Here is a 72089-nt window from a genome sequence, read left to right as displayed (position 1 = left end):
GGATGATACCGGTCTTCTGGCATAACTAGTGGGTCAATTCTAGATACCGTGACTTCAGACGGATCTAAAGCAAATACAAGATCTAACTGTCTGTTTAGAGAATTACGTATAAAGCTAACTTGCTGTAATGATAATTCTAACAGACCGTCAACGAATTCATGGTCAGATAAGGGGGTAGAGACAAGTGAGTCAGTGGAAAGGGACCAAGAAATGTCAGGGAGATTGAAATCACCCAAAACAATCAAAAGATCCCTTTCGGAAAGATGAGATAAAACAGTTTTTATTGCAGACAAATGTTGCTTATAAATTGTTAAGTCGGATCCAGGTGGAATATAAGAACAAGTTACATAAATAGAAAAAGATTTCAAAGAAACTTTAACACCAACGAATTCTATTTCATTGGAATTAAGAAAGTATATCCTTTCCGATGTTAAAGTAGAGGTAACGGCAACCTGCACCCCACCCCCCCTACGAGGAGAGCGATCAGTTCTATACGTACTAAAATTTTTGGACAGAACTTCAGAGTCTGATATCTCCGGTTTCAGCCAAGTCTCAGTAAAGGCCAGAATGTCTTCCGACAAGGCAGAGGAGACAGCATAAAGCTTAGGTAGCTTAATATTAAGTCCCCTAACATTTTGATAGGCCAAAAATAAACTGCTCAGTTTTTTGGCGCAGGTACTGTCGTGGAAGGCCTATTATTAGTTCTCCGTCTGTTTGGAACAAATTCTTTAATGACCAATTCATCATTAAGCCAAAAACTTTTAGAATTTAGTACATTAAATACTTCCGGAGGAGCAGATACTTTAAAGGAAGATATCCTACGAACATATGGAAATTTAAACTCCTCCACTGTGATGTTTTGAGATGGGAATTCCTGTTGTATAAATTCCAAAACATCTGCAGATGTGGTTTCAGGTGTTAAACGAGACACAAATAATTGCTTCCTATATGGAACAACCGAGAGGCTCTTTCTTCCACCACCAGCAATCTGAACATCGTTCATCTGATTATCGAGACTAGGGACTCCTATAGAGCTAACTTCCACCGTAGGCACAGAAAGCTGCGTAAGGTTTGAAACGGTAGGCTGACTAGCAGAAACAGGGACTCCAGAGCTTTTGGTACCTATGGGTACTGCTGTCAGAGAAGCTTTAGGTCCCCCAGCCCCAGTGGATGCCGACATTGCTGCCGTTACCGATCGGGTAAAAATATTAGAAGCTAAGTTGGGATTTGGAACTGATGCCTTTACTTGAAGAGATTTTGAAGGAGCAGTCTTCTTGCGTTTAGGTGACCCTACTGACATTTTTTTATTATCAAGGTCCGCCTTAAACTCTTTAAAATCAGCAACTACGCTCATGAGTTTATCGAACAGTTTCATAAAACGATCATTGGTCAGCGCAACATAGCCATCAAAATCACGATCTATTTCCACGCATGAGGCACAAGTCCACGAAAAACCAACACGCAGATCAATATAATCTTTTACTCTGCCAACAAGTCCAGTACATTTTGGGTGTATGACCATGTTGCAGAGACGACAGTAAATAAAAACGTCATTAGGTGACGATCCAAACTGACAATCTTTTTTGCTACAAAAAAGAGCCATTTTTAATTTAAGAAAAAAGTTATTAATAAAACCAAAGAATCAAAAGAATTATAAATACCTCACTTAATTTGACACTGGGATCAAACAAATAAAAATGTAGACACACAAGAACACAAAAGTATAAGAGCGCGTAGAGACTTCGAGAGCGAGAGAGCGCAACAGAGTGGCTGTCGACTGAGCGTGGCTTGCGAAACACAAACAAAATATACACGACAACAGTTTAGACGACAAGAAACGGGAGAGAGATTACAAGAAGGTTATGGGAAACAACAACAAAAGCTATTGAAACCAAAGCACCACAGCGTACAGAAGTTACAATAACAAAATGCACGGGCTAAACACAGAGTTTGGTTTTGTTAAAATGTCTACAATAAAATAGACAATTAAACATCAACAGACGATTTAAAACACAAGCACGGCTGGTTATGAAGGACTAAGTCACAAAACAAGGCACCAGTATCACAGATATTAATGACAAATTGACAAAAATCACAGAGCACAAGATAAACACAACCGGTCACAAGCGACGCTAAATCGATTTTCTTTTACATTATTTCAGATACTTTTAGTCTGAACACTAGGAACTGCACCTACACATATGTATTATCTTATCTCTTTGTCACCGTACACGAAACTTTTCAATAAAAGTAAAAGGGCCGAAACACAGCCCGATCGCGTTACGATCAAGCGACAGCTAAGCTTGTGGGGCAGTGTGGACAGAAGACCGACGAACTTTACATAGTCCATCCACTTTTCAAGCACAATAAATTTATTTTCGTTGTTCTTTTCTGCCTTGTTTTTTGTTGTTTAGATCCAATTTCGTAAACATTATAAATTTAAGTTTCGCACAGTACCTTCTGCGGGGAATCAGTACTCCGGTGGAGGCTGTAGTCCTGGGAAGAGGTCAGAAAGACATGGGTGGAACTGGTAACTCTGGTGGAGGCCATTAGAACCCTTCCATAGAATTCAATTATCTAGGGAATTTTTTTGCAGATTTTTGTGGCCTAACTTCGGACGATTTTTTGACCCATACATACCCTACTATACCAGCGAACACGATTTAATAATTGGTTTATATCTGTGTCGAGTACTTGTCAGCTGAAAGACAGCGCATAAATGACAGTGCAAAAAAGATGCAAGGTCATTTATTGCCTTCGTCCGTCATTTGGTAATTTGAAGACTTACCTCAATTATTTTAATTATAATATATTTTATTTGCTTGGTTGTCTGAAGGGCGTGTGCCAGTCAGAGACTTATTACCGCAGCACGAGCTGAGCGGCCAGAGAAATTAAGTAGCATAGGTCAGTTGAGAGATCAATAGGAAGTTAGCTTATTTAATGGCAGGGAAAACGAAGAAAGTCGCGTTAAGATTACCCTTGACTAGTTCAGCGCGGGCATCTACATCAGCAGCAAGACAGGCTAACCAAACGAGAAAAAGCGATTCCAAGAAAGATCAAGATCAAGCAAACACCAGCCTCTTCACAGAGCTGGAACCAAATCAATCTCTCAGCTTCAGCAGTTAGCTTGATAAATTAGGAGGCTTGGCAGACTATAACATCTCAGGCATGGATGAGTCATTTGGCGCTGTTGGCAAAGCGAGCCACCACTTAGGCCCTTCACAAGGACGGTTCAATGAGCTCTCAAGCACAGGAGTTTACTATCTGTTAATATCAGTTATTATCAGTTAGTAAATATTTAATTAAAAGTAAACGTCTGTTCTCTTCAGTTTTCCAAATCAAAATGATTTTATTATGGCATGTTGGTCCACTTGGAACCTCAGCCCGGAAATATTTGCGTGTGTTACATTTATGTATGTGTAAGTAGTTAAATGCTAAAAAGTAGTTTTTCTGAGTACTGATCGAACGAGTGTTGTCGCACATCTTGCCTATTGCTGGCGGTGCAATTCTAGCAGAACGTTATGTAGGGCCATGATCGGCTAGCTGCCGGTCATAATCCCGATGCGAGGTAGCCTACCTTAACAACTATGTACGATGTCCAATGGTTTCATAGGGGTCTCTGTCCTTTGAAATACAGGCGGGTGCCTGTCGTACTTTAATGTCTGACATGTCTCCCATTTGTTTATGGCTTGAGTAATCCTATTTTTCATATATGGAAAATAGATTACACGTCTTATTTCCAAAAATGTCTCATCTATTCCTCTGTGATTTCTTGAAATATTACACTTATCTATTTACTTTATCTGCTCATCAATTTCCGTTATTTCCTACATGAACGTTAGGCACCTCACTCCTTTGTATAATCCACTCTTCCTAAAATATGCTTTAAAAGATTTTTCTATTTCTTTGAAGATTCCATCAGGGGCGTAAATCCCGCACATTCTATGTGGCTTTAATAGTTCTCTAATAATTTTTGCGACTTGTTCTCTTTCGAAATTTGGTTCAGTTATCACTCTTCTAGTCTTGTTCCTAAAAGGTGATATTTAATAATAATTAATAATTAATTAAATATTGAAATCATTCGAAGCTTTTCTGCATCTTGAATTCTTTCTTCGGAACCTACTCCCGTATGGTCAGCATCTGCACACTTAGCTTGATTAGAACCCAACTCGCTATTGTTAATTTGTAGCTCTATACTACTGAGAGCGTCTTCTACTACATTTTGCGAACCCTTCTTATAAACCACTTCACAATCATTTTCCAATAGTTGCAGTTTCCACCTCACCAACTTGGAACTGAGCTCCTCGAAGCCCATTAACCAGGTTAGTGGACGGTGATTTGTGACTACTGTGAATTTGTGACCGAACAAGTACGGTCTGAAGTGTTTTTTACCCCAAACTTTAGCTAACATTTCCTTCTCCACTGTGGAATAGTTGACTTCTGCGTCGTTCAAGGTTCTGCTGCCAAATACGATAGGTCTGTCACTCCCCATTATCCCCTGGGACAACACTGCACCCACGGCGAATATAAATGGCATTGTAAAATCTTGGTATCTTAGGAGGAGGTCCTTACATAACAAGGACTTGCAGTGTTCAACCTTCCGAATATATTTGTCATCGGCAACAATTTGTTGCTTCCCTTTTAATCATTTTGTCAAGGGTTTTTTACTCTTGCAAAATCCTTTATGAACTTTCTGTAATATCCAATCAACCCCAAGATGATTTTCTTTCTTTAGCTGTCTTTGGTAATGGAAAAAGTTTTATGGCCTCAATCTTCCTTGGGTTTGGCTTAACCCCCTCCTGAGTCACTACATGACCCAGGTACTCTATTTCATTCTTCAGAAACTCCGAATTGTCTGTTTGTAATTTGAACCTTGCTTCATTTAGTCTCTGAAATACTGTTTTTAAGTCATGCATGTGGCTCTGCAATGATGGTGAATAAACTATTATATTGTTCATGTATACTAAACAGAATTTTCTGTAGCCGGATCATTAGTTAATCCAAACGGCATCCTCGCGTATTTAAAATGTCCATTTTCTGTAGTAAATGCAGTCTTTGGGATGTCCTTATTTTGCATTTCGAACTGGTGTTACCCACTTGCTAAATCAAAAACCGAAAAATACATTGCCTTACCTAGTTTATCAAGTACTTCGCTGATTACTGGCACGGGGTATCTACCTTTCACCGTTTTCTCATTAAGCTTCCTAAAATCCACTACTAATCGCCACTTCTGTTTTCCTGACATATCCATCTTCTTTGGTACTAACCATACTGGTGCACTTCATGGTGAGTGACTGTGCCTGATAACTTCCTGATCTAATAGCTCCTGTATTTGTTTTTTATCTCATCTCTTTGTTCAAATCCATATCTATAGGGTTTCTTATATATCGGAATTTCGTCCGTCGTTGGAATTGAGTGCGTAACCACGTTGGTAAACGTCAACTGATTCTTTTTTGAGTGAAATATATCTTTTTTTGCCCAAATGGTGTCAGCACTTCCATTTCTACAAAGTTATTCTTGTTATATGGTATTACTGCCTTTTAGTGCCTCCAAGTATAGTTTTCTCTTGCCGTCCGTAAAATTGGCCACCTCCAGATCTGCCTGTCTTATTTTTGCATGGTAGATCCCACCAGTAGCTGCACTCTTTCTTCTACAACCGTTGTGTTTAACAAAAATGCTTCGTTAATCATTGTTACAGGTAGCGTTTTTATTCTTTTTGATGCCTCTTCTAATAGGTGTACCTGTGTAACCCTATTCGGTCTCAGCTGGACTGGAATCCTTCTATTCTTTTTTTTTTAAATAAATTTTCTAGATCTAACTTAGCACCTATTCTTCCAGGTATATCCATATCCAATAGTCCGTCAATATATGAATACAAATTAAATATGTAGAATCCAAAAGGTTCATTATCAAATTCTTGAAATTTAACATCCTTGGTGCTTTCGTATACACCATGACTCCCTATAGGTCTTTTAATTATAAAGATCTTCTCAAGCTTTACTTTCCGATCTTCTTTTATTAACTCGGGGCTTGAATATGAATTCGTAGCCCCAGAATCAATAAATAGTTTTAATGCGTCTCAATGAGTCTTGTTTCTTATTTGCCTCAATACTAGAAGCCCCATGGAAGTCTGGGCTGCTCCCCTAATCATCAAAAGAATCTTTTCCGCATTTAATATGAATTCGTTAAGCTTCTCTGCACTTCCTTCGAAGACATGCATTGACCTTATGTCGTCCGAAAGCTTTATTCCTCCTAACATATCGATCGTCTGCTGCTGGCCTTCTAACTGGTCCTCTTCCTTACTACTTTATTCCTATCTCTATTCTGACCATCCTTGTGCGATGTAGTGGCGTCAAAACTCATAATTTACTTACTTTCTCCTTTGATGCTCTCTTTTTTTCACATAATATATAATATAAATAATATATATTTTCCTCCATAATTTTCACAAATCACTGTGCTGAAGCTAGCTAAAATACCTGCGCGATGCAGTTATTCCAGTCAAGAGCGGACAGTCACCCTGTGAGTTGTTTTTAAACTTTTCCACACCTTCCGTCCTACGAGCCACATCCTAAGATTTACATATCTATTTCATTTTTCATATATACTTTTTTTACAAGTCACTGAGCTAACCAAAGTTCCTGCGCGATGTTCCATCCTCTGCCTGCATCTGCTCCGCAATTGTCGGCAAGCTCGTGGCTTTTTTTAAGACTTTTCTTTTAGTCAATGGCCTCATTGACTCCTTAACCTTTTTAAGCCTTGACATATATTTCTCCGTTTCTCTTTTAAAGAATTTCTATATTGGCCTTATCTTACTTAAATATATTGGTTATCACTTAATAATAGTTTCAGATTTCTTAAATACTCTTATATTTTCCTTCTCCGTATATGTGTGTAGTGTAATCTTGTAGAATAATTGCAGTGGCGTCAAAGACTAAGCGTTCTATTTTTCCGTTCTGACCACCCTTGCGCGATGCAGTGGTGTTAAAATCTAAATGTAACCATTCTTTTCTCTTCTTCTTTCTCTATTCTGACCACCCTTGCGCGATGCAGTAGCGTCAGAATTCATAATTTATTTACTTTTCCCCTTGAATTTCTCTTTTTTTCACATAATATGCAATACATATATACTTTCCTCCATACTTTTCACAAATCACTGTGCTGAAAATACCTGAGCGATGCAGTTATTCCAGTCAAGAGCGGACAGTCACCCTGTAATTTGTTTTTAATCTTTAACACACACTTCCGTCCTACGAGCCACATCCTAAGATTTACATATCTATTTCATTTTTCGTAAATTTTTTTATTCACAAATCACTGCGCTAAAGCTAACCAAAATTCCTGCGCGGTATAATTATTTCAGCCAAGAGCGGACAGTCACCTTGTGATTTATCTTTCCCCGCACTTCCGTATTATGAGCCACATCATGAAATTCAGGGTATTCACTCGGCGACTAGTCTCCGGCACCTTTTCCATTACGGTCGAACCTCTCATTGCATCGGACCTCCATCTCGATCCTGTTGCTAACCATGTTGGCTCGATTGAGTTGCATTGAACCTTGGTTGGAACACGCTGCACCACTCGTTTTGGTTAGATTCCGTCTCTATCCCTCTCCTCTGCTCCTTAATCTTCTATAGTCTTTCTCTTTCTTGACTTCTTCCAACATATACATACTTTTACTTTTTATTTTATTTATCTAGCTCTGTTTGTCCAATTAGGATCAGCAATCCAATAAATGTTTCCATGGTCATCCTCAGTTTTCTGGGTAATCAGCAATCCTTGTTGGCTTCTTCTTCTTCCAGCTGAGGTGACCGGTGGTTAATTAACTATCTGTTAATATCAGTTATTTTCAGTTAGTATATATTTAATTAAAAGTACACGTCTGTTCTCTTCAGTTTTCAAAATCAAAAGAACGCTATAGTCGAGTACCTCGACTATCAGATACCCGTTACTCAGCTAAAGGGGCCAAAGGAAAATGGAGATATGCAAGCAGCAAAGCGAGATTGAAATGCGCCACCTACCGGCGGTAGACAGATTTAAGCGTTGTGGGCGTTAGAGTCGGCGTGGCAAAGTTTTTTTTGAATCAATCGATAGGTATTGACAAGACCAATACAGTTCAGTTAAAATTTGTTATCTAGCATGAAAATTGTGGGCGCCACAGGCTTGGATGGTTTGTGGGCGTTAGAGTGGGCGTGGCATATTCGCGTAACAAACTTGCTCTGCGCTCAAGCCTACGGAATCTAAATCTGAAATCCCATTTCTCTATATTTGATATTTTCCGAGATATCCGCGTTCATACTTACGATTTTTTGAAGTTTGTGGGCGGCTTGTGGGCGTTAAAGTGGGCGTGGCAAACTTTTTTTTGGGTCAATCGATAGGTATTGATGAGACTAATACATTTCAGTTAAAGTTATTTTTTAGCATGAAAGTTGTGGTCGCTACAGGCTTTGGTTGTTTGTGGGCGTTAGGGTGGGCTTGGCAAATAAAATAAGTATTAATTGTTTTTTTCGATATACAATAATGCTCCTAAAATATTAGAGCATTCACATGTCGCTGCTCCACGAAAATTTTTCCGCCGAAATATTAGTCGCTAGCCGAACATAACGGACAGACGTAAACAAAAAACCAGGAAGAACGCTATAGTCGAGTGCCTCGACTATTAGTTACCCGTTACTCAGCTAAAGGGACCAAAGGAAAATGGAGATATGCAAGCAGCAAATGCGCCACCTACCGACGGTAGACAGATTTAAGCGTTGTGGGTTAGAGTGGGCGTGGCAAAGTTTTTTTTTAAATCAATCGATAGGTATTGACGAGACCAATACATTTCAGTTAAAATTTTTTATCTAGCACGAAAATTGTGGGCGCCACAGGCTTGGGCGGTTTGTGGGCGTTAGAGTGGGCGTGTCAATTTTTTTTTTAGATCAATCGATAGGTATTGACAAGACCAATGCAATTCAGTTATTTTTATACCCGTTACTCGTAGAGTAAAAGGGTATACTAGATTCGTCGGAAAGTATGTAACAGGCAGAAGGAAGCGTTTCCGACCCCATAAAGTCTTGAATCGTGTTCAGGATCACTAGCCGAGTCGATCTAGCCATGTCCGTCTGTCCTTCTGTCCGTCTGTCCGTCTGTCCGTATGAACGCTGAGATCTCGGAAACTATAAGAGCTACAATACTGGGATTAGGCATGCAGATTTCTGAGATTCCTGCGCAGCGCAAGTTTGTTTCATAAGAGTGCCATGCCCACTCTAACGCCCACAAACCGCCCAAAACTGTGGCTCCTACAGTTTTGATGCTAGAACAAAAATGTTAACTGAAATGTATTGTTCTCATCAAGACCTACCGATTGACCTAAAAAAAGTTTGCCACGCCCACTTTAACGCCCACAAACCGCCCACAAACTTCAAAAAATCGTAAGTATGAACGCGGATATCTAGGAAAATATTAAAGATAGAGAAACGGGATTTTAGATTTAGATTCCGTAGGCTTGAGCGCAGCGCAAGTTTGTTACGCGAATATGCCACGCCCACTCTAACGCCCACAAACCGCCCAAAACTGTGGCGACCACAGTGTTCATGCTAGATAAAAAATTTTAACTGAAATGTATTGGTTTCGTCAATACCTATCGATTGATCAAAAAAAAGTTTGCCACGCGCACTCTAACGCCCACAAACCGCCCAAGCCTGTGGCGCCCACAATTTTCATGCTAGATAAAAAATGTAAACTGAAATGTATTGGTCTCGTCAATACCTATCGATTGATTTAAAAAAAACTTTGCCACGCCCACTCTAACGCCCACAACGCTTTAATCTGTCTACCGCCGCTAGGTGGGGCATTTGCTGCTTGCATATCTCCATTTTTCTTTGGTCCCTTTAGCTGAGTAACGGGTATCTGATAGTCGAGGTACTCGACTATAGCGTTCTTCCTTGTTTTAAAAAATAAAAAAATATTTAATGAAATTAAAAAGTTTTTATGTTCTACGTATTAAACATTTTTAATCTGTCTTTATGTACTACCGGCTGTTTGTTCTTAATGCCTTTTATCTTAATATTGCCATTTTTATTAATTTCAATTACTACGTAGGGTCCTAAGTACTGTTTATCTAACTTATGACCTATTTCATTTTTTAATAAAACTTTAGTGTTTTTGTCATATATTTCTTTTTGCCGTTTCGTATTTTGTTCAATCATTGTTCGTGCTCTTTTATATTCATTTTCGAGTCTGAACTTTAATTCTTTGGCATAATCATGTATATTATATAAAGGTGTAATATTATCATTACTGTTAAATGAAATGTTTAATTTGGGAGATTTACTAAAAACAAGCTCGTATGGACAGTAATCGTGTACCATCGAGGGTGCAGTGTTAAAACAATATGTAAAGTATAAAAGCCAAACATCCCAATCTGTTTTATATGATGAGATGTACGATCTAACATATTCGTTAAGCGTTCTGTGGCGTCTTTCTATTGTACCTAAGGCTTGGTGGTGGTGTGCAGTAGATGTTATGTTTTCAATATTTAGATATTTACATAAATCTTTCCGTCCGTAATGAATATACCCCCGGAAAAAAAATGACCTAAAATGCCCAAAAATTTCCTAGAAATTAGGTAAAATTGGCCTAAATCTGGAGCTAAGTCCATGTATGGCCTAAAATTTAGGACTCCATGACCTAAAACTTTAGGTCATTAATGGCCTAAAATGTGGACAATTTTTGGCCTAGATTTTAGGTAATTGGCTGCGAAAAATATAAGGAAAATCCGACGCCTACATTTTAGGCATCTTACGGCCTAAAAGTTTTTGCAATTTTTTGCCTATATTTTATGCAATTGACTGCCTAAAATTATAAGGAAACCCAATGTCTACATTTAAGGAATCTTACGGTCGAAGAATTGGGTCAGCATTGACCTAAAACTTGTGCCCCACATTTTGACCCCCAGCCTAATTTCTAGGGCAAAAAAAGTGAAGTACAAATCGTAAAAATAAATAGAGTTCTGTTATTGTCTTTTATTCAAATAAAATCATTTATTTTAAAGTTATAACTTATTAAAATTGTTTTGGCCTAACATAGTTTTTATCTTTAAGACTATACATATGAATAGGAGGGTTAAAAATATTCTTAAGATTAAATATTTTATATATTCCGTATCCGACAACCTCGTACAAATAGTAATTTGGGATAAATTTCGTGAACAGCTCTTGAACAAATAAGTATGTATCTTCTTTAAACAAAATAATATATTTTAAAACATATTAATTATTAATATTTTCAAATATATTTACTTATTGTTAAGTAAGCCTAATGCGCAATACAAACCGCATGGCTTTCCCAATACACACATACATACACACATATACATTTACATATATGAATGCAAGGACAACCTGCAGTACCATTCAGCGCTGATTGAGCACTCAATCACTGCAAAAAGTTCATCACTCAGCGCTCAATAGGCGCACAATTTATATGGGATTGAGTGCTCAAATTAACATAGGCATGTCCTAGGGTTCAACAGTGCACGAAAACTAGCACTCATTGAGAGATTTTTTGAGCACCCCTTTGAGCGCTCGATAAGGCAGTAGAAAAAGCACACATTCAGCACACGTTTAGCGCTCGATTAGGCAGCAGAAAAAGCACGCATTCAGCACACGTTGAGCGCTCGATTAGGCAGCAGAAAAAGCACACATTCAGCACACGTTGAGCGCTCGTTTAAGCAGCAGAAAAAGCACACATTCAGCACATGTTGAGCGCTCAGCAGCAAATATAATTATACCCGTTACTCGTAGAGTAAAAAGGCAGAAGGTAGCGTTTCCGACCCCATAAAGAATATATATTCTTGATCAGGATCACTAGCCGAGCCGATCTAGCCATGTCCGTCTGTCTGTCCGTCCGGATGAACGCTGAGATCTCGGAAACTATGAGAGCTAGGCTATTGAGATTTGGCGTGCAGATTTCTGAGCTTCTTACGCAGCGCAAGTTTGTTTCAGCAGAGTGCCACGCCCACTATAACGCCTACAAACCGCCCAAATCTGTGGCTCCTACAGTTTTGATGCTAGAATAAAAATTTTAACTGATATGTATTGTTCTCATCTATACCTATCGATTGACGCAAAAACAAGTGCCATACCCATTTTAACGCCCACAAACCGCCCACAAACTTTAAAAAATCGTTAGTATGAACGCGGATATCGGTCATCATCCCGATGCGAGGTAGCTCGGGGAGGTTTAGGCGGCGGTATCGATATGGTAACTCAGGCGCAAGGTCGCGCCCTACAGTCGTCCGTAGAGAGAAATATGTCTGCCATTATCATGCAAGTCAACGACTTGAAGGCCGTGTTTGCGAGCCAGATAACAGAGCTGAATACACAAATGGAAAATCTATAGTCGCACGTCACGGGAATAAGCGAAGGGCATGGGTCCGGGAATCTACCGAGAGGTAATAGCTCCATTCCACAGGTAATCAAATCGGAACAAGGAGGTCAGGAGCCAGCGAAAAGCGGCTCTCAAGGACGAGACGCCTGGAGTAGTGACCACAATAGGATTGAACAGGGGCCAGCACCGCTACCACACGCTGGACAGTCTCCACCTGATCCTCCTTCTCCTCGTGAGCGAGAAAGGCGAAATACGGCCAATATGTTGGACCTGTCCGAATTAGGACTACCGACTATAGAGGTGCAGAAACATCGATGTTCGTGTCCATCGATGTTTTCGATGTTTTCAAAAAAAAACAACGAGTGAAACATCGATGTTTAAAAAAAAAAAAAGAAAATGCAAAAAGAACAGAAACAGCACAAACAGTAACATGAGATTTATTTAAGATCATTTAAAGTGTCTATTTCTATTCAGGAACAAAAGTTGATCAACAACTTCAGGTTTAAGCCTTGTCCTGCGGTCAGATATGGTTTGCCCAGCTTTGCTGAATATTCGTTCAGACTTGCCTTCGTCATCCATCAACGTCCACCAACACCATCAACTAGAAATCCTAAATATTATCAACAATTTTGTTAGTTTTTAGAAAAAACAATAAGAAATTCATTTACTTACAATTTTTTCTCACCGAGCGCAGAGTTGTTTGTGAAAACATCGATGGTGGTCAAAAACCATCGATGGATCCGATGTTTTGAAAACATCGATGTTATCGATGTTTCACTCGATGTTTCTGCACCTCTAACCGACTACCTGGTAATCCAACCGTGAGACCAGATAATGGAATCTCAAGTTTAACGGGACTTCCAGAGGAATGTCGGTGGACATTATACAGATGCACCGACGAACAGGTTTACCGAGAGTTTCACGCGTTACTCAGAGGCCCAGCCCTAAAGTGGTATTGGCAAGTATTGAATGACAGGGCTGACGTATACGATTTCTCCGCCGCTGAGAATGATTATGCCACCATCAATAATTTAGTGGAGCAACACCAGGCTGTAATGAAATATTAAATAAAAATTTAAACTTCTAGCTAGGAGCCTACATGATGGTTTCATCAGGTTCACTTAAGAAACGGATGCGAGAATAACGAACACGCCAGCGTCACGTCAATGAGATTCTTAACGGATCTGAATTGTAAAGCAAGGCAGAGAATTTCTTGCTGGAGGCAGGAGCCGAACCCGAAGGAGAGTGCACGTCCCCGTTTCACACGTACTTGCCATGCCCGGTGCCATTATTACGGCAGAAATGACTCGTACCATTCCACGCAGGCTACTGTTTTACCGAAAGGTCTCACCAGGGAAGCTGGGGCTCACGGTCAGAAAAACGAAGCCCGGAAACAATAAAGCATTCAATCGCGATTTCTCCGCATAAAACATGGCAGCAGCGGAAGACCGAATATGAGGTGGCTCTTTAAGACAAAGGATAACAAATACGGCGAGAAACAACACCAGAACGACAAGAAGCTTCAGCACCTACATTATGCAATGTATATCACCCAGATATTCAGAAGAAAATTAGTGGCCATAATCAGCCTAAAAAACTACAACAGCTTGTTCGCCAAGACAAAATGGAACAGCGAAGAGATAGAAGCGCTCCTAGATACAGGAGCAAGCGCCAACTGCATTGGAAAGGGAGCGGAGCTATTTTTGCGAGGGCGACAACAAAAGGTGCAAAAGCTAATCAGTCAGAACGGTCAAACTGCGAGTGGTGGGAAACCCCAGGTTAGTGGCATGATCACTTTACCAGTAGAATGGAAAAGGAAAGCGAAAGAACTTAAGTTTTAATAGTGCCAACAACCATTTTATTTTTAATTTGTGTTTTGGGAGGTGACTTAACTGCCGCTACCAGGACAGCGCTTTGTGCGGATCGCATAAGTGGAGCCAATGGCAACAACAGGGGAAGATAAATCTGCACGGCAGGAGACTGCATACAAACCGCATGAACTCAACTCTGAACAGGAAACCATTTTGAAAGATCGAGTGGCAACCCTTCCATCCTGTATGGACATGGATGGGGAAAATTGATTTAGAAGAGCATAGACGTAACTTAGGAGAATGTACCAATCAAGCTGAGGCATTATCCCATCTCTCCAGCAAAACAACAGCTGGCTTTTGCCGAACTTGACCGAATCTTAGGTCTGGGAGTGATCGAAGAAAGTAACAGTAGCTGAAGTTCCCCAGTCACCTTGGTGCAGAAAGGCACGAAGAACCGCCTTTGCTTAGACGCACGCATGGTTTGTTGAGTCGACTACAAGAGACATACTATATTTCGGCAATCGATTTAAAGGATGCTTTCTAACATATACCACTGAAAGTAAGAAGCAGAGAAAGGACAGCTTTCACAGTGCCAGGTCCGCCGTTGTATAAGTTTAAGGTGATGCCGTTAGGCTTATGCAATGCAGCGCAAGGAATGTGCCGACTGATGGACAAAGTTATTCCCGCCACGCTATGTGAGTATGTATTTGTGTATCTCGATGATTTACTGGTTTGTTCGCCTACTTTTAAGGAACAGATACATATTTTAAGACAGGTCAGTGATTGTTTGAGGAGGGCAAAGCTGATAATTAATGTTGAAAAAAGTAAATTCTGCTACACCCAAGCCAAGTACCTGGGGTATATTGTAGGCGGGTGTTGCATAAAAACCGACCAGTCAAAAGTACAGGCTATACGAGAGTTTTCCCAGTCCACTTTCGCTTAGCAAATGCGGAGATTTTTGAGAATGTCCGTATGGTACCGGTGTTTTATTCAGAACTACGCGCAAACTGCAGCTCCACCTCACGAGAGCCTGAAAAAGGATCGAATCAAAAAGTATCAAAAGAACTATCTTGAGCATTAACATATTCCGACCATATGTAAAAGGTATGTCTTTTAAGGCATCAGGAAGACTAGCAAGGCGGAGCCTAAAAGTGCAAGCCTATGATTTCCAGATTGAGCATAGAAAAGGGGCACTGAATGAATCCCAGACGCGCTCTGAAGAACACTTATGGAGGAGGTAACAACAGCGGACGGGCAGATATTCAAATTGACCTCACGTCCAACGCGTTTCAGTCTAAGGAATACCTGGAACTGGTTCTAACAGTGGGGAAGTGCGCCGAAAAGTTCCAGCACCCAAACATCGGATGGTTACGTGTATAAAAAAATAGGATTTCGACCTGGAGAAGTGATTAGCGTAGATCGATCGTGGGAACTATGGGTTCCGTTGGAGGTTAGGCAGATTTTCGTCTACCAAGGTCATCATGCTAGGACATCAGGGCATGGGTGAATTCATAAGACACTGAAGAGAATAAGGCAGTTTTATTATTGGTCAGGCATGACTGTCAGCGTACAAGAAACCATACGGAATTGCGAAGTATGCAAGATAAGCAAAACAGCCAACAAAACGAACCGTCCGCCAATGGGTAAGCAACGGATTAACGATCGTCCCGGCCAAAGATTATACATTGATTTCATGGGACCATATCCACTAACGACGCGCGGAAACACTGTAGTTCGTCTCTCTAGAACTGATGTAGAGGGCAACAGCGAGAGAAGTCGCAAGCTTTCTTGAGAAGAAAATTTTTCATCAATTTGGGGTGCCAGAGTTTATACACTCCAACAATGTTCGACGAATTGCTCACCCAGTACGGAATTTGACACGTAAAAATGGGCTGATATGCTCCACAAATTAATGCAGCTAAAACGGTAAGCCGATCCGTGTTGCAAATGCTCAGGGCAACGACTGAGAAAGATTAGCGGCGTTGGGACTCTCACCTTAGCCGAATAGCGTGTACGCTAAGAAGTGGCTACCACGAAACGTAGGGACCTGTTTGGGATCCGCAAGATTTAATCACAATTAAATAATTTACAAATTCAGAGAATTGTGAAATTGACGAACAAGTGTATGTGAGTGTATGAGCACATTGGAAATAGGAGGAAACACATTTTCATTAAGCGAAACATCCAGAACAGTACAAATTCCACAAAAAGGAAAAGCTAACCAAATATCATTATAAAGTACAAGATAGAATAAAAATGAATAAGGAGAATAAGCTTAAGAACATTTCCCCCTTTCGTGGTGAGAAATATTCCGTATGGAAATTTTGTGTGAATGCACTTTTAGCAGAAAATGATGTATTATTTGTGATTGAGAAGGAGATGCCAAAAGATGTAGATGAATCCTGGGCAAAGGCGGAAAGATCAGCTAAAAGCGTTATTATAGAATTTTTAAGTGACGGTTTTCTTTCTTTCGCTGACAATAATTCGACTGCTAGAGAATTTGTTCAAAAATTTGATTCCGTGTATGAACGTAAAAGTTTGGCCACGCAGCTTTCTGGGCGGAAGAAATTATTAACGTTTAAATTAAATTGCGACACTTCTCTCATTATTAATTTCAATAAATTTGACGAGATGATCTGTGAGTTAATGGCATCAGGAGCAAAAATCGAGGAGGTGGAGAATGCGATAAAAAAGGGCACTTCAAGAAAGATTGTTTCAGTTTCAAAAGAACCTTGGAGAATAAAGATAAGGATAAAAAAGACCAAGTAGCTAATGCCGAAACAGGTATATTGTTTGAATCCAATGTTGAGGCAGGGCAAAAGTTATACAGGTGACTCTGATGTATCCTTTATATTGGACTCGGAAGCTTCAGACCACATTATAAACAACATGAATCTGTTCCCCAACTATCCAAGACAGGATACATCAATCGAGATTGCAATTGCCAAACAAGGTGCATACATATAAGCATCTGCAAAGAGAACAGTCCAACTATACTGGAAAATGGACAAGGAGTATTTGAAGGTATGTGTAAAAGCAATGTAACGATTTTTAATTTTTAAATAAATCATAAAGCATATGCAACTGACTCAAATAGAAATCAAGCTATAGTTTGTGGCTTGAAAGATTAGGACATATAAGCAAGGGATATTTTTAGAAATTGTTCGAAATAATGTGTTTGAAGATGTAGAACTTGTAAAAAATATTACGATTAATAATGAATTATGCGAAGCTTGCATAAATGGTAAGCAAGCTAGACTTCCATTTGGAAAAGTAAAGAAAACAGAAATATTAAGCGGACTTTATTTATAATTCATTCCGATGTTTGTGGTCCGTTAGCTCCTTCTAGTGTTGATGGAAGAAACTATTATGTTATCTTTGTAGATCAATATATGTACAAATTAAATATTCCCTCGCTGCAGTCACAATATTGAAGGGCCGGCTGGCCGTTGGTAATCCAATGCAGAGTCATTGTATTAGTAGAGAGCTACGTTAAAACGTAGGTGGGCGCGAGGGTGTTCCTCAGTCTAGTTTCTTCTTACACGGGCCGGTTGGCCGTAAACCATCTGTTGCAGAATTATGGCCTTCTTGCTGGCCTAGAGACTCAGTCAAGATCAAATCAATATAAATTTAACGGCGGTTGCCGGAGTTGTTTTGCAGAGAACTTCTGTTCTTTATTTAATGAATGCCAAAAGGAAACTGACTTAAAGCTAACAAAAATTGAACTTCAAAAATTGAACAAATATGCTGTGTTTGCCGGCTTTGCATGGGCATCCGGCCAGACGCTGAGTCAGCAGTTTGGCCGGAGCGAGCTCTTGGACGATCGGTCATCGTCGTCGCCCGGTTAACTTAGTTAACTACTCCCCCTCATGAATGAGGCCGCCCTCGGCCGACCCTATTTGGGCAATCATCGCTTTTAGCTGGGCCGCAGTTCTTCTGGCCTGGGTGACTCTCCGATAGGTTAAGCCGATGCAGATCAACGCGCAGCATATTGCTCCTGCAATTATTACCATCTGATATGACCGATAGTTGTTGACCTCCTTCCCGAATTTTTTGATATGCTCCAAATTACGCTCACTCAAGCGGTGAAGGTATGAAAGTCTGAGGACATTGCGCTCCATTGTGACATTCAGGAAAGGCGAGCTGGCTACTCCTGGAACCCTTTTCTGGGCTGTGTCATGATTGACAAATCGGGTTTCGTTGACCGTGGCACTCTCGGTAAAGATGATGAGGTATGTACCCCGTGTATGGACATAAGTGCCATTGTCCACACTCAAGCGAGCCGTGCGATCGTTTACAATGACAATCCCATCGTCGACGTAAGTAACGGGATGCAGGTCACTTTGCTGGATCTCGCAATGCGCAGTGCCTCCAGCGTGGAGTTCTTGGGCGCACGATCTTCTTAGCGCCAGTTGGCAAAACGTAGACCCTGGTGTTATAGAGCAATTCTTCACCGTGTGGATCTCCCCATCGCATTCCGTTATTAAGTTATCTTCCAGCCTGGGCATGGTATCGTGATGCGACACGGGAAAAATAGTAATCTTATTGCAGGCTGACTTAATTTTAGGAAATTTAATAATAAAGTGTAAAATGTTAACGGATTGTAGGATTTTAACGGATGCTACGGACAAAACGTCTTTAATCGTTGTCTCGGTGGGCTCTTCCATCCACACACTTTCCAGGTCTGCCTGATCTAGTATGCTAGGGCTAACGATATTAACTTTAGCAAGAGCTAGTTCGAGCATTATATTTTGCAGCTCCATTGCGATCATCCTATTTCGATTTAGTAACATCTCGAATAGGTGTCCCGTATCAATTTGGGATTCTTTAGCCGACCTCAGAAGTTCATTGACAGTTGTGGAAATTTTATTCATTTGGTCCTGTACTTTGTTATTGATATTTAATTGTCTATTGTTTGCATTTATTAATTGGAATTCATTAAATTTTTTTCTAAATCTTTAGCGTCTGTCGTTCCCGCCACTACCTTCAACGCCGTCCCTAGGAATTCTAAGCTCCTGGGTACTCTATGATGGATGCTCAATGAGTCAAGCAAGTCGCGCAGGTGAGCGACATCAACGCTCAAGGATTTTTGCATGTGCGATTGGAGAAACATGTTGGTCATTCCATCAGTCTCTTCCACTACGCGCTTATATTCTGAGAGATTCGCTGAGTGTTTTACAAATGCGAGTTCCTCCCATACCCAAATTCGTATGTATTTAGCTTTTGAGTAGTCCATCACGCGTGCCGATGTTATGGTCAAAAGGAATAGCAGGAATAGCACGATTAAAAATAATAGTAATAAAAAACTTACGCCAAGTGGCTAGGGATAAAAGTAATAGAAAATGAAAAATTACCAGGCGAGCGATAACATGGTTATGCTTGGCCTACCTAAGGTTGTCCTTGTGGACCACCTTCCCCTTAATGAGGACTGTGGTTCCCATGTCCGCTTCCACAGTTTTCTCTTCACACAATGGTGAGAGCTTGTTACCTACTCGCCTGTTGGACTTTACTACGACTTTTTCGACTTTGAATACCCTGTTTTGTCGGAAAGCATTTTCCCTGTTTCGGAGCTTATCTTGGGCGTGTTTTATCTTATCTTGTACCTCGTATTGTGGGTCATTCGATTGTGTTTGAACCACGTCGGCTGGCCTCTTGTCGATGACCGAATGGATAGATTTGTTATATCTGGCAGTGGCCAGCAGAATTAGCTCAACGGTGTCGCTATTGCCTTTATCAATCCTAAGACATCTAGCAAGCTCTACCAGAATGCTGTGGAAACGTTCCACTTGTCCGTTTGAGACACTTTGGAGGGGCGGTGCATTCGAGATGCTAACGCCGAAATGGTTTCCTAACATGGTCAAAATGGTGTGTGAGTTCAACGATGGTTCGTTGTCGCAATATATGACCTTGGCTCTAGGGAAAATATTCATAAGTTGCAGCAGCGCCGGCTTGAGATCCTCTGTGGTTCTAGAGGGAATTGGCTGGACCATGGCAAATTTCGAGAATTGGTCAATGCACGTAAGGAAATATTTTTTGTCTGTGGAGAAAATGTCTATATGTAGCATTTCTCCTACATGAGCTGGGACTGGTGTTTCACCAAGCTCATGTTTTTTGGGATGTCTGCCATATTTCGCCTTGCTATTAGCTATGATTTCATTCGCTAGCTTGGTAGTTTTCGGGAAGTAGTACTCTGAGAGTACCTGCTTCACATTTTCTTGGGCCGATCTGTGAGCTCTGTTGTGCTCGACAGCGACTGCAAAAATATCCGTTACACGGCTTTCGCAATGGCACAATTTGGTGGTCGGGAATTGCCGAACCAATTCATCCTGTAACATCGCTAGCGTGTGCAAATTGCAATGAATGGCGTTTACGCCTTTAGGAACAATAATGTCCGCGAGCTCTTCAAGCAATGACTTCTTACGTGTGAAGTCAAAGTTATGCCGTATTTTGTTTCCGAAGAGTACGAAGCTGCGTTTTGACGAAAAGCGTGCTTTCTCCAGAGTTATCTGGTTTTAAAAGCAATTCAAAGGCTTGTCAGTAGTAGTTTGAATCAGTGATCAGAATCAGTCAGTGACAGCTCACTGTGAATTGTAGCTGCGCACGATTCTGACTCTTGGTTTCTGATAACATTGAGTTGTTGTCTTAAGAGAGCATCCGCAACGAGGTTGTTCTTGCCGGGCTTGTAAAAAATTCGTGCGCCGGACTCATCGATGCGTGCCTTCCACCTCTTGATTTTCGCGTTCGGATTCCGATACTGCAAAAGTCGAAGGCTGATAGTCGGTAAAGATGTTTATATCTTTGCCCGCGTAAAGATAGTGTCTCAACTTAGCTAGTGCTAACAGCTCCCTTTCATTGGTGGCATAGTTAACCTCCCAGTCACTTAATGTCCTAGAGATCATAGTGATGGGGCGTCCCTCTTGGGACAGCACTGCGCCAATGCCGTAGGCTGAAGCATCTGTCGTTAGATCAAACGCTTTTTTGTAATCTGGATACCTGAGAATGACGTCGTCAGATGCTAGGATGTTACGCAGCTTATCGAAGGCCCGTTGTTGCGCTTCGGAAAATTTTACCTGAATGTTCCTAGATCTATGCCTGGTAAAACTTCCATTTTCCACTTTCCGTGTGTTTGAAATGGGTCTCGCTATTGATGCAAAGTCTTTGATGATGCATCTATAATAGCTGGCCAGACCTAGAAATGCCCTCACCTCAAACACATTTTTGGGTTCTGAAAATTCTCTAATGGCCTTGACCTTTTCTCGGTCTGTCTGTGCACCGTTATTGGTGACGATGAACCCTGGGAAGCTGACGCTTTTCTTAAAGAAACTGGATTTCTGCCCCGATATCCTCACGTTTGCATCCTATAGGCTCTTTAGAACCCAATCCACGTGCTTCGCAATTTGATGGTAGCCGGACTTTAGGTCGAGCGTAGTGAAGTATTTGGCCTTGCCAAGGTTCCCCAATATCATTGAGATATTTGTCATGGGGTACCTGTCGGGTACCGTTCTTTCGTTTAGCTTGCGAAATTCCAGTACCAAACGTATCTTTCTCTTGCCCGATTCGTCAGTGACCTTTTTATCTACGGCCCATATTGGGTTATTGTAGGAGGCCGTTCTTAAGCAGTTTCTGAATTTCGCCGTTCACGAAGTCAGCTGCTCCCATAGGGTATGGGTATAACTTAACATAAATGGGTTCTTCGCTAACCGTCCTGATTGTGGCGACCACGGAAGTATTATAAGGAAGAGCCTCGTTGGGATCTGCATAGGCTTTTTTTCTTTTGTCTAGCCTTTTTAAAAAAACGACTTTTACCGAGGGCGGTGCGTCCGAGCAATCTACGTCAGTGAAATTGACATCGGGACAAGTATGAACGTCTATTTGCTCTACCTCGGTGCCCCATTTGAGCTGAACGGCAAAGCGATACGCCGGCCTGCTTTAATAAGTCCAGGCCGATGATCGCGTCAAAGGAGGTTAGGTCTAGTAAGATGAAGAAGGTTGCCTTCAAGTTTAATATGGACACGAACCATTCTTTTGTAATTGTGGTCACGCCATGAATTGAATGGATTGTAAATGGGGACTCGACCGGGCAGATGCCTTTCAATCCTTCATATAGCCGCGCCCGTATCTACGAGAAGTCTCAAGTCGATCCCCCCACTCTTCGTCTGATGACGGGTAGCAGGGATTTTCCCCTAAAAAATTAATCGCGTCCGAGTCGTACTCGCAGATGGCGTCATCCTCTAACTTTTCCGCTGCACTGGAGCAATGTGGTTAACTGTTCGCCTCTTGTGAGGGACCGAGCGTCCAGACGCAGCCGTCTTCGCGTTCTGGTAAGCCGGGGCACGGGATGGCTGTAACATTTTGGACAGCGAGGGATCAACGTCTATGGGCTCCGGTGTGCTTCCCGGAAGCCTATCGCTGCGTGGAGCAGAGTGTACCTGCGCCTTGTAGTTTTTAGTAAAATGCGGGTTCTTCCCGGCACCTATTTGAGAATTTGTTTGTGGAGGGGACTGTTGGCATGCCTGCGCTTTTGGGAGTTGCTTGCGCTCTCTATCCTCTTGGCTCCTCGCAAACGAAGTTGCAAAAGGTACACCTCGTGGTTAGATTCCACCTATTGCGCCAAAATGAGCGCTGACGGCATGTCTTTCGGCATTGCCGAGAATAACACGTCTGTGAGGCTGCGCTTAAGTCCTAAGATGAACACCCGGAGTGCATCATCCCGGAATTCGTCACATAAAACCTTTGCAAGGTGAGCAAGGTGAGCTTTTTCTCAACCTCGTCATAGTATTGCAACAGTGTGAGGCTTCCCTGTCTGAGGGTGCCCATCTCCTGCTCGGTGACATGAATCTGACGCTTGTCACTGTACGTGAAATCGAGTCGATTTATGATCGCATCGAAAGGCATCGGCAGGGCCTCTTATTTTACTCCTAATAATAATAACCGCCTGATAGTGGCGCGAGCTATTTACAAAATTTCAGAATATATAACATGCGGCTACTGCCGCTTGCCACCAGGAGATGTATGCGTCTTGTGCTCCCTTAAATTCGGGCAGGCACTTAACGGCGTCCAGGGGCTCGTCACATTTGACATTGCCTTTAATTTCTATAGGCTCATGGACCTTAACCTGAGGAACTTCTGCTTGGGCGGGAGCGATTTCTACCGCATTGACTTGGGAGCTCAGCTGCTGTATAGCTAAACGCAGTTCATTTTTCCTACGCTGAGCCGCCGCCTCAGCAACGGTGGATGAGAGCTCGTCGAACTGAGCTGTTGCCTTGCCAAGCAGTGACATGGTGAGGGGTGCGCGGGGACTGAGCCTCCGCTAGGGCAAACAAAGAAAATAAAAAACAACAAATTGCCACACAAATGCATGCGCGACCGTATCGGGTTCGCAAACTTGGAGTCGGGAGACAATAAAATAACCAAGACTGAGAAGCTAATGTCAAGAATTCGAGTATAAGCAAAGAGACATATAAAAGCTGAATTAAATGCACACAATTAAACGAAGCAATGAGACGGTGTTTTTATTAATTATTATTCGAATCTTGTGCTAGTAATTTATTCTTTAGCCTCGGTTGAGATATTTAAAATCGTAATTTTCTGTATGGCTGCACCAAAATGTTAATTTATTTATTCACAAAAAAGAAAATAATATGCAAACAATTTGCAATAATAAATATTTCATAATAGCGAACTGTCACTTTTAATTATATATTTTAATAACATATAATTATTATATGTAAAAATATATATACAAGGGTGGTCAAAAGTATTTTCACAAAAAAAAAGTTAAATATATTCATAATTTGAACTTACATCTTGTTAACTTTGGCATCAATGGAAAGGTAATTTAAATGCCGTTTGAATGATACAATACATTTCTTAACACATTCAGTACTTATTGAAAAGGACGAATTTGTGTGAAAATGTCCTTTTTGAACTTTTTTCCTCGACTTGAAAACTTAAATTTTTTGATGCAAAAAGTTTCTTCAAACAAAAATAATGGTAACTGCAAAAAGAATTTTTCAAAAATCATTTTGCTTATATTTTTTATGATTTTTTAAAGGTGACACTGTATGAAAAAATTTATATGAAAAAGAGAAAAATATGCCTAAAATGCATGTTTCTAAGCATTTTCAAAAAATCATAAAAAATATAAGCAAAATGATTTTTGAAAAATTCTTTTTGCAGTTGCTATTATTTTTGTTTGAAGAAACTTTTTGCATCAAAAAATTTAAATTTTCAAGTCGAGGAAAAAAGTTCAAAAAGGACATTTTCACACAAATTCGTCCTTTTCAATAAGTACTGAATGTGTTAAGAAATGTATTGTATTATTCAAACGGCATTTAAATTACCTTTCCATTGATGCCAAAGTTAACAAGATGTAAGTTCAAATTATGAATATATTTAACTTTTTTTTTGTGAAAATACTTTTGACCACCCTTGTATGTCGTAGATTAGTTGGCCAACTAAAGTTATAACAACTGTTAGCTTTGATTTGTCTTTCGCTTCCCATTCGTTTTCATGTATGTACTTCTGTGCTGTTCCTTTGGCTGTTCAAATAGAGGCAATACTTTTGACCACCCTTGTATGTCGTAGATTAGTTGGCCAACTAAAGTTATAACAACTGTTAGCTTTGATTTGTCTTTCGCTTCCCATTCGTTTTCATGTATGTACTTCTGTGCTGTTCCTTTGGCTGTTCAAATAGAGGCAATAGTTTCTGTTGTCAACGTTAGTCTGTGCACTGGTGTGAGCGAGACAGAAGGATGCAGGTGTCCGCATCAAAAAGGACTAACGAGAAGTTCTCATTAGTGTGTGTATTGGAATGCGAGAACGAGAGTAGAAGAAAGTAGCGAGTGACGCTGGAGAAAAAGGAAATGGGGACGCAAGCTGTAAGGGAAAGCATTCGTATTTGAAGAGCCAAACTGAAAAGATGCCACGCGCCAGAAAACGTTTCCGTTTGGAGCAGCCCGAAGAGCAGCCTGAAGCAGAGGAAGGTTCTAGTGATTCCTCGACATATATAATGTAATATATTTATATCAAGCTGTCAATCAATTAATGAGTGTTAATTAATTATAATAAATAAATAAAATAATAGTCACAATATTCAAGGGCCGGCTGGCCGTTGGTAATCCAATGAAGAGTCGTTGTATTAGTAGAGACCTACGTTAAAACGTAGGTGGGCTCTAGGGTGTTCCTCGCTATAGTTTCTTCTTAGACGGGCTGGTTGGCTGTAAACCTGTTGCAGAATTTTGAAGATTATGCTGTGAGGAAACTATCCTCCTTTTTTTGCTGGCCTAGAGACTCAGTCAAGATCAAATCAATACAAATTTAACGGCAGTTGCCGGAGTTGTTTTGCAGAGAACTTCTGTTCTTTATTTAATGAATGCCAAAAGGGAACTGACTTAAAGCTAACAAAAATATAACTTCATAGCTGCCATGCAAATATGCTGTGTTTGCCGGTTATGCATGGGCATCCGGCCAGACGCTATGTCTGCAGTTTGGCCGGAGCGATCTCTTGGACGATTGGTCATCGCCGTCGCCCGGTTAACTTTGTTAACTTACACATTACTGTGTAACTTATTCGATGACTTATAAATCGGAAGTATTTCATTTCTTCAAAGATTTCACCGCAAAGAGTGAAGCTCACTTCAACCAAAAGGTGTGAATCTATAAATAGATAATGGCAGAGAATATTTGTCAAATGAGATGAAAGATTATTGTAGTGAAAAAGGCAAAAGTTACCATTTAAATGGAGTTTCTGAACGCATGATCAGATCCATAAATGAAAAGGCTAGAGCAATGATTATTGGATCTAAATGAAATAAAATTTTTTGGGTGAGTCTGTTTTAACAGCAACATATTTAATTAATAGAACTCCTTTCAGGATAAGAAAACTTCATTTGAAATGTGGCAAGCCTACGGATATCCACGTTCATACTTACGATTTTTTGAAGTTTGTGGGCGTTAAAGTGGGCGTGGCAAACTTTTTTTTTTGGTCAATCGATAGGTATTGATAAGAACAATACATTTCAGTTAAAATTTTTATTCTAATCTGCATGCCAAATCTTAATATCCTAGCTCTTATAGTTTCCGAGATCTCAGCGTCCATCCGGACGTACGGACAGACGTACCAACGGACATGGCTAGATCGACGCGGCTAGTGATCCTGATCAAGAATATATATACTTGATGGGGTCGGAAACGCTTCCTTCTGCCTGTTACATACTTTCCGACGAATCTAGTTTACCCTTTTACTCTACGAGTAACGGGTATAATTAAGGAGAATGGCCAACATATAAAATAGAAGGCCAGATTGGTAGCTGGAGGATTCACTCAAGAGTATCTTTTAGATTATGATGAGACAATTGCTAAAGTTGCAAGGATATCCAGTTTCCAATTAATTCTATCCATAGCAAATCAATTCAATTTAAAAGTGCACCATATGGATGCTAAGACTGCATTCCTAAATGGTATTTTGAAAGAGGAAGTCTATATGAAGATTCCGGAGGGATTATCATATGAAGATGGTAAAGTCTGTAAATTAAATAAATCAATTTATGGATTGAAACAAGCGGCACGTTGTTGGTTTGAGACATTTGAAAATGTTTTAAAAAGCATGGGCTTTAGTAATTCTGCCGTGGATAGATGTATCTATTTTCTTGATCATGGGGATATCTTGAAAAATATATATGTGCCTTTATATGTAGATGATCTTGTAATTGCAACAAAGCGCAATGATACAATGACTAATTTTAAGACATTGGAATAACAGTAGAAATGAAAGATGGTTAAATGAATCTTAGTCAATCAGCATACATCAATAATATTTAAAAGAAGTTTAATATGGAAGAATGTCATGCAGTCAGTACACCACTTACAACTAAGTGTAATTATGAAGCCTTAAACTCAGATGAAGAATGTATAGCGCCATGCCGAAATCTGATTGGGTGTTTGATGTACCTAGTGTTATGAACCCTTATGACTCAAATGTGATCTGCCGGAATACGAAAAGAAAATTCAGTTGCTGCTTCTTCAACAGAAGCGGAATATATGGCTTTATTCGAAGCAGTTAGAGCTTTATGGTTGAAATCTTTAGTATATAGAATAGCTAATAATCCTACATACCACAAACGAGCAAAAAATATTGATATTAAGTACCATTTCTTAAGAGAACAAATTGAAAATAAACTAATTGTTTTAGAATATATTCCCACAGAACACCAAATGACAGATGTCCTCACAAAGCCGTTGCCCACTGCCAGATTATTGACCCTAAGGAACGAAATGGGTCTCAAGAACTAAAACAATATATTATATACAATACCTACATTTAAAATCAAACCAAAAGAAAAGAAATCTTAAATTCAAATTTATACTTATATTTTTTTATTTAACTAGTAATTAAAGAAACATTGAATTTGTCAAATGAAACTTAACATTTTTTTGTTTTTAATTAATGTTCGATTAATGTTTTACTGGGTTTCACTTAATCCGAGAACTAGATTGCTTTTGTATGGAAAAACTATTTATAGATGAATATGGATCATTTATTACTGTTCCCAGAATATACAACTGTCCGAATAAGAATAATATTGTAATGCTAACTTAATGTTTAAATTGGTCAATATATCTTTGAAAGAGTTATATGGAAAAATACCAATTCGATATTTCCAGGAGCAAAAGATATTTGACCAAACGCAAACTGGTAACACTGAGAGTGTTTTTCTCTCGCTCTTCCCTTTTTGATTTTCACGTAGAACGGACAAGTTTATTTTAAGCAAGTGAATAACAAATTGGAGATTTGTAACTTAAAGCAAACTTAAGAGTTGTATTTATTTGAGTGTGATATCTGGGTGTCCTTTTTACAATACAATATTAGGGCCAAATCGAGTTCGGCGTGTCATACTGAAAGGCCAAGGGACTTCTTTGTACGTATTTGGCAACGGAGTCGGTAGACGTATTGGAGTATATCATGCCTAAGACCTGTTCGCTGCTTGATAATTCCTTCATAATTCCTCCATCCGTGAAGTGCGTGTTTGCCTAAGCAAGCAAAGGCTCGAGTGGTGCGCGCAAGGAGAGCCATGCCGAAAGCAGAATGGGCATGCCAGGAGGCGCAGGCTCTGCAGGACGAAGAAGAGCGGCAATACTGGGAGAAGGTCCAACTAATGGACGCGCTGCGGAGCACCGCGTTCGAACTCAGGAGGGTACTTGCGGATCCTCCGGTGAATCTGGTTCGGCTCCACGCGCTGATAGAGCGACAGGAGCAGAACCTACTTGACTACGAGGCGTGGGTGGCAACCCACCAACAAATAAAGGAAGAGGCGGAGTGGTACGCAGCCGTGTACCAGGGCCCGTTCTTGTACCTATTGATCCCGGCATTCGCCGTCACCAGACGGAGAAGTATCCGCCCAGGGATGGCGTTATTCGCAACGGAGGACTGACGACAACAGGTGGAAAAAAAGAGGTTGCGAGAACACCAAAAATTGCACAATGTAACTCCAATCAGCTAAGCTAAGAAGTCGACCAATTAGCTGGTAAATTTTGCCGAGCACTAATGCAATAAGCGGTGATTTTGAATCCGCAAGCTGACCCTAGCAGAATCCAGAAGTGTGTTAGCTGACTAAAACGAGGGAAATATGTACCAAAATGGGAACACTTAGGTCTAGCCAACGTTATAAAAGAAGTAAACTTCATGGAAATAGGAATCAGAAAATCATCTACGGTCCGTCTAATACCCACTGTCGCTCAACCTGAGATGAATCCTCGATTATAACTGCACAGTAAAGGATAATGAATCCTTGAATCGAAAGCATAAAGTTTCGGTTTAAGGACTAAAAAAATTGGATCCAACGTGTCTTAAGCGGACGGTAACACCGCCACCGACCACAAAGAGGAAATAGAGAAAGTCTACAACGTGCTGTGCCTAATCGCTTTATCCATAAGGTCCTGATTATTCTTCGAGGACTTCAAATTTACAAGAGATCCGTACAGCGTCGCCGGGACCACGGACAAGAGCTCGAGAATATCGTGGCAGTCACAACCAATTGGTCCGAGTGGAGCCGGGAATAAAACTAAAATCAATAGCCAAAACGGTTTACAATTGAAAGCAATAAAGCCGTCAACAAAAAGAAAGAATACGTGTATATCAACTCAGCAGCCAACAACAAAGTGAACTCGCAAGTGAAGCATGCCAAGGCGTCACCACTACGAATTTTAACCGAATGGTGGTCTTTCTTCATTCCCTCCATGTTCTTAGCTTGGATTTGTATTTATTTTTTTGTGCTGTAAACAAAAAATGCAAAACTGAACAACTCGCCAATAGTAATAAATATGCAGGGGTGGTCAAAAGTATTTTCACAAAACAAAAGTTAAATATACTCATAGTTTGAACTTACTTCTTACAATACATTTCTTAACCCATTCAGTTCTTATTGAAATGGGTTAAGAAATGTATAGTATAATTCAAACGGCATTTAAATTACCTTACCATTGATGACAAAGTTAACAAGAAGTAAGTTCAAATTATGAGTATATTTAACTTTTGTTTTGTGAAAATACTTTTGACCACCCCTGTATATGATGGACGTTGATGCACTACGAGCAGTGCAAACAACTGGCCATCGAGCGGGGCCCTTTTATCAATTTAGGCAAAAAATTCGAATTCGCGAGGAAGATACAAAAATCAAATAGAGACGGGACACATATGAAAATAAAAGAAGCAACTAAGAATGAAGCAAATGAGTTAAAATATTAGTTTTTAATACCGGAATAGAAGTTGTTATTATTATTACTCGTGCAGACAAAAATTTGATGTACATCATGGCAAACTTAGGGGATAATAATTTCGTGTTAGTCTAACAGGAAAATTGAAAGTCAGGCGGTTTACAAGTTCTACAGAATCAATATCACCTCTTATAAGGTTTTGCATAAAAATTGCGATAAATGCAGATTTATCGTTTTATGTCTTTTTCATTCATTATTCGTTGTCATAATTCAGAAAGTCGCACATTTCTTATAGTTCCAAGTAGATTTAATGAAATAAGAAATTAGTCTCCAACTTATATCTGTAAAATGAAGAAGCTATCGCCAGATACCGAAAATAGTATAGTTTTCATTACTAAAAGTGGTTGTTCGACAATTCGCACGATGTTCGCACAATTGCTGAGAAGCTGAAAATTAGTCAGTCAGTGGTGGTTAACGTGAAAAAAAGACATAATGCTTGTTTCGAAAGCGTGTTGAATGGTCGCCGCCGCCTTCTAACGGACTCTGACGCTCGACTTATGATGTCCAACATGAGGAATGTTAAGCTTTTAACGCCAAAAGAGGCTTCTAAGGAGTTAAATAAAACCGTAAGTCAATGGACAGCTAGAAGAGCACTGGGTTGTATTGGATCTGCCGCCTCTGTTAAAAAAAAGAAACCAGCTCTATCCGTAAAAAATGTTAGAGCTCGGATACAATATGCAAAGACACACAAAACTTGACTATAGAAGACTGGAAACGTATTATCGGATGGCAAGCAGTATCATTGGCATAGGCCCGGTGACAAGCTTCAGAGACATCATGTAAAGCAAACCGTAAAGCATGGAGAAGGAAATATAGTGGCTTGGGGGTGCTTCACAAAATTGATGGGATAAGGCCAAAAGAGGACTATTTAAATATTTTAAAAACCCGTCTTCACATCTTTCTCGATAAGAGTGCCTATCCTGAAGGAGAAATCACTTTCCAACAGGATGGGAATCCAAAGCACACAGCGAAAATTGTGAAAGAATGGTTGGCAAAACAACATTTTAAGGTCATGGAGTGGCCAGGTCAAAGTCCCGACCTCAAGCCAATCCAATCCAGGTGCAAAACTGTGTACATGCCTTCTGTTTTTGTTCTTTATTTCTATCTTTTACATTACTTCTTGTATTGTTGTAGTATTTAAGTCTATTTGTTACAAATAAAATAAGTATTTCGGAAAAAAAAGTTTGTTTCATTTGGTTCATTGGTTTCGTTATATGAGCGGTCGAACATGCATATGCTGAACATGGAATCACTTTTGCTCCCCATTGTATATACCGTAAGTCTGCATTTTTTTCTTAAATCCATTTTTTTACAATAGATGACAATTCAAGAAGGTTGGTGGTGGTCGATCTTCGCTTAAAAAAACGATGCTGACACGGTAATATTAGCGAGGAACATAAATGTTGCAAATGAGAAGTAATAATACGTTCAAATACTTTAGGAATTGCCGACAATTTAGAAATACCTCTATAATTCTGGGCATCCGCCTTAGCACCTTTTCTGAAGTGGAATTATAAAAGAGTCCTTCCAGATAGTAGGAAAAACTGATGATGAAATAGACAAATTAAAAAGTTTAAGAATCGGTTTACATATGGTTGACGCACAAAACTTAAGCACACACCCGGGGAGTCCATCTGGACCGGGAGAATAAGTTGGCGCTGTTGTTGCTAAGTCTCTTAAGAGAGAACTTTCCGTAATTTCAAGGGTAAAAATACAATTTGCCCTATTTAAGGGATTAGGGTAGTTAGAATTTGACCAATCAGACGAACTATAAGTAGTTTGGAAAAACTCGGCAAATAAATCCGCAATTTCAGAATCCGTCGATGCCTCCATTGAGTTAAAACGTACCGATGAAGGCAATGCCGACAACTTACGCTTGGCATTAACAAAGTTATAAAACTGCTTCGGATCATTTGAAAATTCGAATTTACATCGACTTACATACATAGAATAGCAATGACTATTGAGAACATTAAAGACCGATCGAGCCACCACATATTTCGAAAAATCAGATGGCTTACCCGATTTTTTATACTTTTTGTAAGTGTTTGTATTAAGGTTTTTAAGTCTTTGAAGCGCATTGGAAATCCAAGGAGGCCTGTTTAGCTTTGAAGGAAGCCTATCAGGAACGCATTCATTAAAAAAAGTATTTAACACTATATAAAATAGTTCAGTGGCACTTTCAATATCCATACAATTGTACAAGTCTGTCCAATTACATTGAGAAATCATGTCGTTAAGTTTATTATAGTCATCTTTTCGAAAACATCTCAATTTAGTTGGAGAAACTAAAGGAGAGAGGGTATCAACGCAGGGGAGGCAGATTGTCAATTCCATTGTTGGGTGATATCGGTCTTCAGGTACAACAAGAGCGTCAATTCTAGATACCGTGACTTCAGACGGGTCTGAAACAAACACAAGATCTTATTGTCTATTTAATCGATGCCGTATAAAGCATACTTCCTGTAACGATCATTCTAAAAGGCTATCTACAAAATCATGGACGGATAAGGGTATAGCGACAAGTGAGTCAGTAGGAGGAGACCAAGAAATATCAGGGAGATTAAAGTCACCCAAAACAATCAAAAGATCTCTCTTCGAAAGAAGGGATAGAAAAGATTTTATCGCAGACAGATGGTGCTCATAAATTATTAAATCAGAGCCAGGTGGAATATAGGAACATGTAACAAAAATAGATAAGGATTGCAGCGAAACTTTCACACTAACAAACTCAATTTCGTTAGGGATATCAGAGTGAATTCTCTCAGATGTTAATCTAGTGAGCGTTGCTTGAGGGACTTGTGAATTTTCTCAGATGTTAGGATAGTGAGCGTTGCATGTGGGGACACTGACAACTTTACACACGAACAGTTACAATGTAAAGCAAGCAAGAGAGAGAGAATAAGAGAATAGCACACCAATAGTCTACCAGAAATTCGGCAGGTTCAGAGAGAGTGTAAATTACAGTTGTAATATAGAGCGGGAGAAAGAGAAGGAATAAACGATTTTTAGCAAGTTTAGTGAGTATAAAATTGCACTTACAAAGCGAGGAGATTAAACAAAGCTAATAGAAATGTTAAAATAACTATAGCCACATTACTGGGAGATCTAGTCAAAAACACTAACACAACTGTTAGGCTAAGCTTTGTTAATAAACAAACACAAGACACTCGCAAAAAATCACTGAATAAGACAAAAATTCAGAGCACAAGAGTAAACACATCTGTTCACAAGCGACGCTAAATCGATAAATGCCCGACTAATTAATTGTACCAATATTCCTTTAAGAAAAATATTGTTATATATATACACATATATATATATACAAGTATATATGTGCATGACAACAACCTGAGTGTGCCAATCAAAAATAAATATTTTTATATCTTGTTAGAAAACTATGTAAGAATCATATAGATGTATTATCTTTTAAATTATTTAATCAACTTTTAGTCTGAACACTAGGAATTGCACATACAAATATATCTTATCTCTTTGTCAGCGTTATGCACCCGTACACGAAACTTTCCAATAAAATTATAATGTGAACCGAATTATAATAATGTCTTGGTGGAAATCCAAGAAAAAAGGGGGAGCTGGTAAAATGGAAAAAGGGTTAAGAACAATGACATAACTTTCGACTGGCGACAGTGACATTAGGGGATCGCTAGCTCGGCACGCGACGATACATTTGGCACACGACGTGCGAAGGGGATGGTATGTGACCGAAACACAGCTCGATCGTGTTACGATCAAGAGAAAGCTAAGCTTATAGGACAGTGTAGACAGAGGACCGACTAACTTTACATATATTATCCACTTTTCAGGCACGATAAATTTATTCTCGTTGTGTTGGAGAGGGAGTGGTTTCCAAAGAACCCTTCCCGAGTCCGGCGAGCTTAGCCGGCAGCCAGAGTGCCTGCTCAGGACACAGTTTCCTCGGGCCAAGTCTTTCTCAGGACTAGGGCACTTATATGCCGAAGTAAAAAAATCTGACTGACTCCGAGATAAGTCCGTGGTCAACTATTTCTTTCAAAATTATTCCCACCCAAATCAGTTGCACACACTCCGCACCAAACGGATAACATAAACACTCAAGCCGATATGGTAAACAGCAGATTCTTAAAGCGAGCCTTAAAGCCCTCTAAAGTAAAGACCGATTTTCGGCAAAGTTTATTCGACTAAATTCCATCATCCTACTTTCCGACTCTCTTGGGTCATTGTCTTAATCATATTTTAGCATAAGTCTCTTAAGCTGAGGTTTGATTATTGATCATTGAACTCGAGGCAAGCCAGTCCGTTTTTGACAATCGAATCGAGAAGTCGAAGTAAATAGAAAAGGTAAAAGAGCATTAAATTAAAAAAAAGTTCGACCTAAGAAACATGTAGCGTTCGTGGCCAAAAATTCACTGCTTCAAGACAGTTTAAAATAAAAATTAAGTTCAAACATCAAAACGAAAAAAAAACCTAAAAAATAACATAAGCCAAAAAGAGGCTGAAGGGCAATCCCTCGCCACTGAAGCAAGACACAAATATTTAAAATTAAACAAGGAAGAACGCTACAGTCGAGTACCTCGACTATCAGATACCCATCACTCAGCTAAAGGGACCAAAGGGAAATGGAGATGTGCAAGCAGCAAAGCGAGATTGAAATGCTCCACCTACCGGCGGTAGAAAGATTTAAGCGTTATGGGCGTTCGAGTGGGCGTGGAAAATTTTTTTGGATCAATCGGCGATTTGTGGGCGTTTAAGTGGGCGTGGCAAACTTTTTTTTGGGTCAATAGATAGGTATTGATTAGAACAATACATTTCAGTTAAAATTTTTATTCAAAATCAAATATCAAAACTGTATGAGCCACAGTTTTGGGTGGTTTTTGGGCGTTAGAGTGGGCGTGGCACTCTGCTGAAACGAACTGCGCTGGAATCTCAGGAATCTGCATGCCTAACCTCAGTATTACAGCTCTTATAGTTTCCGAGATCTCAGCGTGCATACGGACAGACGGACAGACGGACATGGCTAGATCGACTCGGCTAGTGATCCTGAACAAGAATATATATACTTAATGGGGTCGGAAACTCTTCCTTCTGCCTGTTACTTACTTTCCGACGAATCTAGTATACCCTTTTAGTCTACGAGTAACGGGTATAAAAACAACAAGAGAGAACGCTATAGTCGAGTGTCTCGACTATCAGATACCCGTTACCCAGCATTTAAATTGAAATATAATACAAGTTAAGTTAAAATGTTAAGATGACCGCTTTAAAAATGGAATGCGCTTCGAAGATTTCAAAAACTGCACTAGGCTATTCGAGAGTTATTAGTAGACTATTAGGAAAACAGAAAGATTTTCAGCTTACAGACTTACGTACACATATTGTTGGTCCTTTTACTGCCTTCTAGTGCTTTTCAACACTGATTGCACTGATTGCACTGCAGGTCAGAAAGGATAAAGGTGCAATGCAAAGGGCCAGAATCCGCCGCCCACGCCCATACCATTGTTTTTAAGCAATTTAATGCTTACAATATCATAGAATCAGATAATATAAATTGGAGAAATATTTATTTATTGGAGGAATAGAGGGGGACACAAAAATAACAAATTGCACATATTGTTAATTATTCAATAGAATAAGTAAGCCGGCACTCTGCTCTCTTTTAGCGGCGGCAGCGCTTTTCGCTTTTTCGCGCAGTTCAGCCTGCAACAATTTACACACACATATTCATAGGTACATTTGTTATTGTCTGGCCCAGACGTCATTGCTTTACTTCCTGGGAGGTTTGTGGGCGTTAGAGTGGGCGTGGCACATTGCTGAAAAAAAATTTGCGCTGCGTAATCATCTCTAGAATCTGCATGCCTAATCTCAACTTTCTAGCTTTTGTAGTTTCCGAGATCACAGGGTTCATACGGACGGACAGATAGACGGACATGGCTAGATCCACTCGGCTAGGTCTCCTGATCAAGAATATATACAATTTATGGCAGCGGTCGGCACACACATACCATCACAAGTTTTCCTTGCCTTAGTGTGTGTGCAGAAATCACGAAGTTGTTGAAGCGTGACGCTTCTATGCTTTTCACGAATTTCTGTCGCTCTGCGACACCGAGCCTCTGCCGCAGCAGCAAAAAAGCGCGCCGAAGCTGGGAAAAAAAGACCCGGATGGGCAGAACAATTCCCTATGCTCACTTAAAAGGGCGCTTTCGACCGCTGCTTTATGGGGACGGAAACCCTTCCTTCTACCTCTTAGATACGTTCTGAACCTATATACCCTATTTCTCTATGAGTAACGGGTATAAAAAAACCATTATTATTATAACTTAAGAAATAATAAGAATTTAAGGTTTAACTAAGATAATAATCAAAATAATTATAGTATTGTTAATTAGAACAACAATAACACCTGGAATCAGGTCAGGTTTAATAAAAACCACCAAAATCAGTGAACAAATTATAGACCGAAACAAGAAAGATAATTTAATTGAACAAATAGAGTTGGTACAACCAGATTATAATAAACAAGAAAGAACGCTATAGTCGAGTACCTCGACTATCAGCTACCCGTTACTCAGCTAAAGGGACAAAAGGGAAATGGAGATATACAAGCAGCAAAGCGATATTGAAATGCGCCTCCTGCCCGCGATCTCAATATATGGTTATATGGGCGGTATACAGATTTTAAGCGTTATGGGCGTGGCAAACTTTTTTTGGGTCAATCGATAGGTACTGACGAGACTAATACATTTCAGTTAAAATTTTTTTCTGTCATGAAAATCGTAGGCGTAACAGGCTTAGGCGGGAAAAAACAAGCATTATTATAGATATAAACAAGCGAGAACGCTATAGTCGATTACCTCGACTATCAGCTACCCGTTACTCAGCTAAAGGGACCAAAGGGAAATGGAGATATGCAAGCAGCAAGGCGAGATTGAAATGCGCCAATTACACTTGATCTTAATATATGGTTATGTGGGCGGTAGACAGATTTAAGTGTTATGGGCGTTAGAGTGGGCAAACTTTTTTTGGGTCAATCGATAGGTATTGATGAGAACAATACATTTCAGTTAAAATTTTTATTCTTACATCAAAACTGTAGGAGCCACAGTTTTGGGCGGTTTTTGGGTGTTAGAGTGAGCGTGGCACCCTGCTGAAATAAACTTGCGCTTCGCAAGAAGCTCAGTAATCTGCATGCCAAATCCCAATGGCCAAGCTCTTATAGTTTCCGAGATCTCAGCATTCATGCGGACAGACGGACATGACTAGATCGACTCGGCTAGTAATCCTGATCCAAAATATATATACTTTATGGGGTTGCAAATAGAGGTGCAGAAACATCGATGTTCGTGTCCATCGATGTTTTCGATGTTTTCAAAAAAAACATCGAGTGAAACATCGATGTTTAAAAAAAAAAAAAGAAAATGCAAAAAGAACAGAAACAGCACAAACAGTAACATGAGATTTATTTAAGATCATTTAAAGTGTCTATTTCTATTCAGGAACAAAAGTTGATCAACAACTTCAGGTTTAAGCCTTGTCCTGCGGTCAGATATGGTTTGTCCAGCTTTGCTGAATACTTGTTCAGACTTGCCTTCGTCATCCATCAACGTCCACCAACACCATCAACTAGAAATCCTAAATATTATCAACAATTTGGTTAGTTTTTAGAAAAAACAATAAGAAATTCATTTACTTACAATTTTTTCTCACCGAGCGCAGAGTTGTTTGTGAAAACATCGATGGTGGTCACGAACCATCGATGGTTCCGATGTTTTGAAAACATCGATGTTATCGATGTTTCACTCGATGTTTCTGCACCTCTAGTTGCAAACGCTTCCTTCTGCCTGTTACATACTTTCCGACGAATATAGAATACCCTTTTACTCTACGAGTAACGGGTTTAAAAACAGGTAGTTAATCCTAATAAAAAACAGAATAAATCGTAGGTTTCATAAAGATTATATCAAACAAGAAAGAACTCCCGATTGCCTCGACTATCAGATACCCGTTACTCTGCTAAAGGGAACAAAGGGAAATGGAGATATGCAAGTAGCAAAGGGAGATTAAAATGCGCCCCCTACCCGTGAATTCAATATATGGTTATGGGGGCTGTAGACAGATTTAGGCGTAATTGGCGTTAGAGTGGGCGTGGCAAACTTTTTTTTGGGTCAATCGATAGGTTTTGACGAGACTAATACATATCAGTTAACATTTTTTTCTTGCATGAAAATTGTGGGCGCTACAGGTTTAGGTGGTTTGTGGGCGTTAGAGTGGGCGTGGCATATTCGCGTAACAAACATGCGCTGCGTACAAGGTTACGGAATCTAAATCTGAAATTCCAATTCTCTATCTTTGATAGTTTCCGATTAGATACCCTATTATTTAAAATGTAAATTAATTGCTAAAGTAGTAATAGTTATGTTCTTGAAACTTAAAAAATTTGGCGGTATTTTAGTCTATCCAGAGGAACCTGTTTTGTAATCGATAATCCACGATGGACCTTACTTAAGTTTGTAATCAGTTTATATACCGTCGTTATCAGAATATTTTATAAGAATAATAATATTCAATAATTTTAATAAAAATTTATATCAGATCAAGGTGTAGCTTATATTTAAGTAATAATGGGTTACAATAAAATTATTTAAACGGATAAAATAATGAAAAAATTTTTGAAGGTGGATTTGGTAGTAAAATTATATAGATTAATAATTTGATTTTAGCTCTAAAATATGTACACATCGCCCGTCGCTCTTATTATTAAGGTAAGATAAGTCGTAACATAGTAGATGTACTGGAAAGTGTATCTAGAATGACAATTTAAAGCTTATACAGTAAAGCATTTCATTTACATTGAAAAGATTTTTGTGCAAATCAATATAAATTGATTAGTTTTTATTTATTAATTTTTATTATTTTTTATTAAAGTATTAGAAATAACTATAAATTTTAAAGTTTTAGTATTGTTTAAAGAAAAAATAATTTTAATAATAGTTTATTAGTATTGTGAAAGAAAATTGAAATAATTTGAAAAAATTTTATTGTAAAAGAAAATTTAATTTATTGTACCTTGTGTATCAGCGTTTATTAAATAAAAAATAAATATTTATTTTTCTCGATTTTAAAAGAGTTAATATAATATATAAGTTAATGTGACAAAATTATTTAAAATATTATATTAGAAATGAAATGTTATTCGTTTTTAAAGGTATCTAGTTTTTTAAGAAATAAATTTAATTTAGAAATTATAAATTTATTTAATTAATTTTATTAATTAAATAATTTATAATTTTAATATTTTATGGGATAAGCTATAAAATAAATTTTTAAAAATAATAAATAAATTTAATAAATATATGCTTAGAATTAGCAATTATTAAAAAATGTGTTATAATTTATTTTATAAATTAAATTATTTATTAAATTTTAATTATTTATTAAAATATTAATTTTAATGGTTAAAATTAAGTAATAATGATAGAATTAGTATATTTATATTGTTTAAATAAATTTTTATGAAAAGTTTAAGTAAAGAATTCGGCAAAAATAATGTTCGCCTGTTTAACAAAAACATGTCTTTTTGAATTATATATAAAGTCTAACCTGCCCACTGAAAATTTTTTAACGGCCGCAGTATTTTGACTGTGCAAAGGTAGCATAATCATTAGTCTTTTAATTGAAGGCTGGAATGAATGGTTGGACGAAATATTAACTGTTTCATTCGAATTTTTATTAGAATTTTATTTTTTAGTCAAAAAGCTAAAATTTATTTAAAAGACGAGAAGACCCTATAAATCTTTATATTTTATTTATTTTAATTATAAAGATTAATTTAATTTTAATAAATTAAAATATTTTATTGGGGTGATATTAAAATTTAAAAAACTTTTAATTTTTAAAAACATTAATTTATGAGTAATTGATCCATTAATAATGATTAAAAAATTAAGTTACTTTAGGGATAACAGCGTAATTTTTTTGGAGAGTTCATATCGATAAAAAAGATTGCGACCTCGATGTTGGATTAAGATATAATTTTGGGTGTAGCCGTTCAAATTTTAAGTCTGTTCGACTTTTAAATTCTTACATGATCTGAGTTCAAACCGGTGTAAGCCAGGTTGGTTTCTATCTTTAAAAAAATTATAATATTTTAGTACGAAAGGACCAAATATTAAAATAATTATATTTTATAATATGAATATTATTAATATTAAATAAACTATTTTGGCAGATTAGTGCAATAAATTTAGAATTTATTTATGTAATTTATTATTACAAATAGTACTTGTTTTATATAGAATTTGTTTTATCATTAATTGGAAGTTTATTATTAATTATTTGTGTATTAGTAAGTGTGGCTTTTTTAACTTTATTAGAACGTAAAGTTTTAGGTTATATTCAAATTCGTAAGGGTCCTAATAAAGTTGGATTAATAGGAATTCCTCAACCTTTTTGTGATGCAATTAAATTATTTACAAAAGAACAAACTTATCCATTATTATCTAATTATTTAAGATATTATATTTCTCCAATTTTTTCATTATTTTTATCTTTATTTGTTTGAATATGTATGCCTTTTTTTGTTAAATTATATTCTTTTAATTTAGGTGGTTTATTTTTTTTATGTTGTACTAGATTAGGGGTTTACACTGTTATAGTAGCAGGTTGATCTTCTAATTCTAATTATGCATTATTAGGAGGGTTACGAGCTGTAGCTCAAACTATTTCTTATGAAGTTAGATTAGCTTTAATTTTATTATCTTTTATTTTTTTAATTGGAAGATATAATATAATTTATTTTTTTCATTATCAAATTTATATATGATTTTTAATTATTTTATTTCCTATAGCTTTAGTTTGATTAACTATTTCATTAGCTGAAACTAACCGAACACCATTTGATTTCGCTGAAGGAGAATCAGAATTAGTTTCTGGGTTTAATGTAGAGTATAGAAGAGGAGGATTTGCTTTAATTTTTATAGCAGAGTATGCTAGAATTTTATTTATAAGTATATTATTTTGTGTAATTTTTTTAGGATGTGATGTTTTTAATTTATTATTTTATGTTAAATTAACTTTTATTTCTTTTGTATTTATTTGAGTTCGAGGTACTTTACCTCGATTTCGTTATGATAAGTTGATATATTTAGCATGAAAATGTTTTTTATCTTTTTCTTTAAATTATTTATTATTTTTTATTGGTTTTAAAATTTTATTATTTTCTTTATTATAATGAATTATTTTTAGTAAAGTTAATAGAAAATTAAATTCTATCTTATGTTTTCAAAACATACGCTTATTCAAGCTCATTAACTAATTATATTAATGTAATAAATTATCTCATCATTTTGTAACTAATGGATTAACCAAATAATATAAGAAATAAATAACAGTTAAAATTTGTCCAATTAATACATAAGGTTCTTCAACTGGACGAGCTCCAATTCAAGTTAATAAAATTACTGTTACTAATATAGATCAAAATAAAATTTGATTAATTGGGTAAAATTGAATTCCTCGGAATTTTCTTAAATTGTAAAAAGGTAAAATTATTAAAATTGCAATTGATAATACTAATGCAATAACTCCTCCTAATTTATTAGGAATAGAACGTAAAATAGCGTATGCAAATAAAAAATATCATTCTGGTTGAATATGGGCAGGTGTAACTAATGGATTAGCTGGGATAAAATTATCAGGATCTCCTAATAAATTTGGGCTAATTAATACTAATGAAATTAGGATAAAAATTATTACAATAAATCCTACAATATCCTTAAATGTAAAATAAGGATGAAAAGGAATTTTATCAATATTAGAATTTAATCCAATAGGGTTATTAGACCCTGTTTGGTGTAAAAATAATAAATGAATTATTGTTATAGCAAGAACAATAAATGGCAAAATAAAATGGAATGTAAAAAATCGAGTTAAAGTAGCATTATCCACAGCAAATCCTCCTCATAATCATTGAACTAAATCTATACCTAAATAAGGGATAGCAGATAAAAGATTTGTAATTACAGTAGCTCCTCAAAATGATATTTGTCCTCAAGGTAAAACATATCCTATAAAAGCTGTTCCTATAACTAAAAATAAAATAATTACTCCTACTAATCAAGTTGGAGTAAATAGATATGAACCGTAATAAATTCCTCGTCCTACATGTAGATAAATGCAAATAAAAAAAAATGATGCACCGTTAGCGTGTAAAGTTCGTAATAATCAACCATAGTTAACATCTCGACAAATATGATTAACTCTATAAAAAGCTAAATTAACATCAGCTGTGTAATGCATAGCTAAAAATAATCCAGTTAAAATTTGAATAATTAAACATAATCCAAGTAAAGAACCAAAATTTCATCATCTTGAAATATTAATTGGAGCTGGTAAATCTACTAAAGCATTATTAGCAATTTTAAATAAAGGGTGGGAAGTTCGTAAAGGTTTATTCATTAATTATGATATTATTCGAATAGGCCCCTTAAATAATTTAGTAATTTTTACTACTACAATTAAAGTAATTAATAAATAATTTATTAATAAAATTGTAATAAAATTAGTAGGAAAATTATATAATTTATTTAATGATAAAGAGTTTTCTGTAAAATACGAATTTATTTTAATAATAGATTCTATTTCATTGTTTATTAAAAATAATGAAATAGAAGTTTTGTCAACAATAAAAGATAAAATTAATATTATAAATAAAATTAATCCAGAAAATAAAGTAAGTTTAATAGATAAATTAAATATTTCATTAGAAGCTAAGGATGTAACGTAAATAAATAGTACAAGCATACCCCCTAAAAAAATCAAAAATAAAATGTATGAGTATCAAAAACTTTTAGTTATTAAACCTGAAATTAAACAAACAAAAATTGTTTGAATTAATAAAGTTAAACCTAAAGCTAATGGATGGATTATATTTAAAAAAATAATAGAAGTAGTAATAATTAAAGAATATAATATTAATTGAATAATTTCAAGAGGTAGTTTATTTAAAATATTAATTTTGGGGATTAATGAAAAAGAAATTTCTTTTCTCTTGAAGTTTTAAAAGAAAAAATCTTATTTTTGATTTACAAGACCAATGTTTTTATTAAACTATTAAAACTAATGATTATAATTTTATATTGAAGTTTACCTATAATTTTATTTATTTTAGGTTTATTTTGTTTTGTTTCTAATCGAAAACATTTACTTTCAATACTTTTAAGTTTGGAATTTATTGTTTTAATATTATTTTTTATATTATTTATTTATTTAAATATATTAAATTATGAAAATTATTTTAGAATAATATTTTTAACATTTAGAGTATGTGAAGGAGCTTTAGGTTTATCTATTTTAGTTTCTATAATTCGTACACATGGTAATGATTATTTTCAATCTTTTAGAATTATATAATATGTTAAAAATTATTTTTTTTTTGTTATTTTTAACTCCTATTTGTTTTATTAATAATATATACTGAATGGTTCAAATTATATTGTTTTTTATTAGATTTATTTTTTTATTAATAAATAATTTTATAAACTATTGATCTGAAATTTCTTATTTTTTAGGTTGTGATATACTTTCTTATGGGTTAGTGTTATTAAGTTTATGAATTTGTTCTTTAATATTATTAGCTAGAGAAAGAGTTAATAAATATAATAATTATAAAAATTTATTTTTATTAAATATTGTAATTTTGTTATTATTATTAGTTTTAACATTTAGAAGAATAAGTTTATTTATGTTTTATTTATTTTTTGAAAGAAGTTTAATTCCTACATTATTTTTAATTTTAGGATGAGGGTATCAACCTGAACGGTTACAAGCAGGGGTATATTTATTATTTTATACGTTGTTAGTTTCATTACCTATATTAATTGGTATTTTTTATGTAATAAATAAAACAGGTTCTATAAATTTTTATCTAATAAATAATTTTATGTTTAATTATGATTTATTATATTTTTGTTTATTATGTGCTTTTTTAGTAAAAATACCAATATTTTTAGTTCATTTATGATTACCTAAGGCTCATGTTGAAGCTCCAGTTTCTGGATCAATAATTTTAGCTGGAATTATATTAAAATTAGGGGGTTATGGATTACTACGAGTTATTTCTTTTTTACAATTTATAAATTTAAAATATAGTTTTATTTGAATTAGAATTAGATTAGTAGGGGGTGTATTAGTGAGATTAGTATGTTTACGTCAGACAGATTTAAAGGCTTTAATTGCTTATTCTTCTGTTGCTCATATAGGAATTGTTTTAGCTGGGCTATTAACAATAACTTACTGAGGATTATGTGGTTCTTATACTTTAATAATTGCCCATGGTTTATGCTCTTCCGGATTGTTTTGTCTAGCTAATGTTTCTTATGAACGACTAGGTAGTCGTAGTATACTTATTAATAAGGGGTTATTAAATTTTATACCTGCTATAACTTTATGATGATTTTTATTAAGATCTGCTAATATAGCTGCTCCTCCAACATTAAATTTATTAGGAGAAATTTCTTTATTAAATAGAATTGTTTCTTGATCATGAATTTCTATAATTATATTATCATTTTTATCATTTTTTAGTGCTGCGTATACTTTATATCTTTATTCTTTTAGTCAACATGGGAAATTATTTTCTGGAATTTATTCTTTTAGAGGAGGTAAAATTCGAGAGTATTTATTAATATTATTACATTGATTACCTTTAAATTTATTAATTTTAAAAAGAGAATCATGTATATTATGATTATATTTAAATAGTTTAAAAAAAATACTAATTTGTGGTGTTAGTGATATGAAGTAATTCATTTTAGATCGTGAAATATTTATCAATTTGTAGAATTAGATTTGTTAATTTAATTTCTATTAGTTTATCTTGTTTTTTATTAAGTTTATATTTTTTATTAAATAATATAGTTTATTTTATTGAATGAGAAGTTGTTTCTTTAAATTCAATAAGAATTGTAATAACTTTTTTATTAGATTGAATAAGTTTATTATTTATATCTTTTGTTTTAATAATTGCTTCTTTAGTAATTTTTTATAGAAAAGAATATATAAGAAGAGATGAAAATATTAATCGATTTATTATATTAGTATTAATATTTGTTTTATCTATAATATTATTGATTATTAGTCCTAATTTAATTAGAATTTTATTAGGTTGGGATGGTTTAGGATTAGTTTCTTATTGTTTAGTAATTTATTTTCAAAATATTAAATCTTATAATGCTGGGATATTAACTGCTTTATCTAATCGAATTGGAGATGTTGCCCTTCTTTTAGCTATTGCTTGAATATTAAATTATGGAAGATGAAATTATATTTTTTATTTAGAAGTTATACAAAATGAATTTGAAATATTAATAATTGGTAGATTAGTAATATTGGCAGCTATAACTAAAAGAGCTCAAATTCCTTTTTCTTCTTGGTTACCTGCTGCTATAGCTGCCCCTACTCCTGTTTCTGCTTTAGTACATTCTTCTACTTTAGTAACAGCTGGGGTTTATTTATTAATTCGATTTAATATTATTTTAAGAACTTCTTGATTGGGTCAGTTATTACTTTTATTATCTGGGTTAACGATATTTATAGCTGGATTGGGGGCTAATTTTGAATTTGACTTAAAAAAAATTATTGCTTTATCTACTTTAAGACAATTAGGGTTAATGATAAGAATTTTATCAATAGGATTTTATAAATTAGCTATATTCATTTATTAACACATGCTTTATTTAAAGCATTATTATTTATATGTGCCGGGGCTATTATTCATAATATAAATAATTCTCAAGATATTCGATTAATAGGAGGTTTAAGAATTCATATACCTTTGACTTCCGCTTGTTTTAATGTTTCTAATTTAGCATTATGTGGAATACCTTTTTTAGCTGGATTTTATTCTAAGGATATAATTTTGGAAATCGTTAGCATTAGAAATATTAATATATTTTCATTTTTTTTATATTTTTTTTCAACAGGTTTAACTGTAAGTTATTCTTTTCGATTAGTTTATTATTCAATAACTGGGGATTTAAATTGTGGAAGTTTAAATATATTAAATGATGAAAGTTGAGTAATACTTCGGGGCATATTAGGTTTATTAATTATAAGAATTATTGGGGGGAGAATATTAAATTGATTAATTTTTCCTATTCCTTATATAATCTGTTTACCTAGATATTTAAAATTATTAACATTATTTGTTTGTATTTTTGGGGGGCTATCAGGCTATTTAATTTCAATAACAAATTTATACTCTTTAAATAAATCTTTATTGAATTATAATTTAGTTACTTTTTTAGGGTCAATATGATTTATACCTTATATTAGAACTTATGGAATAATTTTTTATCCACTAAATTATGGTCAATTAGTAGTAAAAAGTTTTGATCAAGGTTGATCTGAATATTTTGGAGGTCAACATTTATATTACAAGTTAACTAATTATTCTAAAACTTTATTTTTAATACATAATAATAGTTTAAAAATTTATTTAATATTATTTGTATTTTGAATTTTAATTTTATTTAATTTTTTATTATTTTTATATTCAAATAGCTTATATTTAGAGTATGACACTGAAGATGTTATGGAGATTAATTAATCTTTGAATATAGTGAATTAATTTTAGTAATTTATAAAAAACATATTTTATTATTACAATGAAAATGTAAGGTTTTAATTTAAACTATATAAATAGAAGTATAAATGGAATTTAACCATAAGATCTTTTTTCTCGATCAATAAGTGCTTTTTTCGATAAAATTGAAGCTAAAAATATAACAATAGTTGTAATTAATAAAATTAATGAAGCAATAATGATAATAGAAAAAATTATCTATACTATTTATTAATAGACCTTATGATTGGAAGTCAAATATACTTTTATACTATATAGATAATTATGATAATAGTTTAACCTCCTCATCAGTAAATTGTAATATATAAAAATAATCAAACTACATCTACAAAATGTCAGTATCATGCAGCTGCTTCAAATCCGAAGTGATGGTTTTTTGAAAAATGATTATTTAAATGTCGTAATAAACATACTAATAAAAAAGTTGTTCCAATTAAAACATGGATCCCATGAAATCCTGTAGCCATATAAAATGTTGATCCATAAACTGAATCAGCAATAGTAAACGGGGCTTCAATATATTCGTAAGCTTGTAAAATTGTAAAATAAACTCCTAATAATACAGTAAAGAATAAACCTTGAGTAGTTTGAGAATGATTTCTTTCTATTATACTGTGGTGAGCTCAAGTTACAGTTACTCCTGAAGCTAATAAAATAGCTGTATTTAATAAAGGAATTTGAAATGGATTAAATGAAATAATTCCTAAAGGAGGTCATGAAGCTCCTAATTCAATTGCTGGAGATAGTCTTCTGTGAAAAAAAGCTCAAAAAAAACTAACAAAAAATAAAACTTCAGATAAAATAAATAAAATTATTCCTCATCGTAATCCGATAGTTACAGCATAAGTATGAAGTCCTTGGTATGTACCTTCTCGTGATACGTCTCGTCATCATTGATAAACTGTTAAAATAGTGATAATATTACCTAATAAAAATAATGAGATATCATATTGATGAAATCATTTTACTATACCTGATACAGTTGTTATAGCCCCAATTGCTCCTGTTAAAGGTCATGGGCTGTAATCAACTAAATGAAAAGGATGATTTGAATGTGTAGACATTTAATTAAATTAATTTACTTCTCTAGAGTATAAAGTTCTTAATACTGCAAATACATATGATTGAATTATAGCTACAGCTGATTCTAAAATTAGTAGAGCAATTTGAGCTATTAATAAAAATGTTACTAATAAATAAGATATAGAAGGTCCTGTATTTCCTAATAAAGTTAGTAATAGATGTCCAGCAATTATATTAGCTGTTAATCGAACAGCTAATGTTCCTGGTCGAATAATATTTCTAATAGTTTCAATACATACTATAAATGGTATAAGAACTGCTGGTGTTCCTTGTGGCACTAAATGGGCAAATATATGTTGTGTATGATTAATTCATCCATATAATATAAAACATAATCATAAAGGTAAAGCTAAAGATAAAGTTAAAGTTAAATGACTTGTTCTTGTAAAAATATATGGGAATAATCCTATAAAATTATTAAATAAAATTAATGAAAATAATGAAATAAAAATAAATGTAGATCCATTATGACCTGAAGGTCCTAATAAAGTTTTGAATTCTTTATGAAGTGTTAATAAAATAGAATTTCAAAAAATGTTGTATCGAGAAGGTATTAATCAATAAATTGAAGGGATTATTAAAAGTCCTAAGAATGTTCTTAATCAATTTAATGATAAATTAAAAATAGCTGAAGGGTCAAATACAGAAAATAAATTTGTTATCATTTTCAATTTATTGAATTTAAATTAATATTTTTTAATTCATTTGATTTAGGTGAAGTTGGTATATAAGAATAATAATTAATTGAACAAAATAAAATAAATGTAATAGAAAAAATAATGAATAGTAATAATCATCTAATTGGGGCTATTTGTGGGATTAAAAAATATTAATAATTTAATAATTTTAGTTTGACATACTAATGTTATATTTTTAACTAATTTTTTTTTTCATTAGAAGTAAGTGCTAATTTACTATAAAGTGGTTTAAGAGACCAGTACTTGCTTTCAGTCATCTAATGAAGAATTATTATTAGAAATTCATTTAATAAAATAATTTACAGGAACACTTTCAATAACAATTGGTATAAATCTATGATTAGCTCCACAAATTTCTGAACATTGTCCATAAAATAAACCTGGTCGATTAATAAAAAAATTAGTTTGGTTTAAACGACCTGGGGTTCCATCAACCTTTACCCCTAAAGCTGGAATTGTTCAAGAATGAATTACATCGGCAGCTGTGACTAAAATTCGAATTTGTGAATTTATAGGTAAGACAATTCGATTATCGACATCTAATAATCGGAATCCATCAGTTGTTAATTCATTTGTAGGAATTATATATGAATCAAATTCAATATTATTAAAATCTGAATATTCATAACTTCAGTATCATTGATGACCAATTCTTTTTAAAGTTACTGAGGGTTCATTAATTTCATCTAATAAATACAATAAACGTAAAGAAGGAAGAGCAATAAATAATAAAATAATTGCTGGTAAAATAGTTCAAATTATTTCGATTAATTGTCCGTGTAAAAGAAATCGATTTACATAGTTATTAAAAAATAATATAAATATTAGATATCCAACTAATACAGTAATTATTACTAAAATTAATAATGCGTGATCATGAAAAAAAATTAATTGTTCCATTAAAGGAGAAGCTCTATCTTGTAAACCTAAATTAGCTCATGTAGACATTAATTTTCTAATAAAAGTAAAATACTTTATATATGGAGCTTAAATCCATTGCACTAATCTGCCATATTAGAAATTAATTTGTTAAAAGTGGTAATTCAGAATAGCTATGTTCAGCTGGTGGAGTATTTTGGTATCATTCAATCGATGAATTTAATTGAATTGGATAAATTACTTGTCGTTGGGAAACTAAACTTTCTCAGATAATATAAAAAAAGAATAAAATACCCAATAATGAAATAGAAGATCCAATAGTTGAAACTACATTTCAAGTTGTGTAAGCATCAGGATAGTCTGAGTAACGTCGAGGTATCCCAGCTAATCCTAAAAAGTGTTGAGGGAAAAATGTTAAATTTACTCCAATAAATATAATAATAAATTGACTTTTTAATCACGTAGCATTTAATGTTAATCCAGTAAATAAAGGGTATCAATGAATAAATCCTGCTATAATAGCAAATACAGCTCCTATTGATAAAACATAATGAAAATGAGCTACTACATAATAAGTATCATGTAAGATAATATCAACTGATGAATTAGCTAATACTACTCCAGTTAATCCCCCTACTGTGAATAAAAATACAAATCCTAAAGCTCATAAAATAGCTGGGGAATATGAAAGTTGAGTTCCATGTAAAGTTGCTAGTCATCTAAAAATTTTAATTCCAGTCGGCACAGCAATAATTATAGTTGCTGAAGTAAAATAAGCTCGAGTGTCTACGTCTATTCCTACTGTAAATATATGATGAGCTCATACAATAAATCCTAATAATCCAATTGCAAGTATTGCGTAAATTATTCCTAAAGAACCGAAAGTTTCCTTTTTTCCAGATTCTTGACTAATAATATGAGAAATTATTCCAAATCCTGGTAAAATTAAAATATAAACTTCAGGGTGTCCAAAAAATCAAAATAAATGTTGATATAAAATAGGATCCCCTCCTCCTGCCGGATCAAAAAATGAGGTATTTAAATTTCGATCTGTTAATAATATAGTAATAGCTCCAGCTAGTACTGGTAATGATAATAAAAGTAATAAAGCAGTAATTACAACTGATCAAACAAATAAAGGTATTCGGTCTAATGTGATACCAGTTGATCGTATATTAATTACAGTTGTAATAAAATTTACAGCTCCTAAAATTGAAGAAATTCCGGCTAGATGTAATGAAAAAATTGCTAAATCTACTGAAGCTCCTCCATGAGCAATTCCAGCAGAAAGAGGTGGGTAAACAGTTCAACCTGTTCCAGCTCCGTTTTCAACCATTCTTCTCACTAATAATAAAGAAAGAGCAGGGGGCAGTAGTCAAAATCTTATATTATTTATTCGTGGGAATGCTATATCTGGGGCCCCTAATATTAATGGAACTAATCAATTTCCAAATCCTCCAATTATAATTGGTATTACTATAAAAAAAATTATAATAAAAGCATGTGCGGTAACAATTACGTTATAAATTTGGTCATCTCCAATTAATGCTCCTGGATGACCTAATTCAGCTCGAATTAAAATTCTTAGAGATGTTCCCACTATTCCGGCTCAAGCTCCAAAAATAAAATATAGAGTTCCAATATCTTTATGATTTGTAGAAAATAATCATTGTCGCGATTGGATTAAGTGGCTGAAGTTTAGGCGATAGATTGTAAATCTATTTATAAGAGTTATTCTTCTTAATCAAATCAATAAAATTGGTCTTATAGTCAATAATGATATCAAACTGCAATTTTGAAGGAGTAAAATTTTACTAAGGCTTAAAGGAATACCCTTTATTTACAGCTTTGAAGGCTATTAGTTTGATTAACTTAAAACCTTAGAATATAAAAAAAAATAAAGAAATTAAGAATAATCCAAAAATTGAAAAAAAAGTTATAATTAAATATAAATTAGTATTATTACTATTTATATTTATTTCTATGACTCAATTATTTTCGAAATAATTTAGTATAAAAGCTGAGTAACAAATCCGGAGATAAAAAAATAATGTAATTAAAGTTGATATTATTATTAATGTTAATAAAAAATATTGATTACATAATGTTAATTGTTGGATTACTAATCATTTAGGTAAAAATCCTAAAAATGGGGGTAATCCTCCTAGAGATAAAAAATTTATAAATAATGAAAATTTTAAAATTTTTCTGCTAACAAATCAAGAAAATAATTGATTTAAATGAAATAATTTAAAAATATTAAATATAAATGTTAAAATAAAAGATAAAAATGAATAAAATAAAAAATAAATCAATCAAATAGATTCTCTAATTATTAAAGATCTTAATATCCATCCTAAATGATTAATAGAAGAAAAAGCCATTAATTTTCGTAATGAAGTTTGATTTAACCCTCCAATAGCTCCAATAACTACAGATAAAATTACTCTAATTAATAATAAATTTTTAATATTTAAATAAGAAATTAATATTAACGGAGCAATTTTTTGTCAAGTTATTAGTATTAAGGCGTTTATTCATGTTAATCCTTCTATTATATTAGGAAATCAAAAATGAAAAGGAGCGGCTCCACTTTTTAATAATAAGGCTGATATAATAATTATTGATGTAAAAGATTCATTAATTTCATTATTTATATTATTTTTTAATATTAATAAAATTGAAGAAAATAATAATACAGTTGATGCCAAAGCTTGAGTTAAAAAATACTTTAAAGAGGCTTCTGTTGATATTAAATTGTTATTGTCTCTTAATAGGGGGATAAAAGACAACAAATTAATTTCTAAACCTATTCAAGCTCCTAATCAAGAATTAGATGTAACTGTAATTAATGTTCCAATAATTATAATTGTAATAAATAAAATTTTTGATGAATTATTAAAAATTAAAAAGAAAAGGATTATAACCTTTATAAATGGGGTATGAACCCAGTAGCTTAATTAGCTTATCTTTTTATGTGCGTAATAAATAAATATATTTTGGTGTATGATGCACAAAAGTTTTTGATACTTTTAGAAATAGTTTAATTCTATTAAATATAAAATCTTTATTGTAAATAACATATAAATCAGTCAATGAATGCAGAAAACTGCATGATTTACCCTATCAAGGTAACCCTTTTTATCAGGCAATTCATTAATAATAAAAAATCCTTTTTTTTTTTTTTTTTTTTTTTTTTTTTATTTATTTACTATTATTTTTTTAAAAAATTACAGTTTTAAAATATTTGTAAGTTTTTATTAGATAACACATTTTAGTGGATTTTTTTTTATTATTAATTATATAAATTTAATAATTAATTTTTTCTATATATATATATATGTTATATAAATTATCAACAATATATAAATTTATAAATATATAATAATTAATTAAATAGTTATATTATTTATATAAATCCAAGAATGTTAGATAAATATTTGAATATAGATTTTTTTTTACTATTTATGTCTACATTTTTGGATTGCGAAATTTTTTATTTTAATTGTTAACCATATCATAATATATTAAATATTTATATATATATAGATTATCTATTAATCTTGAACTTAGTATACAAAAAATTTTTTTAAAAAAAAAAAAAAAGAAAAATAAGGATTTTTTATTATTTTAATTATTTCTAAAAATTTAAAAAATTTATTTGATTAATAAAAATTAAATTTTTGATTTAAATGTAAAATTAAAAATTTATATTTATTGATAAAATTTAAATTTTTGATTTAAATGTAAAAATTAAAAATTTATATTTATTGATAAAATTTTAACTAATTAATTTAATTAATTATTTAATTATTTATAAATGTTTATATATATATATATATATATATATATATATTTATCTATATATTTATATAACTATTAATATTTTATTTTATAATTTACTAAAAAAAATTATTTTTGTGCAATTAATTTATAGAATTAATAAATTATTTTATTATAAATATAATAGTAAAATATAATTATAAAATATAATTATAAATATTTATTTATATAAAATTAATTAATGTAAATAAATATATTACATTCATATTATATAAATAAAATTTTATAAATTTTATTAAATTATATTAATAGGGGAATATTTATCAGATTTAGTGATTAAAAAAAATTATTAATTAGTAATTTATTATTTAATAATTTTTAAAAAATTATTGTAAATTTAAGGTAATAAATAAAATTTTATTATAATAAATTATTTTGTTTATAAACAACTAAATTAAATTATTTATTAATAAAATTTAATAAATTAATAAAAAATTATTATTTATAAATATAGTAATTAAATATAATCAAATTTTATTATACTAATATTTATTTATAATAAAAATAAATATAAATATATTTTAGATATAAATTTTTAATTTTATTAATTATATATATATATATATATATATATATATACATATAGGGGGGAATTATATATCAGATTTAGTGATTAAAAAAAATTATTAATAATATTATTTTATTATCATATTATTATTATTTATTATGATTTTATAAATAAAATTATATATATATATATATATATATATTGATATTAAAGGTTACAGTAAAATTTTTATTTAAGGCTCATATTTATTATAATTAAAATGTACTACTAATTAATATTAATAATAAAAAATATTTATAATTAATAATTTAAAATAATTTTTTAAAATAATTTTAAAGTTTTATTTTGGCTTAAAAATTTGTTATTAATTTGATTTATATGTAAATTTTTGTGTGAATTTATATTTATTTTAAAAATAGATATAAAAAATTATTCGCAGTAATTAATATTATTAATTAAAGAAATTTAGAAATAGCAATATTAAAAAGTATTGACCAAATTGGATTACGATTTTTTGAAGCTTGTGGGCGGTTTGTTGGCGTTAAAGTGGACGTTGCAAACTTTTTTTGGTCAATCGATAGGTATTGATGAGAACAACAATGCGAAGGCGACTACTATATATACACGAAGAAATTAAAATCTACTGCACCCAAAAAAAATCTTCGAGTGTCAATTTGATAAGTGTGAGGGAAAATGACACTACACCTAGGATCAAATTTTTGGGATCAATTTGATCCTAAGTGAGTGTCAAAAGTATACTACATTGTATGAAAATTCTTTTTGATCCTAATTAGTGTCATTTTGACCAAATCCATTGTCTCGTCGATACCAATAATTGTATTTTTATTTTCGAAATTCGAACTGCGCCTATCGTGCAAGCAAGCGCAGTTATCGATAAATCATTGTGAGCTCGACATTTCGTAAAAGAGACAAATATCTCAGTGCAAGGTGCCAGTGTTTATTGAATCAGTTAAGTACATCCCTAATAATATAATATGTAATATGTAATGTACTTTGCGGTTACATACATACATATTTACGCAGGAATGTGTATCTATTCGTTACAGCGATCTTCGAATTCATAGATACACACTGCACATATATATATATGTAAGCATGTAAGCACTGACGGTGACATCGCTTGCAATTTTTGAATGCAATATTTTTTTTCTTATTTAAGTTCACTATGGAGGTCGACGACAGCAAATTTAAGAGATTAAAAATACACATATATTTGAATAAAAAAATTAAATTTGTATTAAAAAAAAATGAAAAAGAAATTATTGGTCTTTTTTGGGTGTGAAATCATGAATACTAAAATCGTATCAAGTTGTCCCTAAAAATGCCCTTTTTATACCTCGAATGAGTATCAAATTACTGCGAAATAGTGTCAATGTGACCACATATTCTTACTAAAAAATGCCAAAGCGTAGTGTCCTTTTGACACCAAAAAGTGTTAAATTGATATTTTCGAAAATATCAAAATGACACCAAAATAGTGTCAATTAGATGTTCTTCGTATCAGAGATTTTTTGACTTTCAATACACCTAAATAATGGCAATGACACCTAAATAATGGCATATTGATGACGATTTTTTTTGGGTGTGTAATTGTCAGATTCGTTCGAGTAATACATCAATCGAAAGGTGTTGCAAAAACTAAAAGGATTGCAAGCGAAGACTTTAAAAAAATAAATTGTCTTGGGAGAAAGGGCGGTGAAAGTATAAACATGTAAACTTAGAAAATTTGATCTGATTTGATTAAGAAGAAAAACCAGGTCATGATGATTTTATAACAGTCAAAGATAAAATCGATGATATAATACAAAATAATAGCGAACAATTCGTTTTTATTTCTAAAATATTTAAAGAAATAAAATCTTTAAATGACGAATTTAGACCATCCTTTAAAAGTCAAGAAATTATATACAGAATATGTCGGCTACGCTTGCTTACGTACGATTTTATAAGTTTAACGGACTCAAATACACTTGCACTTACAATTTGATGTTTTCAACACAAATATACTAAAAAATGAAGACATGCAGGAAATTTAAAAGAATAAACAAAAACCTGTAATTAAAACTGACTTATTGGATATATCTAATTTTTAAATCGCCTTACATCAAGATCTTTTTATAATATACATAAAATCCCATATTATTAGCGATCGTTGTGACGTTTACAAATCAAGATACATTTCACATTATGATAGAAAATTATTAATTGATAATCACGTCGCAAAATGTAGAAATAATTATTATGTAATGTCTAGTTTTAAGACAGAATTATTTAATAACTATTGCACATTCAGCACAGCAGGTTCTTGTTTTACTTGTCTTTTAATGACTTTTAATGGCACCTCTAAATTTAATAATATATCCTACACTAATGTAGACAATAAGATTTACATTACTGCTCCAAAGTATACTGTCTTTTTAGTTTCCAAATATATTGTGTCAAATGATTCGGAACTCTCGTTCGATAGTGTTAACATACTTAATCCATTTATTCAAATCAAACAAACTCAAATACCAGATAAGTTAATATTAATCATATTCACATTTATATATTTAATCGTTATGCTCATAATTATATATAAAAAATTTTTAATGTTCAATCCACGGCAAATCCATATAAAAATACATCCAGAAAGTAATAATAACAGAATCTCCCGATAATAAAAATTCCCTAGAAGAAAATGTGATTTTCGAGTTCACTAATCAATTACATTTAATATATCCTCTGGTATCCTCTGGCCTTCCATTGAGCCTTCGTCAATGGCCAAATGTAGCAGTCGTATATAACCACCTGTGAGGCTTATAAGTAAAGCAAGCACCCAAACGTTGGACCACCAATGAGAAAAACCATTCCAGCAGATAGGTTTTTCAAAACCTTGTTACGTGGGCATATTAGTGCCCGAGTCCTGAAAGGTTTTAGGGCCGAGGAAAAGGCGTTCGATTTCAGGCAGGCCATTGGCCGGCATAAGCTACGTAGTATCTGGGTCGTGGGATCTTGGCAAGCCTCTCTCCTCTCCAACATAACGAAATTAAATATTAGTGCGTAAAGTTCGTCAGTCGTCAGTCCACACTGCCTGACAAGCTTTTTTTTTTAAATTTTAAATCATCTTATGGATGATAATGTTATTGGTCGCAACAACACAGCCGCATAGACCAGGTACTAGTGGTTTGAAGGTGCATGCGCGATACAGCAACGTAGAATCAGCAACTATCGATATTAATCGTGGATATTCTCAATATCGTGATGATCGAGGTTATTCCTCCCGAATGTTCTTCTCAATAAAGTGATGTCGGAAAATGTAGGTAATTTACATTTAACACATTATAGATGGTGAAAAAAGAGGTAGACTTAAGAGATTAGATTTGCTATACTAATGAATTTTGACAGCTCTCTTAAATGGAGTGGTTATTTTTACTTAAAAATGTTGAATTTGGATCGTATGTTGTTAAGTTTTTGGCATTCAAAGATCTTATGCTCGGCATAGGAACATTACATAGGTCACATAAATTCGCACTTACATCTTTTATTTTGTGAAGAAAAACCTTATCGTATGTCGAGTCAACCATAACTTTATTCAAAACTTTTATACTTTTGGCATTTAATTTTAGGTCATGGTGCCATGGCTTTTTTGGTATATTTGTGAAAACCTTTATGAGGTTTGATCACTTGATTGTAAACTTGTTCTTGTAATCCTCATTCCAGTTAGATTCTAAAAGTGTTTTGATTTCCCTTAGAGCATCTTTAATGTTAAGCTTAATGACTATTGTTTCTCCTTCGTTTACAGCTGATTTGGCAATGAGGTCAGACTTTTCATTAACGTTAATGCCCTTGTGGCCAGATAATTCTCAATTGTGTTATGTATCTCTTGAACAATGTACGCTTCTGACTTTTTATTATTAATTAAACTTATAGCCCCAAGACAATCACAGATTATCACAACATTTTCCTACTTGGATTTATAAGTATTAACACAGGCAACTTGGACTCCTGCTAGATCTCAATAATTTCCCCATAAAAGGCAAATGAGTATTCATTTTTGCTTTTACCTAGCACTTTTTCATTTACACAGATCTTGTTGCAGACATAAAATAGGTCGCGTAGCTTGGTATTGCCGAAAAAGAACTGAAAGTCTTTTATAGTGTTGGTGTAGCTTGTTTCAGCCGGAGATGTCCTGATTACATCGAAGAGAAGGGGGTTTTGTGCTTTAACTATCAAACAAAAACACCTCTTAACGAGGTAAAAAGTAGTGGCGAACGCGTCTTTAACAAAAATTTCTGATATCATGAATTGTGACAAAAAATGATATTACATTCGATAAAATAAATAAAATACCTTTCGATTGGTGTATCACTCATTACGATCGGACCATAATGGCAGATTTTCAATTCTGCGGCTATATATAGTAGTTGTCTTCGCACGCTCTCTTGCGCGCTTCTCCACTACGTGTACTGCCGTCCACAGTGATTCTTTGGCAGTAAGAAGTTTGGCTCTGAATATTAGTGGCATCACACCGGCAAGCACAAAAATTGTTTGCTTACTTGTGTCAGGCGGCACACCTACACGTCTTCTCAAGGCTCCAGTCTGAACAATATCTAAGCTTTTGTTCGCTCCACAGCCCATGTCCGCAATACTAGATATGGCATATTCCTGCTTGCTTCTTACAAATAATTTGAAAAGATTTTTACTGACTTTGGGTTTCAGCCCAGACTTGATCGCAGTAGCGTATTGAAGAATTCTTAAGCTGATCTTAGTATCGGCTTTTATCTTTTTAACATGTTCTTTATGTGACATGTTTCCAGATATGATCCTAACTAGAAAAGTAACACTTTTTTGATTAGGCACAGCCACTTTCTCTACAGCTACATTCACTACCTTTTTACACCCCCTACCAACATTAATTACCCCCGATTTACTTGGGTTAAAAGAAAAACCAAGTTCTTTACATAGTAGATTGAAATCTGTGAGTTTGTTTGCAAATTGTCAACCGTACTATTGAATGCTTTTCCTGACAAAATTATCATAAAATCATCAGCAAACTGCATAATCTGGGTGTTTTCATCATTAATTTCATGCATTTTGTGTGTATGTGTTAAATTAAGATTGGGGACAAGCAGGATCCTTGAGGAACCCCACCTTTCGCCACCTGTATTGCAGTTCCCAGTTTCAACACACGATTTGATAGAAAACTGAGAATCCAGTCTATAAAGACTTTTGGAAACCCGTCATTTTCGATAATAAATTTTAGGAAATTCACATTTACACAGTAATACGCTTTAGACAGGTCAACAACTGCTCGTACAACATTTTACCTATTCTTTTTCCTTGAAGCTATGACATTAATCGCATTTTCCTTTCTGGTATGATAGGACCTATATGGCTGTAACTTATTTTCATTTATAAATAGCTCTTAACTCTTTTTAATCATACAGTTAATTGCTTGGCAAGACAGGATATATATTCAGTTATCTTCTTTAAAAAACTAGTTTTCTCGGCCATGTTGACTGAATTTTTTTTATTCGATATTGAGATTAACTGAATTCACATAATTTTCATATTTTAAATTCTTTGAAAAGTTGCTTTTATTCATCATTCCACCATGCCTTTAGAGTTTTGTTAGCTCCAAAACAATAAGTGTCTGCCTTGATTTCACTCGTCATATTTTAAGTGAGGCTTGATATACTACCACGTGACTCTATTTTTTCTAACTTGTTGAATAATCTGTTTCTTGCTAAAAACTTTAAGTAGTATGGAAATGCGTATTCTGGGGCAATTAGCATATTAATGGCCCCCCGGGTTCTAGGACAATTAGCATAATCCAATATATTAACTGATTTTAATGGGCTTTGAAGTCATAAAAATGTCACGATCATGTCCATAAAGAGTATACTTAACTGCCCTCATCGCCCCCACATCCCCATGTGACAATATTGATAATGTATCCTTCCCCTCATTATGTGCAATTAATAGTCACGTGAGAAAAGTGCACGTGAGAAAGGTCGCACACCCATAGTATCCAAAGGTTGTTATCTTAGAGAAACATATCCGATCATGTTGGGGAAAGGTGTGATCACATAACCAATTGCCTCATTATCACAGGTGTTGCTGTGCACGTGAGAAAGGGCGCACACCCAAAGTATTCAAAGACGGTTATCTTAGAGGATCATGATCATGTTGGGGAATTATGATTTTTATGATTGTTAAACTAATTTTGAAATCAAAAGAACCCCAATAAAATAAATCTCACAAGTTAATGATTCTCAGATGTGAAATATTTTCAAACACACATTTTTTTCCGCCCCAGAACGTTTAACTGGTAAATTTTCTTAGATTCTCTCCTTTCCACAAATGGGTCATAAACGTGTCCTAAATTAGATTCAAGTAAGAGCTACCCGAACATGCACACTATACGCACCTGTCCGTTACCTGACCGCAATAAAAGGGACACATGCACAAGCCTGAAGGCGCACGCTCTTTGACAAGCGCAATAAAAGGGACACATTCTCCGTACCTGTAATTTTAGCTCGAAATAAAAAGTTAGAAGTTTATTTTGTAGCATAATAATACATTTATTCAATTATTTTGGTATTGCGAACATGTTTTATTATATATTGAAATTAATTTTCTGGCTTCATTCCGGTGACTTGCAGAGAAAAGGCAGGCGCACGTTTCCGACGTCATTTCTGGACTACAAAATGTAAAGTGTTCCTCACAACTCGTAGTTTTGAGATCATGTCCAACTCGATTCATGAACATGGTTTTTGTGTTTAGAAGGTATTGAAAATGCTGACCAATTATCTGTCCTCTAAGTTGTTCATTAAATTGGTCAATTTCCTCATAAAATTTCATTCATTTTATTTATTTCAGCACAAACCCCGCCCTTAAGGTGTGTTTCACAATAGGGAAACCGGTTTGCTTTAAACCTGTTTATTGACGGACAGCCCATTTCCTCGATATTAATGACCTGACGACTCCCAAAAAACGTCTGTAGAAATCGTTTCTTTTCCACACCTTTACAAATAATTTGTTTTCCGCTTGTAATTGTCCTTAGATACTTTCGAGTTTGTGGAAAACTATTTTCTCCATAAAATCCAAAAAATGTTGTAATGTGTACTGGTTAACCAAATTGCAGTCTTTCGAGATTTTGTATTTAGCAAAGTAAAACCATATGGTGGTTCTATTAAAAAACTATTATTCAAGTTTGGATCTTTTTCGAATACAATTCCAATTTTCTTTAGAATAAAATTAATATTATTATCAAAGAAACATTGAACAACAAATCATCGAATCAGATGGGAACTCGAAAATCTTGTATACATTTCATATAGGTGAGCATACTGATTCTTACTAAAACCAACTTTCAGATTATCATATGGATATGACTAGAATTCAAGTGAACTTTTAAGTTTGATAAATTATTTGTGTCAAGTTCTCCATTTAGTGTAAATTATTTGTAATTATTGCAAATCTTGGTTTTACGCGGTTAGCCGACAATTTCACATTCCAGTTGTGTTAACTCCCATACCCCAATTTTGGGTTAACATATGAATCGCAACTCCGGAATGCGATTGGTAGGTTTACACCACTTTTAATAATATCGTACATCTTATAGTCTCTTATTAAAAATTATCAAAGCATACAAACCGACTTGCCGTGAACTATAATTACCTGACCGTCATTAGAGTTATTTATTATAATAAGTTATATATTACCCAAGGCGCAGGACGTCTGATAAGATCATACATCTCAAGACCATTGATAAGGGATAAAGTTACGACCGTGTAACAACTCGCAAGTAGATAACGTACCTCATAGAACAAAATACTTTCTCTTTATTTGTACTTGTAGTTTTAATTACAGTCAGACACAAATTTTGTAGGATCATTTAATATTTTTTTATTTATTTTATTATTGTAAACATATTTCATTCAATTCATAATTAAATATATACTATGTATATTTGTATATTTGTATATAGTTAATTTTCTGACTCCACCCTCTGTAAGAAATATATGGGTTATTAACCTTCGTTCCAAACGCATATTTTCGCTTGGTTGCTATAGATAGATGTAAAATAATTCTCACAATTTAATGTTTTTCAGATGTTGGATTATTTTTAAAGCATTCATTTGTTCCATTCCATATTAACATTATAACATATTTCGAAGTCATCATTACCTAACATAGGAGCGTCATTTAATTTAATTTCTGATTCAAGTTTATAATAGCGGTGTTGTGACCTGGTGATATCTGTTTTTTGTATCCAACTATTTTTCTAGTTCTAGTTTTCTAGTTCTATTCTATTTGTATACTATTTGTATGAGTTAGGCATCATTATCTAAGATTTTGAATAAGTTTAATAAACTCTTTAAATACAATACTCATCTGGTTTTCGTGATTCATGATGGCGGCTGAGCTGCTTGGACTTTGATTACTAGCTGTTATGAACTATTATAGATGGTAACTATCTGTTTAGTAGATGTCTACAAGTTGCATACTAGTTGTTATTAGCTGGTTACTATATGTTTAGTAGATGCATACAAGTTGTTTACTAGATGTTATTAGCTGGTTCCTAGCTGTTGTTGTTGATGGTTACAAGCTGTTTAGTATCTGGTTTCTATATGTTTAGTAAATGTATACAAGATGTTTACTAGATGTTAGCTGGTTACTAGTTGTTATTAACTTCTACGAACTGTTATAGTCTTTTGTTAAGAATAATAAAAAATTCTTGATCACTAGACGACTTTCGATGTGAAGTAAAAACTTACACTCTGATTTTCAATGTGTTTGCTGTGTACGTGAGAAATATCGCACAACCAAAATATCTGAAGATTGATATATAAATCTTGTAAAACTAATTAAGAAATTAGTTGTTCACAAGCTATCTAAAAAAGCTGTTTAGAAGCTGTTTTGATAAACAATTTCGATTCATGTTGACAGATATTAGGAACATATAATAATATCTAACTAGTATATTGTAAAAAAAAGACATTTCCTTTTTTCATATTCCTTCATCTTATGTAGGAATAATAAGTCTATCCTTAACTACAATAGCTAGCCTTACACACCATAACTAAAGTTATTAGGTACAATAAAATGTCTAGAAAGAACAAAATATATGAATATCAAAGAACGATTTCAATCTAACTATAATTGGGAAAGTAAATGAAATCGCTCCGGCGTAATACAGTAAAAACAAAAACACTGTGATTATCCCATTTTCTATCACCATTATAAATGTGTATACCCAATTGTATATGACCAATTGTATCCATTGTCCAAAATGTCTGTGACTTTCACTTATAATCACTTTCACTTATATTTGTCCCCGATAATTTAGATCCCATTAAGCAAACCACCCATTGCTAACCATACCATAGCCCCAGAGTCAAGTTGGTTACCCACAATAAACACAGGTGGTGGTTAGGTTCCACTAAAAATTCTGTTTGATAAATCACTTTCTAGTGGACACTTTGCGGATAGATGGAAGGTCGCATCCGTTACTCCAATTTTAAAATCAGGACCGAAGAATAACAGAATAATAACAGTAATATTGCTTAACTCTTCGAACGCATTGTTGCCCATAAATTATAAATTCTTGTAAAAACATATATAAGCACTTCTCAGCATGGTTTTGTAGCAGGTCGGTCAACTACGACTAATCTTGCCGTTTTCAGCAACTATCGCATTCATGCCTTTGATATGCGATCTCAGGTTGATGCTATTTACACTGATTTTGCGAAAGCCTTTGACAAAGTTAGTTACAGTGCCCTACTGGTAAAACTGGCCCGCTTGAGTATATATTCGGTATTAATAAATTGGATTAAATCATATTTACACCATCGTCTTTATAGAGTTAATATTAATGGAAAATTCTCGGATTCCTATCAGGGGAGTGCTATGGGACCTCTGCTTTTCATCATTTTCATTAATGATGTGAGGTTCTGTCTATCTTCAGAGTGTCTACTGTATGCAGATGATTTAAAAATTTTTAAGTCCATTAAAATAGCGACAGACTCACAATTGGTTCATCATGACTTAGATTCGTTGAGCTCTTTGTGAAGCAGGGCCCAGGGCCTATGCTATGTTTGGATTTGTGAAACGGAACGCATCACTATTCACGGATCCCTACACCAGACTTGCGCTTTATTTTGCATTTGTCCGATCTAAACTAGAATATGCGTCTCTTATTTGGAATCCCTTCACTACCACTCATGGAAACAGAATAGAACGACTACAGAAACAATTTTTGAAATTCGCTTTGTTGCCGCCAAGGTTTTTTTGAGACCCTACCCCTTCATACCACCAGCAATGTAGGCTTGTTCACTTACCATCCCTTGAGCATCGTAGAAGTATCCTCGCCATTTGCTTCATCTCTGATTTGGTGGATGGTAGTATCGACTGTCCAGAACTACTCTCGAAAATTGGTTTTCACGCTCCGTCTAGACAACTTCGGAGTTTTTATCCCTTTTTTCTCAAGCTGCGGCGGACACATTATTCCCAAAATGAGCCCCTCTATAGTGCCTTATATGAGTCTAACGCACCTCCAATTGATATGCAATTGGACTACTTCTCAAGTAAATCAATTCTTAAGCATAGGTTAGTCAATTATTTTGTAAATTTAAGTACGTTAGATAAGTTGTTGAATTGTACAAGTAGCCAGTTAAGGAATTCCGTTGGCGAAATAAATAAATAAATAAGTTATAGTTAGTTTGAAATCGTTTTTTGACATTCGTATATTTTCTTCTTTCTAGACATTTTATTTTAGCTAATAACTATAGTTATGGGGTGTAAGGCTAGCTATTGTAGCTTAGGATACACTTATTATACCAACATAAGATGAAGGAATATGAAAAAAGGAAGTATTTTATTTTTACAATATACTAGTTAAAGTGGATGATATTATTATATGTTCTTATTATCTGACAGATAGACAGCTTGTGAACAACTAATTTCTAAATTAGTTTTACAATCACAGGATACATCTTTCTCCAACATAATCCACATATATCAATCTTCAGATATTTTGGTTGTGCGACATTACTCACGTCCACAGCAAACACATTGAAAATCAGAGTGTAAGTTTTTACTTCACATCGAAAGTCGTCTAGTGATCAAGAACTTTCGATTATTCTTAACAAAAACCTATAACAGTTCGTAAAAGTTAATAACAACTAGTAACCAGCTAACATCTAGTAAACATCTTGTATACATTCACTAAACATATAGAAACCAGATAGTAAACAGCTAGTAACCAGCTAATAACATTTAGTAAACAACTTGTATGCATCTACTAAACATATAGTAACCAGCTAATAACAACTAGTATGCAACTAGTAGACATCTACTAAACAGATAGTTACCATCTATAATAGTTCATAACAGCTAGTAATCAAAGTCCAAGCAGCTCAGCCGCCATCATGAATCACGAAAACCAGATGAGTATTGTAATTAAAGAGTTTATTAGACTTATTCAAAAAATAAGATAATGATGCCTAACTCATACAAATAGTATACAAAAAGAATAGAACCAGAAAACTAGAACTAGAAAAATAGTTGGATACAAAAAACAGATATTACCAGGTCACAACACCTCTATCATAAACTTGAATCAGAAATTAAATTAAAAGACGCTCCTATGTTAGGTAATGATGACTTCGAAATATGTTATAATGTTAATATGGGATGGAACAAATGAATGCTTTAAAAATAATCCAACATCTGAAAAACATTGAATTGTGAGAATTATTTTACATCTATCTATGGGAACCAAGCGAAAATATGCGTTTGGAACGAAGGTTAATAACCCATATATTTCTTAGAGATAATATATATTTAATTATGAATTGAATGAAATATGTTTACAATAATAAAATAAATAACAAAATATTAAATGATCCTACAAAATTTGTGTCTGACTGTAATTAAAACTACAAGTACAAATAAAGAGAAAGTATTTTGTTCTATGAGGTACGTTATCTACTTGCGAGTTGTTGCACGGTCGTAACTTTATCCCTTATCAATGGTCTTGAGATGTATGATCTTATCAGACGTCCTGCGCCTTGGGTAATATGTAACTTATTATAATAAATAACTCTAATGACGATCAGGTAATTATAGTTCACGGCAAGTCGGTTTGTATGCTTTGATAATTCTTAATAAGAGACTATAAGATGTACAATATTATTATTATTATTATATTATTAAAAGTGGTGTAAACCTACCAATCGCATTCCGGAGTTGCGATTCATATGTTAACCCGAAATTGGGGTATGGGAGTTAACACAGCTGGAATGTGAAATTGTCGGCTAACCGCGTAAAACCAAGATTTGCAATAATTACAAATAATTTACACTAAATGGAGAACTTGACACAAATAATTTATCAAACTTAAAAGTTCACTTGAATTCTAGTCATATCCATATGATAATCTGAAAGTTGGTTTTAGTAAGAATCAGTATACTCACCTATATGAAATGTATACAAGATTTTCGAATTCCCATCTGATTCGTTGATTTGTTGTTCAATGTTTCTTTGATAATAATATTAATTTTATTCTAAAGAAAATTGGAATTGTATTCGAAAAAGATCCAAACTTGAATAATAGTTTTTTAATAGAACCACCATATGATTTTACTTTGCTAAATACAAAATCTCGAAAGACTGCAATTTTGTTAACCAGTACACATTACAACATTTTTTGGATTTTATGGAGAAAATAGTTTTCCACAAACTCGAAAGTATCTAAGGACAATTACAAGCGGAAAACAAATAATTTGTAAAGGTGTGGAAAAGAAACGATTTCTACAGACGTTTTTTGGGAGTCGTCAGGTCATTAATATCGAGGAAATGGGCTGTCCGTCATTAAACAGGTTTAAAGCAAACCGGTTTCCCTATTGTGAAACACACCTTAAGGGCGGGGTTTGTGCTGAAATAAATAAAATGAATGAAACAATTTAAAGGACAGATAATTGGTCAGCATTTTCAATACCTTCTAAACACAAAAACTATGTTCATGAATCGAGTTGGACATGATCTCAAAACTACTAATTGTGAGGAACACTTTACATTTTGTAGTCCAGAAATGACGTCGGAAACGTGCGCCTGCCTTTTCTCTGCAAGTCACCGGAATGAAGCCAGAAAATTAATTTCAATATATAATAAAACATGTTCGCAATACCAAAATAAATGAATAAATGTATTATTATGCTACAAAATAAACTTCTAACTTTTTATTTCGAGCTAAAATTACAGGTACGGAGAATGTGTCCCTTTTATTGCGCTTGTCAAAGAGCGTGCGCCTTCAGGCTTGTGCATGTGTCCCTTTTATTGCGGTCAGGTAACGGACAGGTGCGTATGGTGTGCATGTTCGGGTAGCTCTTACTTGAATCTATTTTAGGACATGTTTATGACCCATTTGTGGAAAGGAGAGAGTCTTAGACAATTTACCATTTATACGTTCTGGGGCGGAAACAAAAATGTGTGTTTGAAAATATTTCACATCTGAGAATCATTAACTTGTGAGATTTATTTTATTGGGGTTCACTTGATTTCAAAATTAGTTTTACAATCATAAAAAACATTATTCCCCAACATGATCGTACATGTTCCTCTAAGATAACCGTCTTTGAATACTTTGGGTGTGCGACCTTTCTCACGTGCACAGCAACACCTGTGATTATGAGACAACAGGGTACGTGATCACACCTTTCCCCAACATGATCGGATATGTTTCTGTAAGATAACAACCTTTGGATACTATGGGTGTGCGACCTTTCTCACGTGCACTTTTCTTAAGTGACTATTAATTGCACATAATGAGGGGAAGGATACATGATCAATATTGTCACATGGGGATGTGGGGGCGATGAGGGCAATTAAGTATACTCTTTATGGACATGATCGTGACATTTTTATGACTTCAAAGCCCATTAAAATCAGTTAATATATTGGCTTATGCTAATTGTCCTAGAACCCGGGGGGCCATTAATATGCTAATTGTCCCAGAATACGCATTTCCATACTACTTAAAGTTTTTAGCAAAAAACCGATTATTCAACAAGTTAGAAAAAATAGAGTCATGTGGTAGTATATCAAGCCTCACTAAAAATATGACGAGTGAAATCAAGGCAGACACTTATTGTTTTGGAGCTAACAAAACTCCAAAGGCATGGTGGAATGATGAATAAAAGCCACTTTTCAAAGAATTGAAAATATGAAAATTATGTGAATTCAGTTAATCTCAATATCGAATAAAAAAAAATTCAGTCAACATGGCCGAGAAAACTAGTTTTTTAAAGAAGATAACTGAATATATATCCTGTCTTGCCAAGCAATTAACTGTATGATTAAAAAGAGTTAAGAGCTATTTATAAATGAAAATAAGTTACAGCCATATAGGTCCTATCATACCAGAAAGGAAAATGCGATTAATGTCATAGCTTCAAGGAAAAAGAATAGGTAAAATGTTGTACGAGCAGTTGTTGACCTGTCTAATGCGTATAACTGTGTAAATGTGAATTTCCTAAAATTGATTATCGAAAATGACGGGTTTCCAAAAGTCTTTATAGACTGGATTCTCAGTTTTCTATCAAATCGTGTGTTGAAACTGGGAGCTGCAATACAGGTGGGGTTCCTCAAGGATCCTGCTTGTCCCCAATCTTGGTTAACACATACACAAAAAATGCATGAAATTAATGATGAAAACACCCAGATTATGCAGTTTGCTGATGATTTTATGATCATTTCGTCAGGAAAAGCATTCAATAGTACGGTTGACAATTTGCAAACAAACTCATAGATTTCAATCTACTATGTAAAGAACTTGGTTTTTCTTTCAACCCAAGTAAATCAGGGGTAATTAATGTTGGTAGGGGGTGTAAAAAAGTAGTGAATGTAGCTGTAGAGAAAGTGGCTGCGCCTAATCAAAAAAGTGTTACTTTTCTAGCAAGGATCATATCTGGAAACATGTCACATAAAGAGCATTTTAAAAAGATAAAAGCCGATACTAAGATCAGCTTAAGAATTCTTCAATACGCTACTACGATCAAGTCTGGGCTGAAACCCAAAGTCAGTAAAAATCTTTTCAAATCATTTGTAAGAAGCAAGCAGGAATATACCATATCTAGTATTGCGGACATGGGCTGAGCGAACAAAAGCTTAGAGATTGTTCAGACTGGAGCCTTGAGAAGACGTGTAGGTGTGCCACCTGACACAAGTAAGCAAACAATTTTTGCTTGCCGGTGTGATGCCACTAATATTCAGAGCCAAACTTTTTACTGCCAAAGAATAGTTTATAGTGAAAGCACAAAACCCCCTTCTCTTCGATGTAATCAGGACATCTCCGGCTGAAACAAGCTACACCAACACTATAAAAGACTTTCAGTTCGTTTTCGTCAATACCAAGCTACGCGACCTATTTTATGTCTGCAACAAGATCTGTGTAAATGAAAAATTGCTAGGTAAAAGCAAAAATGAATACTCATTTGCCTTTATGGGGAAATTATTGAGAAATACATCGGAAATGGATGGAATATAATTTCCACAGATGCGTCCATAGGTCCTGTCTCAAGTGGTATTGGGATACTAGAAGTGTCCAGCGCTGTTTCTAACAAGTTTAAATTTGATGTTCCACTCTTTTCCTGAAGTGCTGATCTAGCAGGAATCCAAGTTGCCTGTGATAATACTCATAAATCGAAGTAGGAAAATGTTGTGATAATCTGTGATTGTCTTGGGGCTATAAGTTTAATTAATAATAAAAAGTCAGAAGCGTACATTGTTCAAGAGATACATAACACAATTGAGAATTATCTGGCCACAAGGCCATTATCGTTAATGAAAAGTCTGACCTCATTGCCAAATCAGCTGTAAACGAAGGAGAAACAATAGTCATTAAGCTTAACATTAAAGATGCTCTAAGGGAAATCAAAACACTTTTAGAATCTAACTGGAATGAGGATTACAAGAACAAGTTTACAATCAAGTGATCAAACCTCATAAAGGTTTTCACAAATATACCAAAAAAGCCATGGCACCATGATCTAAAATGGAATGCCAAAAGTATAAAAGTTTTGAATAAAGTTATGGTTGACTCGACATACGATAAGGTTTTTCTTCACAAAATAAAAGATGTAAGTGCGAATTTATGTGATCTATGTAATGTTCCTATGCCGAGCATATGATCTTTGAATACAAAAAACTTAACAACATACGATCCAAATTCAAAATTTTTAAGTTAAAAGAACCACTCCATTTAAGGAAGCTGTCAAAATTCATTAGTATAGCAAATCTAATCTTTTAAGTCTACCTCTTTTTTCACCATCTATAATGTGTAAAATCTAAATTACCTACATTTTCCGACATCACTACATTGAGAAAAACATTCGGGAGGAATAACCTCGGTCATCACGACATTGAGAATATCCGGTTCTATACACTCTGTTTACCGCTGACCTGTCATACCCTAGGGAACTGGGTATCCTCTTGGCTACATATGCTGATGATACAGCCTTTATTGCCAACTCCACGTTTCGAATTGAAGCTACTCAAATTACACAAAACTATTTGGATTTGTATGGAGAATGGACGAATCGATGGAATATTTTTATAAATGGGAATAAGTCTCAGCACTGCAACTTCTCTCTTAGAAGTAAAATTCTCCCCAGAATGAAATTCCAGGACACAGTCATACCGCAATCAGCCCAGGCTCAGTATTTGGGCTTGATTTTGGACAAACGTCTTATGTGGAGGCAGCACATAACTAAGATTACAGCAACATGTCGTGCTACTCTGCGGAAAGTAAAAGTGAGCTCAGCCTTAGCAACCAGATGTTGCTGTATAGGTCGATAGTGGTTCCTTCATTCACTCATTGTATAAAAATATGGGGTACCGCTTCAGACTCTAATGTCATGAGGGTCCAAAGAGTGCAAAACCGGGCGCTACGTATGATTGCGGATGCGTCTTGGTACGTAAGGAACGAGGTCCTAGCCTGCGATCTTCACATCCCCACGGTGCGAGTGTAGATAAACATGCACTTAAGCCGTTACAACGACCACCTTCTAGCCCACACAAACCATCTAGCAGCATCCCTGGCAAACCCAACTACAACGAGAAGAAGACTGAAGCGTCGGCACCCTGGCGATCTTTGGGCACGAGGACGTTATCGTACCCGTGTCCTAAAACAATAATGTAGAACTGGAACTGTTATAAATTTATTAACTTCCTTATTTCAGTTATGTTTCATGTTATTTTTTTTTCCTTTGTTATTTCCATGCGTTTTCTAGCCATTATGTTGGCTGATCAACTCTTAAATAAATATTAGCACAAAAAAAAATGATTCTGACACTGAGTATATGTTTCTTTTAAAGGTTGGATTATTATTGTTTTCGAGTCTGAAAGCAGCACTTGATTTTACCCTTTTTAGAAAAATTCCCTTCTTTTTATTTATATTGTCTCTAAAATCACTACATCTAGCATTGAAATCACCGGTTATAATAACTTTGCTAAAATGCTCAAGTTTTCTTATTAAATTGTTTACTTCATCTTTAAAATTTCTTAGAGAAATGTTGGGTTCAAAATATACAGAGGTTAAAAGCATATTTGTTCCTTTGTTAGAGGCACTTGCAATAAAAATGTCACAGTTTGTGTTATATCTAAACTTTTTTATTTTTTGGCTGTTATTGAATGCTATTGCTACTCCTCTATCATCTCTGTGCTTTTCAATTAGGTTAAAATTAATTATATTTCTGTATGATAAGTCATGTAAAAAAACCTCCGATGAATGACAATGTCGCAGCTCTCATTATTCAAAAAAACTTCAAGATTGTTTCGCACTAATACCTGCATACTCAGGATTACTCTGAACATAATTTTCTCACAAGAACTTCCCTTAAAAACTAGTTGCTGATAATGGTTTCTGTTTTGGTTTGCCCTTGGCCGACACCGTTTTACCGGCGTCCGCCATGTTTGTCGCTGGTTTGACCAGACTGCCAAGAACTTACCAGAACACACCACTTCTAATGGAAGTAATTTTCCTTTTTCTTCACAATCAAAAAAAATTAACACTTGTAAACAGTTTTCTACTTATGTCACACACTTTTTCACAGAGCCCTTGATACTAAAAAAAAAGTAAGTTTTTCCTTGAAAGAAGCAGAACAAAACCGGTCTTGCTCGTTGCCGAAACGGAAGTGTGCCCCACAAGCATAGCTGTCGCTTGATCTCAACACGATCGGGCTGTGTTTCGCGCATATTCCCTCCGCTTCACACATTCGTGTGCCAAATGGAACGTCGCGGGCCGTGCAATACAATTCCATATTGTCAAGATTGTCAGTCAAAAGTTATGTCATGGTTCTTGACCTACTCCACTCCTCGCGTCAGCACATCGCCCCTTTTGTTAAAGGTCTAGGACATCATGGTTTTGAATTCCTTTTCACATTATAAGTTTATTAAATAATATATCGGTGTGC

At 34.5% G+C, this 72089-nt stretch overlaps 1 protein-coding gene and 4 pseudogenes across 1 annotated transcript; 1 reads left to right on the top strand and 4 right to left on the bottom strand.

The window, feature by feature from the left end:
* Nucleotides 1-41265: 41265 nt before the first annotated feature.
* LOC119559594 lies at nucleotides 41266-42550 on the bottom strand (annotated as a pseudogene).
* Nucleotides 41266-43989, bottom strand: LOC119559593 (NADH-ubiquinone oxidoreductase chain 6-like). Its single transcript, XM_037872607.1, is given in 2 exon segments — nucleotides 41266-42999; nucleotides 43979-43989. Coding segments are annotated over 2 exon segments (597 nt in total). The 3' UTR covers nucleotides 41266-42413.
* A 1665-nt stretch (nucleotides 43990-45654) lies between these two features.
* On the top strand, nucleotides 45655-46505 carry LOC119559592 (annotated as a pseudogene).
* Nucleotides 46506-49396: 2891 nt separating this feature from the next.
* On the bottom strand, nucleotides 49397-50592 carry LOC119559605 (annotated as a pseudogene).
* A 342-nt stretch (nucleotides 50593-50934) lies between these two features.
* Nucleotides 50935-52216, bottom strand: LOC119559606 (annotated as a pseudogene).
* Between the last annotated feature and the right edge of the window lie 19873 nt (nucleotides 52217-72089).

The sequence above is a fragment of the Drosophila subpulchrella genome, unplaced genomic scaffold (assembly GCF_014743375.2).
Source record: "Drosophila subpulchrella strain 33 F10 #4 breed RU33 unplaced genomic scaffold, RU_Dsub_v1.1 Primary Assembly Seq25, whole genome shotgun sequence".
Lineage (NCBI taxonomy): Eukaryota > Metazoa > Arthropoda > Insecta > Diptera > Drosophilidae > Drosophila > Drosophila subpulchrella.
The sequence above is the reverse complement of the archived record's forward strand: the minus strand, read 5'-3'. Positions and strand labels throughout refer to the sequence as shown.